The following is a 66,590-nucleotide window of genomic DNA, read 5'->3' on the forward strand; positions in this document are numbered from 1 at the left end:
AATCCTTGTTTCTATTCTGTATTTCTTTCCTTGATTCTAGGTATATGGGTCCTGAGATTCCTAGTTTTGGTGGCTATTTTGTAAGCTAGATAGGTCTGAAGTCATTGAGAGGCCTAGGTGTTAGATGCCCAATATTACTCCCTATTCCCCTTCTCAGAGGAGATAACTATTATAGAAGGTAACAGTTTTGCAGATCAGATTGGTCAAAAAATAGAAATCTTGAGTTGTGGCTTGGACTGTGCAGAAGTGAAAAAAAAGTAGAGTCTCATAGGAATCTATACATTCACAAAAGAGAATAATAGAAATCAATAGAAAAGTCTGCCTGCATTTTAATGGTTTCTATGTTTGTTCATGTATCAATTTGTATGTGTTCACGTATCACTTTATGGACTTGAGTCCTTTGTTACTGTTTCATGTCCAGCAAGTATTTGTCAATGTATGCTTATGTTGTCTGCATTTTAGCTGTCACTTCATGGTAGAGGAAATGAATGAATGTTCTAGATCTGATATCTACTACTTTAAAAAAATTATTCTGTTAAACACTTTTAGGGGACATCCTAGACATGGGTCAAACCTAAGAGATTTTCCAGATGCTTCAGGAGATTGATACAAAAAGCCTGATGTTTCTCTGGAGTCAGGTTCCCCCAACACTAAATTTAATGGGAAGGGCCAAAATGAGAAAGGCCGACAGCCCAACACTCCTCTTTTATATGTAAAATTTCCAAGAATTCCCTTTTTAAAAAAAATTCTCTTCATACATTTATGTGTGTATATCATTTTTTTTAACTGTCCAAAGCCTGCAGGGATGCTGGTTTGTTTGTCCTTAGTGCTATTCACTGATCTTGGTGATCCCAGTCATCCCCACCCCAACTTTATGCTTTTGAATGAGCTGTTCACTACATCTGGAATGCACTTGTTCCTCACCTCTGCTCCCCAATATTTCAGGCTTCTTTTAAGATAAGCCCCTTCTTAATGGAACTCTTTTTGATGGCCCAGTCATTTGTCTTTCCGGGCTCAAATAATCGTATATATAAAATTGTTTATATGCTATCTCTCTTCACATAGTCGGTGCTTATTTGAAGTATGATTGGTTGATAAGCTCTCTCCCTTCTCTTCCCTCCCTCCCTTCCCCTCCCCCCCCCGAAAATTCCAAACTCTTTGGAGGCAGTTTTTGTTTTTGCATCCTCAGCTTCTAATACACTCTCTTCTCCGAGTAATTATTTAGAATAGGTTTGGATATAATAATGTGTAAATTATATACAAGTCATTAAGCCGGAAACAGGGTCTCCTGCTATGGTTGTTATTAGTCTTTGTATTGCATACCGAGGGAAGCCGCTAATTTTTGTTACCTAGATCTAGATTATAACTTCACAGAAGAAAGCTTTGGTTAAAGAATTAGACCCAAAACACTACAAAGTAGCACAGAAGTGGGGATTGAAGATCCACCCACTTACCACGTGGGAATACTTCACCACGAGGAGGGGCCAGATTGTGTGAAATGGTATGATCCAAAGGAGGGTAGAGTTCTGATCTAATGCCTGAAACAAATGAAAAATAAATGTATTTTAATTTACATAGATAATCTATAATTTTACAGATAATTTGAGTTGAAAATGATGGCTCCGTATCTATAATAATAGCCTTTTTTGGAGGGAAAATAAGATAGTAATTTATTTTATACCCCTGAATTACATATTAAAATGGTTTGATCCAGTCATAATTTCCGGAATTGAGGAAATTGTCAGTTTAGGACCTTTTTGCTGATTTAGATTGGCAATCAAGGTTAGGGGACGGAATGATTGCGCATGTGTGGTCCGCCTTTTCCTCGTCCCTAGAGTGACGTCAGGTGGGCTTCTGGACTTCATCTGAGCATTTAAAGGGTGAGAGAGCTAGGGTTTCGAGCTTATGCCCTGGAGGGAGCTGGGAGGGATGGGAGAAGGGGAAAGGAAGTCGGGGGCAAAGATGCTTTCTGAGTGCAGGCCAGTTTCCTGAGAGGGACCGTGGTTTAGAGGAAAGTAGCCGCAGATGCTGAATCCCATCCGGGTCCAGAGGTTCCATTGGTCCCTACCTGATATGTTTACAAGGATAAAGTGTGAAGGAGGGTATTGGGATCAGTCCTTCCCACTCTCCCCGGCCCCTCCTCATGCTCATTCCCAGCACAGTTACTCCGCCCCAGCGGCCCCCCACCCTCCCAACGCTGGCGTCCCGGTTTGTTGAAAAGAGCCCGTCATCTGGAAATTCAGCCTGCCTTCTGGTCCTTCCTGGGAGTAGCGGATGGCCTCGGGCGAGCCCCTTTCCCCACCTGTGTATGGGGATAACTGTTCCTTGCGCCCACCAGATTGTTAACTAGGAAGTGTTACGGAACGTATCCATGACGGGAATTGTTACTTTATTCCTTTCTCTTCTCTCTCCCACCTCACCTTTGTGTTCTTCGAAATGTCATCTTACAGACCTTTTCCTTCAACCCGTATTATTAGTCTCCCAGTTCCTTCGAGACTTCTTGACCTACTGCCAACTTAAAAACACACACACACACACACACACACGCACACCCCTCTCTGCCTCCCTCCGTCCCTCATCTCCCTTTCTCCTCTTTTCCTCTTCTCTCTCTCTCCCCCTCCCTCTCCCTCCCTTCTTTCTTCCCTCTCTCCTTCCTTCCTTCCCTCCCTTCTTCTCTCTCTTCCCCCTTTCTCCCCCTCCCCTTTCTCCTCACTCCCTCCCTCCCTTTGTCTCTTTCTCCCTCCCTTCTTTCTTCCCTCTCTCCTTCGTTCCTTCCCTCCCTCTTTCCCTCCCTCTCTCTCCATTCCCTCCCTCCTTCCTTCCCTCCCTTCTTCTCTCTCTTCCCCCTTTCTCCCCCTCTCCTTTCTCCTCACTCCCTCCCTCCATTTGTCTCTTTCTCCCTCCCTTCTTTCTTCCCTCCCTCCTTCCCTTCCTCTTTCTCCCTCCCCCCTCTCTCTCCCCACTTCTTCCCTCTCTTTTCTGTCTCTTCTTTTTCTTTCTTCTCTCTGCCCTCCCTCCATCCCCCTTTCCTTTCGCTGTGGGAGCAGGAATTATTTATTGATAGGGGTAGAACAAGCATTGGTAATTCCCTGATTCTAATGTGAATGATCTTTTCTCTAGCAAAATTGGTTTTCCTATCTATTAGTTTTGGGAGAAAGATATTGATATATTTTGCTTTACCATGTAGCCTCCTCTGAATCTCTGACCAGCTGTTTCCTGTTTTTTAAATTCAGGTGTCCCCTTCTAAGGGCTTGTTTTTGCTGATCCCCTTCCTCTTCTGTCCCCACCCTATTATGATTATTCTGTCCCTCTTCAAATTAACTTGTACTTACTTATCTAAGAAAATGTTTGTACTATGACCTCTAAACATAGTGTAAGATTGAAGGGAGAGTTGTTTCCAGCTATAGTAAATGCTTTGCAGATAACAGATATATAACACACACTTGTTTAATTGAATTTTTCTTCCACTGACAGGTTCTCAGCAGAGAGTGAGGACTAGTGCTCCCCTCACCTCCCTATGGGCAGCTGGCAAGCAGGAGAGAACCTGCAGCTCTGCCTGGCACATCGCCCACCTTTGGTTTGTGCTGCACTTGCATTGTTACTACTTGGGGCTTCAGGTCTAGGCCTTGGTGGTTTTATCCTTAATCATGGTGATGGGCTTCGAAATCCTGATATCCCTCAGGTAAGATTACTCCCTCTCATTATTTCTGCAGATCTGTTTTAACTGTCACTTTCATCTTACAATCCTTTACCACCTTTTTGCACATAGGACTGGGTCTCCTTCATGAGATCTCTGGGTCAGCTGACTCTGTGCCCTTGGAATAGGACAGCTGCAGGGAAATCACCGGGACCTGAGTCTCATACTGTGAAACTGCTGACTAGTTTAAACTTAGGAGATGATATCAAGAAGAACCGGACTCAACAACTACGGGCCACTGTCCATGGTCACCAAATGGGACTAAGTGGTGAGGGAAGAAAATGATAAGAGGGGTTAGGCATGACCTGAAAGTCTTCCTTTCTGATGGTTTCTTAGAAACATTTTCCTGCCTCTCCCAAGAATGTGAAATAACAATCCCTTACATTTGAATATAGCTTTCAGGGTATCTATATACATTATCTTGCCTGTCATTTGGAATCTGTGAAGGAAGCCTCAAGGCAAACAAATGATATTTATAGATGAGGAAATAGAGAAACCTCCTCTTCCCAGTAACACTGTGCGCCTTTCCTTTTCTTTATATAATCATAGAATGCTAGAGCTCACAAGGTCCTTAGTTACCTTATGTAATCCAACTGCTCATTTTTTCCCATTATACCTCACTGACCATGGTGTTGGTTGAGAAACTAGATACTTTGGTGGATATAAAAATATTTTCCCAAGTTATATTTTGATGGAATTTTGTTAATAAAGTTGTAAGAGAAAACTTGTTGGGTAGGAATCATCCCAGCTCTTCCACTAGACCACTGTGATATTGAGTCAATCACAACCTCTCCGAGCCTTATTTCTTCAAGTCTAAAATCTTCATTTCTCTGTGCCTCAATTTCCACTAATGTAAATGAGAGAGTTAGATAATGTGTAAGGTTTTTTCGAATTCTGACATTCTATGATTATGATTCCAAGAAGAAAAGAAAAGGAACAGTGTTAATGGGGATTGAGTTATATGGTCTTCCAGGTTCCTTCCAGTTTTAAATAAGTATTGTGTTTTTAAATTAAATTGGATGTATTTAGGTGAATATGAATGATGTAGAATATCTGCATTGGCATGTGTAGAGAATAATACTCTACCAACTCCCTAAAATGTTCCCATTTTCTCCTCTCTCTTCCTTTCCCAGGCTCTTCTGCGGAGGAGCTAATATTGATCACAACCCTGGTGCCAGTAGAGAAAACTTCTGGGACTTGCCTGGTTTTCAGTGCAGCTCCCAGAGTCCTGCCCTCCAGCCAACCACCCACATCCTGCTTGGAAGAAGGGGAGGGAGATATTGTGAATCCATATGTTGTTGAAAGTTCTAAGCCAGAAGATTGTTATGAGGTCTGGAGCCATGAGGGCCTTATTCTCACCCAGCTACTTACTATGGTAAGAGCCCCAGATTATGAGGCTTTTTTTGTTCTCTTTATCGTTTTCCTACCTCTATCATATGTGAATCTTCCTTGTTTGTGTTCCCTGAATGATTTCTTCTTAGTCTGTTCCTGAGATTTAGGACCTACTTCCCTTGTCCCAACTACCCTACCCTCCTCCTTAACACTCCCATTCTCTTCTCCCCCCTCCCCCCCATTGTTAACCTTCTGATTCATGACTGTCTAGGAGAACTTTTGGCAAGAGAAATAACCTGGTCTTTTTTCCTCTGCTCTACCGATCCTCAGGAGGAACGTGTTTTGTGTGGTTCCAGGCTTCTCTACTTCAGCTGCTTTCTTCTCTTCTTCTGTGGCTTTCTATGCTGCTTCGCAGCAGTCTGCACCCATCCTCGCTGGGATACATCTTGGCAGAGGGCCCATATCTAAACTCAATAGCTTCGGACTGTACTTTGTTTATAGGTAAGAGCCTCTACCCCCTTTTCTGTAGACCCTTCATATTGTTCAACTCAGCAGGGAAAGAAGGAGGATTAGGGTGCCTGAAATTCTACTACTAGAGATTAATCATTCAGCAAACATTTACTGAGTGCTTTCTGTGTATGCCATTGCAGATGGTAAGCACAAAGATAGAGTAGAAGAGACCCAGGAATCCTAAGACAAATTAACTCCATGATTTGGATTTGTCTGTTTCAGTTCCTGAATGAAAACAGGAACTGTTAAATGTTTGAATGTGTCTAGATATGTGGTCCTGAATTATTAAGGAAAACAGCAGCAGATCCCTAGTGACTGGTACTGTTCTGAGTGCAGAATGCACTTGATATAACATTACCACCTCACCTTTTTCCAGCCCTTCTTGACTCTGGACCTGTGCTCTATCTACCTAGCTGCCCCTTTCCAGCCCCCCCCCCTTTTAAAATTTAATTATTTTTTTTTTCCCTGAGGCTGGGGTTAGGTGACTTGCCCAGGGTCACACAGCTAGGAAGTATTAAGTGTCTGAGACTAGATTTGAACTGGGGTCCTCCTGACTTCAGGGCTGGTGCTCTATCCACTGCGCCACCTAGCTGCCCCTTTCCAGTCCTCCTTTAATGATCATATGCCTTATGTATTTGTTTCCCCAAATTCCCCTCCCAGTGTTGTTTTTTTCCCCATGAGGTAGGTGCCCAGGATATTAAAGCAAAACAGAACACAGTTCTTGCCTTTAAGCAGGTTACAATCTGATCTTTTCTTTTTTCTAGGTCTGTGATTCACATTCTGTAGGCGTATCTCCACCTCCTGAGTTGGATCAGATGGGAGGGGAGGGGGAGACTGAGGATCATTAAAAATATTTCTCTTCTGTGAGTTGGAAATGCTTTTCTGAGTATAGTAGGTGTGGTGCTAGTCTGGAAAGTGCAGACACGCGTTTCTCCACCTGGGGAAGTTGGGCTACTCCCGGAACTTTTGGGCCGGATACAGTACTACCAACAAGCTTGTTCATAGACAGCATTCATAGTATGCTTGGAGGGTCACAAAATGCTTTCCCTGGGGTTGGGGAGAGAACTGAAAATTTAGTCCAAGCACTCCCACTAGCTCTGGTTTCTTGATATGCAACATAAGAAGAAAGAGTCGAATTAGACCAGCTTTCGAATTTTTGGTTCTTTGCACTTTTTTGGCGTTCTTTCCTTGCCCAGAAGCTCTACAAATTTCAGAGTCGTCCACTTTCCCGCCTTTTCTTCCTCCGGCACACCAGTTCTTTTGACCACGCCCAATGTCTCCCGCGCAGGCGTAAATCTCAGTCTCTCGGTTCTATTTAGGCCATCCCTCTCAAAGCTTCCCCTAGCAACAGGCTGGGACCGGAGGCGGGCTGAGCGCATGCGACCTATCTCTTGCCATCTTCTCTTCACTTTCCTACTGGAGGTTCGGGGAGAGGAGGGGGAGGGGGTTGGCACTCTGGGCTCCGCCCCCTTCCAACCTCCTCCCAGCCGGAGTCCGCGTGGCGGAAGCGCGCGCGCGCACTCTAGGAGCCCTCAAGCTTGTGGGGTGGCGAGAGCCCTGCTGTAGCGGCGAGGCCGACGGGCGCGGGAGGGAGGTTTCCTTTGGAGCTCCTCCCTCCAGGACCCGCCTTCTTTGGCCCGGTATCCCCCTACCGCGCCTGCGCGCTCCCGCCCGGCCACCATCTTGGAACTGGGGGGAAGCGAGAGAGGGTGAGGGACTGGGAGAGAGATAGACGGAGAGGACTAATAGAGGATCAGTCGCGGGGGGGCAGACGGGCCGGCGAGCTCAGGGAAGGGAAAGGAACGGAAGAAGGCTGTGAGGAGCCTAGCGGGCCGGGGGAAGCAGCCGCAGCAGCAGCAGGAGGGAGCCGGTGAGGGAAGGAGGGAGGGAGGGGCGGGCAGGCAGGGTCAATTCCAGCCTTTCCCGCCTCCCCCTGCTGGAGAGAGGGGGAAGGAGGAAGCCGGAGCGGGGGTGGGGGTCGCGGGGCTGTCACCCGCCCCTCGCCCCAGCCGCCGCCGCCGCCCCACGGGGCGCCCGGGGAGGTCGGCCGGGAGGCACTTGCCGGCCTGTCATTCGCCTCGGAACATCCCCAAGAGGACGTCGGGGGTGGGGGGGAGTGTCAGGCGCTCCCCCCCTGTCACCCGAGGAAGTGGGGGGTGGGGAGGGGGCTCGTTCGCTCTCCTCCCGCCCCCGCTCCAGCCTGGGATTGGGGCAAAGCCGGGGAAGAGGCAGCGAGGGGGTGGGGAGTCTCCTTCCCCCTCTCCCAGCGATCCCGGAGCCACTGGAGGACTCCTGGAGGAGGCGACGGCGGAGACGCTGGGGCACCGTAGCGACCCCCTCCAGGTAAGACCCCCCTCCCCGTTTGAGGGGCAGTGCTGCCCTTGTAGAGGGCCTGGGCTGAGCCCCTGGTGCAGCTTCACTACTGTATGTGATTGTGGGGAGGTTGCGCGTTCTCTGAGGCCTCGTTTTCCGTTTCTGTAAACTGTGCTAGCCCCCCGTGTTTTGAAGAAAGCGCATTGTGTACTTTGCAAACCTTAAATCGAAGCGTAAGAGTTGTCAGAGAGGGGCGCCCTCCTGCGGGGAGGCAGGCTGGCCCCTCTCCTGGTCACAGCCTCGGGCTTGGGGCTGGCTGCAGGGGGCTGGTAGCCGGGCTGCGGGGACCTCCTCAGGGGGCTCAGGTGACAGCGTTCTGAGGGCGTAAGGGAAGGGGCATCTTCCCGGGGAAGAAGCTTTTCATGTTATTCCTTTGTCCTATGACCAAACAAACCCCTTCTTGAGGGAAGAGACAGCCTTCTGATTTGTTGGGTGGACGTTTGGTGACCACGGGGGTCGCCTGCATCCACGCTGGCCTGTAAGCAAGAAGAATTTTCAGGGTTTGTCTCTTTACATTAAAAAGAGGGGGTATGTGTGGAGGAAGAGCCCTTTCCATTCATACTGTTCCAGGGCTTGACTCCTTGGCTCTCCTTTTGCTTGACCTCACACGGTTTAGAATGGGGAAGTAAGAGGCCAGAGGTACATTCAGAATGAGGTGGAAATTTCGGCTCTGGTATTTTCCCTTCCATCCTCCTTCCCTCAGTGGATAGAGAGGTTACCAATACCTTGATGGGCAATTTGGAGGCCCCAGCTGCCTTGTACTTTTTTTTCTCCTACATTTGGCCTCCACATTTACAGGGCCTTAACTTGGATAATTGAACATCCCAATCCAACTTATTAGGGTTCTGCCAATTATGTGCCAGGCACTCTATGGATAGAAAACCAAAATAATTCTTGCCTTCAAGGGCCAATCAGTAAGTATTTATATGTGCCAGACACTCTACTAGGAACTGACTCTGAGATACCTGGGAGGAATCTAATTTTCACTTGGCTAATTGCCAGGCCTAGTCTTGTTGGAGTCCTCAGGCTGTGGGCCACTGTGTTCAGGGTAATTTGGGAGTTTGGGGTGGGGAGAAATTTAATTTTCATTTCTAATGGCCCATATAGTTTTGGTGACATCCCTTTGAGTCTAGGGGAGAGAAGCTTGGAGGGACAAGGAGAAGGTCTTTTTTCTCTAGGTTTTTGTTCCATAACTCTAAGTCCTGAAAAAACCTCAAACTCAGTATTGCAAGTTGAACTTCTCTACTGGTGGGACAATAGGTGGACGATGTCCTTAGTGTGAACGCCAATAGAGATGGACAGGCTAAAATGTATACTACCTATAGATGAGATGGATCAGGCAGAAAGTCTTTGAACAAAACCTGTATTTTCAGTGAAGATAGGATAGCTTCATGCCCAGGAGTTTACAATCTGCTTGTGGGAAGTAGGGAAATGACATGAAACAAGAGAGAACAATAGGAGAATATAATTAAGTTCCAGATTATGTGATATAGATTATAAATGTTCCAAGACCTTAAAGAAGATAGGTGATTGATGGTTAGGGGTGGCCAGGAAAAGCCTTTATTAAGGAGGTGGAACTGGAGCTGGGCCCAGAGTGGGGACAGTGAAGAAACTGGCTTGACTGGAGTGGAAAGTGCTTGTTGAGAAATAGTGGGAGATAAAGATGCACTGGGTAAGAGATGCAGGCTCAGATTATGGAGAACCTTGAAAGCCAGACAAGACAGGGGTATATATTTCTGTGATTTTACCATTACATGCTTGTTTCTAGAACCCTTTCTCTTCTCTCCCACTCCTAATCCCCAGTGAATATGGGTTTGACAATGGCCGGATTTCCACAGTGTCCGGCCTGGCCACTTCCTGTTCTCCTTCAGGGTTGGGGGGTGGAGGGAGTGGTACAGAGAGTAGAAGCAGTAGGATAGCTGGGCAGCTTTTGGGAAAGAAGGGAAGAGCCCAAAATTGGAGGGAAAAGGAGACTTAGAATTTGAGACTGAGGATTGGAAAATAGAATTTCTAGATCTTTAGAGGGTCAAGAAATCTTAGGAAGTCAGGGTGCAAAGAGGTGGGTTGGAGTGGTGATTTTTAAGACTCTAGGATTTTAGAAACATTCCCAGCAGTTTTATGAACTCTAGGACCATCTTTCCTCACCCCCTTCTTCTGTTGCCATGACAACTTCTTTTTTGGTGTTTAAATGTAGTTTCCACTCTGCCCCTGCTGGTCCTCAGCTGTGCCTTGCCCTCAACAAAGGAATGGGGGAGGAGATGGAAACCTGGGGTCTTGTACCAGTTCTAAGGATTTCCCCACCCACCCTCTCCACCCAGCTTCTTACCCCCATCCTACATATCCCCTTAGCAATAGAAATACCTATTTCCAAGACTATTTCTAAACCCTAGGCTGGGCCCCAATCCCCGTCCCCCACGGGGCCGACATGCCGGCTGGGGGCCGGGCTGGGAGCCTGAAGGATCCAGATGTGGCTGAACTCTTCTTCAAGGATGACCCTGAAAAACTGTTTTCTGATCTCCGGGAGATTGGCCATGGCAGTTTTGGAGCTGTCTACTTTGTGAGTGGGCTTTTCCCAACCCACCTTGTCATCTTGTGCTATGCTGTTCCCTCTTTTCCCTTCCCAATTCCTTAGGCTCCTGATCTCTCTCAGGCTTATTGCTGAAATTCTTTCCCAGGATGTCATCCTGCTGCCCCTCAGCTAATTTAGCCCATCCTCCCACTGTTTCGCCTCCTTCCTAGTTTTCTTCTGGGGTCCTGGCCCTATTGCAGAACCCTCCCCTTACAACCCTACGGCCCTCTAGGCTCGTGATGTCCGGAGCAGTGAGGTTGTTGCCATCAAGAAGATGTCCTATAGTGGGAAGCAGTCTAATGAGGTATGTAGAGTCGGGGGGGGGGGTATAGACTGGGGGGTAGGGTTAAGGATAGAAACAGCAACCAGGGCTCTGGGGTCATATGCCTATAGATAACCCCATTTGCTTGCCCAAGTTTATCCTCTATCTTGATTATTCTTCTAGAAATGGCAAGATATCATCAAGGAGGTGCGATTTCTGCAGAAGCTTCGGCATCCAAATACTATCCAATACCGAGGCTGTTACCTGAGGGAACATACTGCTTGGGTAAATAGGCACTCTAACTCACTCTCCCCTCCCCCCTTAACACGAGACTTGACCCAGTCCCATTTTTACCAAATTAAATTTATGAACATCTGGCTTAGGGATAGGGAGTAGAATATAGTAATGACAACAAAGAAAGAAAATATTCATGGTTTCTAGTCCTAAGGAATTCAGAGACTAACTAGTTGGGGAGACAAAACGAAAAACTTAGAATGGAGTATTAAGTATCAAGGTGAATGACAAAGCCTTAGAATGTAATAGATCAGGAAGAGAATGAGAACAGACAGGTAAAACTTTTTATGGAGGAAGAGACTTGCTGGTCCTCAGAAGAATTAGCATTTAAAGAGGGGGTGCTAGTGAGCTAATGCTTTCCTTTGGAACTGCTGGGCTATAGTTAAGAGTTGAGTCAGAGAGACTAGTGGACTTGCTTACCTCTAACTATTGGCTTTTTCCTTAGCTGGTGATGGAGTATTGCCTAGGTTCTGCCTCTGACCTGCTAGAGGGTGAGTGACACCCCAGCCCACCCCCACCCAGGTTAATGAGGGAACTCTGAGAAAAGACCGGAAGGCTAACAAAAAGGAAAGGAAATTGGAATGGTGGTAATGTCCAGAGATGCAAGGGGGACCCCTTCTTTCCAAGCTCTTTGTAAATCTTAAAATACTACATAATGTGAGTTGTTTTATCATTAACATTAGTGCACAAGAAGCCCCTTCAGGAGGTAGAGATTGCAGCTGTAACCCATGGTGCACTACAGGGCCTGGCCTATTTACACTCTCACAACATGATCCATAGGTAGGTACCGTTCCTGATCCCATTCATGAAATCTTTTTTATCATCCCCTCCCAGCCCAGATATCCCATTAATCCAGATTGATATTCTTTACCCCTGTCAGGGATGTGAAGGCGGGGAACATCCTATTGTCAGAACCAGGCTTGGTCAAGCTAGGGGACTTTGGCTCAGCTTCCATCATGGCACCTGCCAACTCCTTTGTGGGCACTCCGTACTGGTGAGAGGCAGTAAAGGTTGGGGTATGGAGACAGGTAGGGGAGGATTTAAAGTAAGAGGAGTGGGAGAGGGGTTAGAAAGGAAGGTTTCAGGATTATGCAGAAAAGACTTGGTGCAATTCAGCTCCTTTTCTTGCTCACCCTTTTTTTTTTTCAGGATGGCTCCTGAGGTGATCTTGGCCATGGATGAAGGGCAATATGATGGCAAGGTAGACGTGTGGTCTTTGGGAATCACTTGCATCGAATTAGGTAATGGGACCTCAGCTCCCTCCCCTTCTCTTCCCATCTTTCTGCCCCTTTGTCTGCCTACAGACTTGTCTCCTATCTTTTCTGCTTTGTCCTGGTCTCTGTATCCCTTTTCCTTCCTCTCCCCAGCGGAACGGAAGCCACCACTGTTTAACATGAATGCGATGAGTGCCTTATACCACATTGCACAGAATGAGTCCCCTGTGCTGCAGTCTGGACATTGGTGAGAAAATGGGCTCTTCACAAGATGGTGCAGGTTTGGGAGACACCATGTCAAAGCAGGTGTTTCCATTGCTTTGCTGGTTCTTTCTTCCAGGTCTGAGTACTTCCGAAATTTTGTTGACTCTTGTCTCCAAAAAATTCCTCAAGACAGACCAACTTCAGACGTGCTGCTCAAGGTGAAGGGGAGGGAAAGGGGAGGGGAATTTTCATTATGAAATAAGAGAGCTGGAGGCTAGAGGCTAGAAAGCCTGAATAACCTTAGGGAGGATAACATGGGAAGGTAGCCTAAGTTAGGCTGTGTCCTGTCAAAGGGAAGTGCTAGACTTTCATTGATAGGGAAGGGAGTTCAGATCTGATCTTTAGAATACCCACATTCCACAAAGGGAAAGGACAGGAGGGGCAGGCCTAATATCCAGGTGTCCTTTCTTCCTTAGCACCGCTTTGTGCTCCGGGAACGACCCCCCACAGTGATTATGGATTTGATTCAGAGGACCAAGGATGCAGTTCGGGAGCTAGATAACCTACAGTATCGAAAAATGAAGAAAATCTTATTCCAGGAGGCACAGAATGGCCCCAGCGCTGAAGTTCCCGAGGAGGAGGAGGTGAGCAATTCTTTTCCTAGCCAAGTTTCACATTTATTCACTCATCCATTCACTCACTGAATATTTGTTGCCACTAGTATGTACAGTAATAACCACTCACATTTTTAAGGTGCTTCATCAAAGTTTACACATTGCTTTCTTCACAATAATCGAGGTAGACAGTGCAAGTAGTAGTATTCCCATTTTGGAAATGAGGAAATTGAAGCTCAGAAAGTGATCTGCCCATGGCTTTACAGCTAGTAAGTGACTAAACTAGAACTTGAACCCTGTGCATATTGTACTTTGGTTGGTGCTGTGGGGAATACAAAGACGACTGAGACACAGTCCCTGCCCTTGTGGAACTTGTACTGTGATAGGGGAGATAAGAGGTAAGATATATGTACAAATAACTATAGTACAGGGAAGATTGTGAAAGGTGTCATGTAAGACATATATCTATAAGTTCATACAGAAGACTATGGAGGTTCAGGAGAGAGTTTATATATATATATATTAGGGGAATAGGGAAGACTATGGAAAGGATGACATTTGAGCAGCACCTTAAAAGTGTAGGAGGATGTCAAGAGTCAGAACTTGGGTTTGTAGGGTGGGAAGGGGGAGGGAGGACATTTTAGGCAGAATGGATAGAAAAGAATAAGTAAAAATGCGGAGGAAGGAAATGACAAGGTATATTTGGGGAATAGCAATTTATCTAGTTTGGTTGGATTATAGGATGTATGTCAGATAGCAGAGTAATGGAAGCTAAGTCTGGAGAGGTATGCTGGGGCCAGGTTTTGGAGGGCTGTGAATACAAGGATAAAGTCTAGCCTTTATTCTAGGCATTGGGGAGCCTTTGAGGTATTTGAGTAGGTGTTATGATTAGAACTATGTAACTCCAACAATGCTTTTTGTCCCAGCATTAGTTATGGTTCTGCTGTTCCCTTTCCCAGCCCTCCAGCTTCACCTCCATAATTTTTTTTTTTTTTTTTAAAGTTTTTATTTACCAGATATATGCATGGGTAATTTTACAACATTGACAATTGCCAAACTTTTTGTTCTAATTTTCCCCCCCACCCCTTGCCCCCACAGATGGCAGGTTGACCAATACATGTTAAATATGTTAAAGTATAAATTAAATACAATATATGTATACATGTCCAAACAATTGTTTTGCTGTACAAAAAGAACCGGATTTTGAAATAATGTACAATTAGCCTGTGAAGGAAATCCAAAATGCAGGAGGACAAAATTAGAGGGATTGGGAATTCTATGTAGTGGTTCATAGTCATCTCCCAGAGTTCTTTCACTGAGTGTACCTGGTTCAGTTCATTACTGCTCTATTGGAACTGATTTGGTTCATCTCATTGTTGAAAATGGCCACATCCATCAGAATTGATCATCATATAGTATTGTTGTTGAAGTATACAACAATCTTCTGGTCCTGCTCATTTCACTCAGCATCAGTTCATGTAAGTCTCTCCAGGCCTTTCTGAAATCATCCTGTTGGTCATTTCTTACAGAACCATAATATTCCATAACATTCATATACCACAATTTATTCACCCAATTCTAATTGATGGGCATCCACTCAGTTTCCAGTTTCTGGCCACTACAAAGATTCACCTCCATAATTTCTACCCAAGCAGTCCTCAGCTCATTTTGTATCCTCACCCCCCTCCTCTTAATCCTGAGGCCTTCCTGGCACATACTGGCTCTTATTCCAATCTCTTCCATGACTGTCCTTAAATACACATTCTGTGTTCCCAGGAGACTGAGCCCTACCTGCACCGGGCAGGGACACTAACTAGCCTGGAGAGCAGTCACTCAGTGCCCAGTATGTCTATCAGCGCCTCCAGTCAGAGCAGTTCTGTTAATAGCCTAGCAGATGCATCTGACAACGAAGATGAAGAAGAAGAGGAGGAGGAGGAGGAAGAAGGCCCAGAGACTGGAGAGATGGCCATGATGCAGGAAGGTGAACATACAGTCACCTCTCACAGCTCTATCATCCACCGACTCCCTGTAAGCAGTGTCTTCTTAGCATGTCTGCTTTGGGGAACAGATCAGGCGGTGGGGACTAAGTTAGGGGAACCTGATGCAAGCTTAGCAATTGACAAATCCTGGAAAGTCAGTCTGAGTCAGTTGAGAGATGTCTTAGTGCTACTCTTTCTTGGCAGTCTGGCTTAGAAGGGTCTTTATTTAAAAACTCAGGAATCTGGACCTATAAAGTATGCCTTTTTCTAGCGTCTATTTGTCTTTTTACCTCCATTGCTTAGGTTCTTGGTCCCAAGGACTCAGGGCCATGAAAACATCTGTGCCTCATTCTCCTTCCTTTCTCTAGGGCCCTGAAAACCTATATGATGACCCCTATCAACCAGAGGTACCCCCAGGCCCCTTACAGGCCCCTCAGCCTCCAGCTTCTTCATCTTCTGCCCGTCGACGAGCCTATTGTCGAAACCGGGATCACTTTGCCACCATCCGAACAGCCTCTCTGGTGAGTTAGGACCAAGAGCCAGAGACCAGCAACCTAAGTTCTGGTATTCTCTGACTGAGTTCTTTCTTGTGTTCTCTGAACCTAGGTGAGTCGTCAGATCCAGGAGCACGAGCAGGACTCGGCCCTACGGGAGCAGTTGAGTGGCTATAAGCGAATGCGGCGACAGCACCAGAAGCAATTGCTGGCCCTGGAATCAAGGCTTCGGGGTGAGCGGGAAGAGCATGGTGTCCGGCTGCAGCGGGAGCTGGAGGCCCAGCGTGCCGGCTTTGGGGCTGAGGCAGAAAAACTGGCCCGGCGCCACCAAGCCATTGGGGAAAAGGAGGCCCGTGCCGCCCAGGCAGAAGAGCGCAAATTTCAACAGCACATTTTAGGCCAGCAGAAGAAGGAGCTGGCCGCTCTTTTGGAAGCGCAGAAACGTACTTACAAGCTGAGGAAGGAACAACTTAAGGAGGTGAGGAGGATGGAGAAAGGCAAGGGAAAGATGGAAAATGGGAGCAGGAAAGAAAGGAAACTTCTGGACATTTCCCCTTCTTCCTTTCCTGGCCCTTTTCCTTCCATCTCCCTCTTTCCTTACCCTCATCCTCTTCCTTCCCTGATGTCCTCCCACTACTTTACCCCTTCTTTACATGTGGGAGAAGAGATTGGGAAAGAGACAAGAGTGTAAATGATGGAAGCAGGACAAGGGAGGAGAAATGGAATTGGTGGGATGGATGACAGAACATCCAGAGGAGGTCTGATGGAGCTGGCCCTGAGGGACCTCCAGTGGGCCTTTCCATGCCCTGCTTAGGAGCTTCAAGAAAATCCAAGCACCCCCAAAAGGGAGAAAGCCGAGTGGCTGCTGCGCCAGAAGGAACAGCTGCAGCAGTGCCAAGCAGAGGAGGAGGCTGGGCTGCTGCGGCGCCAGCGCCAGTACTTTGAGCTGCAGTGCCGCCAGTACAAGCGTAAAATGCTCCTAGCCCGCCACAGCCTGGATCAGGACCTGCTGCGGGAGGTAGGCCTGGACCTGGCACTGCATTCTCATCTCTTCCACTCCTTTTCCTGTCCCTTTTGATTGCTTCTTCTTCCACCCCTTCTACTTTTCTCTATTTCCTATTCCTTACAGCTCCCTTCTTCCCTCTTCTCTGCCTTTCTCCTTCCTGCTTCTCTTGTACCTCTTTACTTCCCTTCTCCAATCAGTTTCCTGTCTTCTTCCTTCCCTGAATTCTCAGCTCTTCCTACTCATTACCTGCTTTCTTCTTCTGAGCTTGCTCATTCTTCTGTTTCTATTTTTCCTCAACAATATCTACTTGTAGGCTTTCTTCTTTAAGACTCCTCTACCTTTTATTCTTCACTCTCCATTTCCTGCCCATTCAACTCTCTCTTTTCATCCCCTCCTTGTTCTTCCCACTAGCAGCTTCCCATCAGGAGCTCTTCTTCCACTCCTTATAGATCCATTGCTGCTGGGTGTTTTCCCATTCCCCCCCCCCCCCCCCGAGAAGCCCTTGGTAATTTGTGGCTCCCTTTTGAGATGTCACCTTCCTCCATCCCTATCCTTTCTTTAAGGCCTTTCCCCAACCATCCCCCAACCCTGATCCCACTGCTGTGCCCTTCCACCCTTTCCCTACCCCCCCAGGACCTGAACAAGAAGCAGACTCAGAAGGACCTCGAGTGTGCACTGCTGCTGAGGCAGCATGAGTCGACTCGGGAACTGGAGGTGAGGCAGCTCCAAGCTGTGCAGCGGACCCGAGCTGAGCTTACCCGTCTGCAGCACCAGACGGAGCTGGGAAACCAGCTGGAGTACAACAAGCGGCGTGAGCAGGAGCTGCGCCAGAAGCACGCTGCCCAAGTCCGCCAGCAGCCCAAGAGCCTCAAAGTACGTCCTGATGAACGCCCCCCAACCCCCCAATCCCTTACCCCTCAGGCCCTGGACCCGAGCTCTGGATCCCTGGGACAACAGCAGACTTGGGAGCTGCCCAGTAGCAGCCCCAGATTGGAGGAGCGGAGCCTGCTAGGAGAGGAGGCAGCCCAGGAACACAGGACACTGGGAGAGAAGGAAACAGCTGTCCAAGAGCGGAGGATTTTGGGAGAGGAAGGCGATAGGGCCTCTCTAGGGCCAGAGGAACGGAGCATTGTGGGGGAGGAGGCCAAAGAGGTAGTGGCCCTGTCTCCCAGCTCTGGGGAGCGGAAGATTCTGGGAGACCAGACATGGAGGCTGCCCCATGGGGAGGAAACTGAGGATCCCAGAACCCTGTCTCCCAGCTCCAGAGAGCGAAGGATTGTTGGCCAGGAAGAGGCTGAGGAGTGGAGGTTTTGGGGAAAGGAAGAGTGGGGTATAATGGGGGAGGAGTTAGAGCTAGGATGGGACCAGGGGCCAGTCTTGCCCCCAGTCCTGGAGGAGGATGAGGATGAAGAAGCCCCCATTGGGACTCCCAGGGATCCTGGGGATGGTTGTTCTTCCCCCGAGATTCCTCCTGAGCCCCCACCTGGTCTCTTAAGACTGAGCCTCTCTAGTCAGCTCCTAGGACTTTTGTGCCATGGCCTTCTAGCTGGGCTTTCCTTTGCTGTGGGCTCCTCCCCAGGCCTCTTGCCATTACTGCTATTACTACTGCTCCCACTCTTGGCAGCCCAGGGTGGAGGTGGCCTGCAGGCTGCCCTGTTGGCTTTGGAAGTGGGATTAGTGGGACTAGGGGCCTCATACTTATTGCTCTGCACAGCCTTGCACATGTCCCCGAGCTTTTTCCTGCTCTTGGCCCAAGGGGTGGCCCTGGGAGCAGTGCTAGGGCTAAGTTGGTTAAGGGGCCTTGCTGGGGTGCCCCTCGGCCTTGGGGCTGCTTGGCTCTTAGCTTGGCCAGGCTTAGCCCTGCCCTTAGCAGCTGTAGCAGTTGGAGGTAGCTGGTTAAGACAACAGGGCCCAAGGCTTCGGCTGGAACTGTCCAGGATCTGGCTGCGGATCCTACTACGCCTATCCCCATCAGCCTTCCGGACCTTACAGGGCTGTGGGGCTGTAGGCGACCGGGGCCTCTTTGCCCTCTACCCTAAGACGAACAAAGATGGCTTCCGAAGTCGGCTGCCAGTTCCAGGACCCCGCCGTGGGCGTCCACACCGGCCCCGAAATCCCTTGGCTTTACTGGCCCAGGCTTGGGCCCTGTACAAAGGGTGGAACTGGCAACTGGCTAGGGCTGGGAGGGGATTAGCTGCTCACCTGTCTCCTGGGGCTGCCCAGGCATTGGCCAGATGGGGGTTGCTTCGGGGAGAACGTCCAAGTAGGATTCCTCGGTTGCTGAGGCACGGTCAGCGCTGCCCAAGGCCCCCAGCTCCTCCTCGAGTTCCTCCTGGGGCTACCTCCAGCCATCGTCTCCGAAACAGGCAGCCTCGAGCCTTGCCACCTTGGAGATGATTGCTTCCCCCTATTCACCCCAGCAGAGAGCACGTGCACTTTATCTCCCACCCCACTGGCATGGGGAGGATCTTCCCCAGCCCTTATTCCTTCCCTTCCTTTGTGTGTTCTGTCCTTTTGTCCACCAAAGCCCTTTCAATAGAAGGGGTTCCCATAGACAGTTTGCCCTTCCTATCCACTAAATTGGGAAGTGACACTTATTTATGTTCCCTCCCCAGCACCCCTAAATTATTGGTGTCTTCCCATTGTGTGTGTCCTCATCCTCACCCTCATTACTTCTCCAGGGCCTGGGCGGTGTCCCCTCTGCTTTGGGACAGGGCTAGCTGGGAGGGGTAGTCACTTTTTCATATGATTTTGATTTGTTTTTTCTGTTTCTTACCTCCATCCCCAACCCTGCTCCTTAATGGCCCCCATCCCCCAAGAAAGATAAACATAAATAAAAGATTCGAGCGGAACCATACCCTTGGCTCAGGCCGCCGCCTCCGTCTGCTTTGTCCTGCCGCCCCTCAGCCTTCCCTGTAAGCCCCCAGAGCCCAACTCGAGTCCACTTCATCCCTCTCCTGTCCCACTCCATGACTGTCTGTCCTCACTCCCATCTCCATTGTGTCCCTCTCCCTGGATCCTTGTCCTTTTTGCTTTGCTCTTCTGGCAGTGTTCCTTGCCCTGCCTGGTTTTGCATTGGGTTCTAGGGACCAGAATGTGGGAGGTACTGGCTCCCTTGTCCCCAGGCCATGGATTCCCTTGAGGTTTGGGATTCTTCCCATCATCCCACCTGGACCTATTCATCCCATGCCTTTGTCATCCTATCTTGTGCCTTTGTGTATTCTGCCTTGCCCCTTCAATGCACATTCTCCACTCTACCCACAGTCTTGTCCAATCTGCCCACTTTCCCTTTCCCTTACTCTGGCATGGCCCTTGAGGGCTAGGGCAAAGGGGAGGGTAGCCAGCCCCCCATAGGGGGCCATCAAAGTAAAAGGTAAAGCATGGATCTGCTGGGACAGGCTGGGGTTAGGGGACTGAAAAAGAGATGGGTGTGGTGATGAAAAAATGAAATGCATCAAAGGGAGTGACAGGGCCAAGAAAAGGAAAACCAAAGTATTGTCAGAGCAATAGTTGCACAATCAATCCCTGTGGTCCTTGCACCCTTGGGGCCCAAGGCTCTTTCTATTTCCTACTGCAATCTCTTGTCCCATTCCCTTTTAAGTCAAGTCCCCATGTGAGAGCACATTCCCTTCTCTCCTAATTCCCATTTGGTGGCTTACTTTTCCTTCCCCAAAGCACCATTTGTAAGATTCTCTCATAGTGCTCTGGTCCTTATGTGTTCTGTCTAAGCTTTATCTTTTTCACTGATTCTACATCTATCATGGTCATGTGTTCTGTGGTTCTGTTACTTGTGCATGTTCTCTTTGTCTTATGCACATACTACTATGATCATATGCTTTCCCATTTATCTCTACCTCCATGCATATGCTTTCTGATACCATTTGGAGTATTTTCTCTGCTCTGTTCTATGTTCAGTGTAATTCATATTCTTCTCTTTGTGTTTAGCTTCCCCTCTCTCTGTCTAACATGTTTTCTGTTTCTCTCCCCTCTGTCTGCTTTGGTCTCTTCCTCTCCCTCCTTGTCTTCCCTACCCCCCTTCCTTTGCCCCGTCCCATCATCTCTCCACTCAACCCATCCACTCCATAGTCGAAGGAGTTGCAGATCAAGAAGCAGTTCCAGGAGACATGTAAGATCCAGACTCGGCAATACAAGGCCCTTCGGGGCCACCTGCTGGAGGGAACCCCCAAGGCCCAACACAAGAGCCTCCTTAAGCGGCTTAAAGAGGAACAGACCCGAAAGCTGGCTATCCTAGCAGAACAATATGACCAGTCCATCTCTGAGATGCTCAGCTCCCAGGCAGTAAGGTTCAGCAACAACACGGAGCTGGGGGGAGGGGGAGAGATAACAATTCGACTAATTTTAGAGGCAGAATGCCTCGGTAATCATGGAGAGAAGGTGGGGAGAAACTCAGGGCAGGGAAAAGGTTCTGAGCACAGGGTGGGGGGTCAGGTGTTTCCTTGCCATCTGACCCCAGCTCCTACCCTCTCCTAGCTTCGCCTGGATGAGACCCAGGAGTCAGAGTTTCAGGCACTGCGACAGCAGTTGCAACAGGAGCTGGAACTGCTTAATGCCTATCAGAGCAAGATCAAGATACGGACAGAGAGTCAGCATGAGCGTGAAGCACGGGAGCTGGAGCAGAGAGTGGCACTGAGGCGGGCTCTTTTGGAGCAGCGGGTACGGGTAGGGGCCCCAGAGTGTTGTGGGTAGTGGGGGGATACCGACGCCTGTATCTCCCCGAGCAAACTAACTTGAAAGTTCCTCAGCCCTAGCCCTGAGCACATGTTGTATGTCGTAGGTGGAGGAAGAGCTGCTTGCCCTGCAGACAGGTCGATCAGAGCGCATCCGGGCACTGCTAGAACGGCAGGCTCGGGAGATTGAAGCTTTCGACGCAGAAAGCATGAGGCTGGGTTTCTCCAGCATGGCCCTGGGAGGCATCCCAGCTGAGGCTGCTGCCCAGGGATATCCTGCCCCACCCCCAGCCCCTGCCTGGCCCTCCCGTCCCGTACCTCGATCAGGGGCCCATTGGAGCCATGGTCCCCCTCCGTCTGGCATGCCCCCCCCAGCTTGGCGCCAGCCTTCTCTTCTGGCACCACCAGGTCCCCCAACCTGGCTGGGGCCCCCGCCCCAGACAGGGCCTCCCCGAGGTGGGGCCCTACTGCTGCTAAGGAATAGCCCACAGCCCCTGCGCAGGGCAGCCTCAGGGGGTGGGGGGAGTGAAGGAGTGGGACCTGGATCAGTAGCAGGACCTGGGGCTCTGAGCCGAAGTACTAGTGTTGCTTCTCACATTCTTAACGGTTCTTCCCATTTTTATTCCTGAACTGTGGCAGAGATAGCTGATGTCCCTTGCTTGGGTTCCCTCCACCTAGGCTGAAAGCAGATAGAGGTGGGGGAAGAGAGCTGAAGCCTGGGTTTCCCTTGGGCTGGAAAGGACCTCCCTCAGCCACTGGAACCTGGAAGACTGAGGACCTAAGCTCTGGGGGCTTTTGAGAGCCTGAGCCAGCGCTTAGAAGGGGAGGTTAACAGGACATTTGCTGCTCCTGCTTCCCTGGTCCCTTCTTGTGAGCTTCCCTTGGGGTGAATTCAGGTCCTTGGCTCTGGGTTTGGGAGTATATAACCTGGGCTCCAGTACAGACCCAGGAGTTCCTGACTTTCCCATCATGGTGCCAGTATCTTCCTCCATCATGGACTAGGGAAGGGGGAGATTGTGTGTGCGTGTGCCTGCGCGTGTGTGTATGTGTGTGTGTGCGCGCGCACGTGTGTATGTGTGAGAGAGAGAAATACCCACCTAGGGTGCCTTGGGAACCTGTATAGAGTCCCTGGGCAGTGGGGGGGAGGGGCGGGTAGGGTGTAGATACATAGATATATTCAGAGAAATATAATAATCCCTCCAGGTGCCCTCATCATATTGTTGCCAAGGGAACTCTTGGCCCAGGGGGGCATGAGAGAATGGGTCCTGGGAGAGCAGGGTCTGGGGGTATGAAAGGCCCCTGGGTGGCAGGGAGAAGGGGAGGATACTTGGGTGGAAAGCTCAGGATCCCTCTTCTGAACCCTCCTTCCCCCATTGCTGTCTGATGTCCTGTGCCCGTCTTGTCAATTTTTTTTTTTTTTTTAAGTCAGAGTTGGGGCTGGGGAGGGGGGGAAGTGAGGAATAAACCTGAGAAAAGGCAGCTCCCCAGGGGTGTCAAATCAGAGGAGACCCTCACAGCCCCCTTTATATTCCTGCTGTTTAGAGGCAGAATGGGGGCAGTCAGGGCCAAGGCTCCTGGAACTTAGGGGCCATCATGGAACCCTGGGGCCAGGGGAGCTTTTAATAAACTGTTGGATATTCTAACCAGCTCCTTGACTCAGGCTTTTTCTCTAAGATGGGCAACATTAGACTGCCTCTCATTTTTCCAGGTGGGACAGCACAATGGGAATTGAGGAGCTTGCCGGCCAGGCCCTTGCCTTAGCAGAGGTCAGGTTGATCCAGTCTTTTGGATTCCCACTCATTTCTAACCCTTAGGCCCTATCAATACCCAGCTACACACCCCTTTAAGATATAAAAATCCATTATAACCTAAAAAAGTTAAGCAAAACTATCATAACAGTATAATCAACATTCTATTCAATAGTCTCCCAATACTCTGAAGGCAAGTACTTTGTCATTTGTTCTCTAAGACTGGATCAACTGTTCAGTTATTCAGTGGGCTTATCTTTTAGCACCGTATCTTTTGGAATAGGCAGTTTTTTTTTTTTTGTTTTTTTTTCCCCTGAGGCTGGGGTTAAGTGACTTGCCCAGGGTCACACAGCTAGGAAGTGTTAAGTGTCTCCAGACCAAATTTGAACTTGGGTCCTCCTGAATTCAGGGCTGGTGCTCTATCCACTGCGCCACCTAGCTGCCCCATGGAATAGGCAGTCTTGAAGCCTAACTTACCTGCTTTAACATTCCTGTTAGGAGAGCAGAGCTTCTATTTAACTGTCCTTAGTGGAGGAATGGACCAGACACAATCCTGTGCCTGTATAATTTAAGGTCTGAACTATGGAGACTAATAAGCTATATAATTGTTCCCACTCCTTGGGCTATGAGAAAAAATTACTATTTTAGAATCCAAATATAGTTGAAAGGAACCCTTGAGAATATTTAGTGTGACCCCTTTGCCTTATGATGCAATAGACCTAAGAGGCAAACTAACAAGTCTAAAATGACATGGCTAGTTAGGACTCCTGGAGGAGTTTTAAGGGTTCATTCCTCAGCTCTTTGTGAGAAAGGAAGTTGCAATGAGCTAAAACTATTGGTTTATATGTCCCAGTGATAAAACTGAGAGGGAGATGCAGCATAGGCTGTGCTGGAGTAAAATTGGTTGGTTATTGGGTCCGAGTCCTGAGAGCAGCAATGATCTGAGTTGGGCCAGCTTTCCCGAATTGACCCAACACAGAAAAAGAGGCCCTGGCTTGGCTTCCACCTTGGGCCAGAAACATGAAACAATAGGTAACAAATACTCATTTATTGAGACTTTTAAAGCCCACATAAATACCAATATTTCAGTCAAAAACATGAGAATATGAACCTAAGAGCCCAGACTCAAGCAACTTCATCCTTGTGGATATGAAAGTCACTGCTTCTGTAGCATTCATCCTTTCAGATAAGGAAAAAAAAAAAAAAAAGTCACCACAGACAGACAAAACTGGAAACGGGAAAATACATATATAAATACTTAGACCCAATGAAGGGTAATCTATACACTTTGTACAAGGGCAGGACCATATTCCTATGTTCAGAGGCACTGTGGCTTCTAGAAGCTATGGGGTGTCTTAGTCACTCTCCCCATCACTGCTGATAATGCCCCGAAGGTTTGACCAATCAGTAGGTGGTGGGTGGGCCCTTGGTTCATCCCCATCTGAATCCAGGGCTCTCCGGTGGTACAGCTCTTCCTGGGATAGCCCAACTTCCCCACGCGGGTTCCAAGCATTGCGTCTCCGAGATCGCCCTGAGAATTATAAAATTTATAACTAGAGTGTATCTTAGTGATTCTTTTAAGCTATTTTGTGGAGAAGAAAATGGACCCAGAGAGATTACAGCATCCAAGGTCACAAAGATAGTAAGACAGCAGGATTTGAACTAGCTTCCAAAAAAGTGCTTCAGCATCTTCCTTCACAAGAGCAAGGGATCAGAGTAGAACTGATCTGAAAGCCTTTTTCCCTTTCTTCTTCTTACTACTTTATACCCCCTATACAAAATAATATCAAGACAGTAGTTTAAGGAATCTCATTTGATAACCTTATAGTTAGATGCTATTATTAACCTCACTTTTGAGATGAAGAACTGGAGAATGACACAAGTTAAGAGCCTTGCTCAGTCATACAGTTAATGTTTTAAGATTTGAATTCAAGTCCTTCTGACTCTAATGCTTTATTTTTCACTCAGTTATCTCTCTACATATCTGCATTCCCCTTCCTCACTATGCGTACCTGAACTACTGATGATGTTACTGACATCCAAAGAGGCCATCTCTGCTGCCTCTTCCCTTCGCTCCTTCACTGCTCGGCACTTTTCCAGGGAAGGGTTACCTGAGAGAAAAGGAATTTTTTTTTTTTTTTTTTTTTTTTTTAAAGTTTAGCCTTGACATCTTTTCTCCTAGGACCAGAAGAGTGGGCTCCAAGAAGATAGAAACAGGTGGGGCCTAGACTCTCTTATTCATTGTTTCTTGAATCTATCTTTTGACTTGGCTTCTCCACTAACTCTTCAGTCACTTTTTAAGTAGGACTTTCCTTGATCCCCTCTGGAATTTTTGGTCCCTTCTTTCTAGGTCTCCTTAACCTCCCACTGCCAATAAGATTACCCAAGATGTCAATAAACTGGTAGTTTTCCCAGAAGCCTGTACTTCCTACCAGCTTCCCCCTCCTTGTTTCCTTTCCCAGTTGTTTTCACCTCACCCTCTAAGCCTAAATCTTGCAGTTCTGCTTTAAGGACTCTGAGTCGTTCCTGATGAGAGCGGCAGGAACCCAACAGCCTCTTGTAATTTCTATGGGCACCACAGGCTCGGATGTAGCGTTTTAGCCGAACTACTGCAGGATGGTCCTCTCCTCTTCGAGAGCGCTGAAATAAGGAGGTTGAAGGTGAGAAAGAGGTCACCAAGAATGACAGCCAGGATGGGAGCAGGATAGAGAAAAACAAACTAACTTCATCCTTGACTTATGATTATGACTTCTACATTTGCACTTTCTTCTTTATAAACTTACTTTTCCATACAAAAGATATTCCAAATCACCAATGAGAAATCTGATTCAAAAAATATGGGAGTAACCAGTTTTGAAGGAGTGATGAAAAGAGACATTGTTGCTGGAGCTGGGAATTGGTCTAACCATTCTGAAACTCAATTCTGAATTGTACTAAGAAAATGATTAAAATATCCATATCCAAAAATTCCACTGTTGAGCATACATTTTAAGGTGGCCAAAAAACAACACACAAAAGATCTCAACATATACTAAAATATTTAGCAGAACATTTTTTAATAGCGAAAAGTTGGAAACAGGTGCCCAAACGGAAAAAAAGAGGCATAAAAATACAATAGAATGACACTGTGCCATAAAAAAGCCACAAACATGAATAGAAAAGTACACATGAATTGATATAAAGTGGAATAACCAATACCAGGAAAATAACAAATACGATCGACAACAACATAGGAAAGAATAACAAAAAAATTAAATTGAAGGCTATGTAATTATGAACGAGTTTGTCCCAGAAGAAAAGAGAAAACATCCCTCCTTTTTTTGCAGTGATGGGTGACTGGATGTGAAACATTGCATATACCATCAGACCACCGATTTGTTAGTTTTGTTTTACAGCCTTTTCCCTATCCCTTCCCCTTTTCTATTCTTTGTAAAATACCTAAGAGTAGAAAGGAATGGGATACACATGGAACAGAAGCAGACATAAAAACAAAAGACATCAATATAAGTAATTTTTGAACTAAATCAATCTTATTTTCTCAACCCTGCCCCCGGCATTCCCACATTCCATATCTCACCTTCCCTGATTTGGCTTCTGGGCTACTGTCCTGAGAGGAAGTGGAAGAAGGGGGTGCACGGCCCTTTTTGGCCTCCTTCTTCTTGGTCCTTCCTGTCCTTTCTTCCTCATCCTCGCTTGTTTCAGACTGGTCCTGAACATTTGGGGCTCCCTTCTTCCTCGATCCACTTTGGCTGCTGTCATCAGTTCTGCTCTCCTCCTCACTGTCCTCTCGGGGAGCTTTGCTCCCTCCCTCCTCGGCCTCAATGCTCTCCTCACTCTCTTCCTCCATGGCCTTTCTCTCTCCCCTCTTCCCAGAATTCCCCTTCCCCTTACTGTCTTCTCCCTCACTGCTCTCACTCTGTTTAGCTACCTTCTTACCTCCCCTTGGGGTCACCCTGTCTCTCTTTTTTGGTCTCCCTCCTGACTTTCTGCCCCTTGTTTTCTGCTCCCTTTCCTCTTCCTCCTCATCACTCGTCTCACTACTGTCTCTAGCCAGTTTTCTCACCCCCTTCTTTGCAGGGCCCCCTCTAAATCTGGCATTCTCTTCAGTAGTCTGCTTTGGTTGCCGTTTCCTAGCCAGGCCTTTTTTCTCATTTTCTTCTTCAGAGCTACTTTCCTCTTTCACGGACTTCCCCAAAGCCCTCCTCCTGGCAGAGCACTCTTTGGTTTCCTCTGGGGCTCTGGACCCCTTCTTTTGAGGTGCAACTCCATCCCCCTCCTCCTCGCTGCCGGTCTGATCACTCTCAGAGGCTTGGGCTACTTTCCTCCCTCCCTTCACTTTTGGACTGACTTTCTGCTCCTCCTTCCCAGGCTTGGATGCCCCCTTCTTCCCAACCCGGCCCTTCTGTTTGAGACAGGCTTCCTCCTCGCTCCTGCTTTCACTCTCTTCTTCTGACACTTCCTTTACTCCCCTCTTTCTTACAAAGACCCTGAACTCCTCTTCTTCTTCACTTTCCCCCTCAGGGTCTTCCCCCTTGGCTGTCATCTTCTCGGATGGTGTCAAAATCTCCTCAGGCTCCTTCACCTCCCTAATCCCACTACCTGACAGGGACCTCGGGGAGCTAGAGGGGCTCTCAGGCTGGGGATCGAGACCTGAGTCCTCGGAACTGTGTTCTGCAACGTATAAGGAAACCAAATTCAACAGACGAGACCTTTCTTCCACGGTGGCTCCCGCTCTCTCCCCCTACCCCCCAATCTCCTCAGACATATGGAATTGGATCTTCTCCTGGAAGAGGATGGAGACAGAGAACGAGGGGGGGACCCCCGGGGCCCACCTGCTACTTGCCAGAGACTAACCTGTCTCGGAGTTGATACACGGCTTCCTCCTCTTCTTCACTTGAGACGCTCTAGAGGTGCTACTTGGGCTAAGGGATCGCTTCACCCGCTCTTGCTCCCCAGTTAGCAGCTCTTCTTCCTGTTCCTCCTCCTCTTCTTCCTCTCCCTGGCAGGATGCAGGGGAGCGTCAGCGGGGAGGGGGTGAGCCGGCCAGAGGATCTCGAGGCTTCCCCTCCCCCCTGACCCCGGGCCGCCTCCAACTGCATCTTCGGCCGTTCCTCCTCCTCCTCCCCCAGACAGGGGATGGAGGAGCATCAGTGGGGGGTACTGGTCGGCCAGAGGATCCCGGGACCTCCCGAGCCGCCTCTCCCCTCCCCCTGCCTCCACGGGGGGGTCGGGCCCACCTCCACCTGCATCTTCAGCAGCTCTTCCTCTACCAGCCGCTTCAACTTCCTCTTGTCCTCGGGTTCCAGGTGGTCCAGGCCCACGTGGGCCAGGTACTTCTGCCGCACGATGGAGTGGGTCAGCACGCTGGGGGGCGGGACGCGGAGTCAAGGGGAGGGCGCGGGGGCGGGCTTGGGCGCCCCTCCCCATCGGGCTCCCCGGGCGGGGCGCGGCAGGGCGCGGCCCACTCTTGGTTTCTCCCACGGTTCAGAGCCCAGGAACCCTGAACCTTCTCTCGTCTCCCTTCCTCTCCCCCTGTCTTTTTTCCCCTCTCACCTCAGGTCGGGGCGACCCCGGAAGAGGCTCCGGATGAAGTCCTGCATCTCGCGTTCCCGCGCCATCTTGCCCCGCCCCCTGTCCTGCTCCCACAACTCCCGCCTTTTCCCCACCTTCGCCGATGCCTCTTTCTCACACCGGCTCGTCCCCTTCCAAGCCACCGTAGTTTTGGCTCAATCGGGGCGGAGCTTCACGTTGTATGGAGTAAGTTGCGCAGGCGGCCTACTAGCCGGGGGGCGGGAAGCAGCCTCTCAGTGGAACTGTGAATTTGATGGTTTTTCCCTTTTTCGAAAAGTGTTCAGCCTTGCTTGGGTAAATCGCAGGCGCTTCCGCCGCGTTCGGCTGTGACGTATGCATTTCGCGAAGTCTGAGCGTGGTCCTAATTCTTCCAACGCAACATCCTGAGTTTAAAAACTCGGAGAAGGCCGTGATCTGCTTTAAAAGCAGTACGTCGCGGTAATAGTCCTCCGAACTTTTAACTTCTCTAGCGGAGTTATGGGACGACAAACGTCTCGGCTCATCTTTCGTGATGTCATCACGTCCCTACGCGCCCGTTGGTCAATTCCTCCGCTGAGCCCGAGATTACTTCCTCTCCCGTTGCTGGTTTCATTGCGCACGCGCGTTTCCCTGACACTCTTGGGTAATCCTTTTTCGTGCCCCACTCTTCGTCGAAATCCCTGCGCGGGTGCTTCTGGGAACTGTAGTCTCAAGCGGGAGTGAGTAGGCGGATTCCGGAAGTTGTGCAGCGGAGAGCGCCTGTAGTGGAGTGGGGAGTAGGTAACGGTTCTCCCCGAGCCTTGGCGGGGGGGGGGCCTCCCCCGCAAGGCCTGTAGCCCGAGCTTGAGTAGGATCGGGCATCCGACGCCCAGAGTGAGTGTGATTTCCCGGCCAGCCATGAATGGGCAAGCGGACGTCGAGGTGGACTACAAGAAGAAATACCGGAACCTGAAACGGAAACTCAAATTCCTAATCTACGTAAGTGTGTCCGCAGACCGACCCGGGCCTGGCCCCTCCTGGCCCAGGGTCTCTAGACCTAACCTCCGGGTCCCCGGAGAATCTCCTCGCGCCCCCTCCCCGCCCCCCGACGAGGAGACCTTCAGGCTCCCAAACCCTCCGGGAGTCAGCTCCTGCCCTGCCCCCCAAACTTATGACCTTGGGCTAGCCCCTTCCCCCTTCTCTCACCTGTGGAAAAAGGGCCTGGCCCAGAGCATGTCCGAGGGTCCTTCCAGCTCCGGTGCTCTCTTATCCAGGAGCACGAGTGCTTTCAGGAGGAGCTGAGGAAGGCGCAGAGAAAGCTGCTGAAGGTGTCCCGGGACAAGAGGTGAGTTGCCCCAGCTGGGAGCGGGAGGAGGGCGTTCTGGGGGCAAGGAGCCCGAGCGCCGCCTCTCAGCCCGCTTCCCCTCCCTTTCTTTAGTTTCCTTCTGGATCGTCTCCTGCAGTACGAAAATGTGGACGAAGATTCTTCTGGTGAGTAAAACACTAGAGCAGAGCAGCTGGCCCCCGTGGAACAGGGAGTCCGCTCCCCCTCTCCCCAGGGCCCGGCTCACAGTGAGCTGCTTACCCATGCGGACCTTAGAGATCGGCCGCCCCAGGCTGCTGCAGCACCGAACTCGCTCCTTCAGAGCCAGGAACCAGAGGAACTGAGAGCAGGTTACACTTCAGGCCTTAGTCTTCTGATCTATAGAGTGAACATGAGGAAATCATAAGGAGAACTGAGGTTCACGTAGCACAAGTGGATTTTCAGATACTTTTCTTACGTTGTCACATTTGAAATAACAGTTCCGAAAGTAGACGTTCCATATGAGAACATTGAGTCTTCATTGGTGACCCGACTACTGATTTCCTGAGGTGGGATCGTAAATATTCCCGACTCAGAATCCCACCCTTGGCTGCAAATGAGAGAAACTAACATTCGCGCTCCCTTTGTAAGTGTTCCTGATTGCCTGCTGCTTCCAGCATAGCATTCTGGGTCTTGGAGCTCCAAGGGAGTCCCTGCTTGCTCCACAAGAGCGGATGGTCTAGGTGGGGGGAAAGGCCATGTGCACATAAAGGTACTTTATAGGAAAAGTAGGATATGCCCATCTAGTTCAAAGTGCAAGTATGATTAGAGTTCAGAGGAAGAAAAAAATCACTGATTGGGATGATTATGGAAGGGAGAGTAATAGGGCCTGGAAGGAAGATGATGACTTAGAGGATCGGAAAAGATGGAAGAGGACATTCCAAATAAGAGCAAGGAACGTGTACGGTGTGTTTCATCAATGTTGCACCCATCAGCATGAAGGGGCACTAAGGGAATAGAGAAAATAGCCCCAAATTTCCCTTTTCCCTTCTAGACTCAGATGCCACAGCATCCTCAGAGAACAGTGAGACAGAGGGAACACCCAAACTCACTGAGACACCAGCCCCCAAGAGGTGAGAACATATCCTCTATCCTCATCTTAAAAGACAAATTCTTTCTGTCCTTTCTTTTTTCCCCTTTGCGCTTAATTTTTTTGTTATTCTGTACTTGACAAACATCATCAAACATGAGCATTTTCATATACACAGAAGAATAGAAAAAGAGAATTGTAGGAGAAGCCAGGAATCTCTATTATATACAGCTTACCTTTCTTCAAATAATATAATAAATTTACCATGTTAGTGTCAAAGCTGTCCTGCTTGCCTGTGTCTCCTGAGTCTCCTTTTGTTCTCTTCTGTATATTTTCAGTGCTACAAATGACCCTCTTTTCTTTATTGGTGGGAGAGGGGTATCCTTGTCAGTAGGGCCACTCCTTTCTTTGTAGAAGAGAAAAGAAAACTAAAATCCTTGTAACAAATAAGAAATAGTCAAGGAAAAAAAATCCTTACGTTTTCCATCTTAGAAAATAATATCTTAATCTGCCTTTTTGGTCCTTCATTTCTTTGTTAGGTAGTGAGTGGGTAATATGTTTCATTAGTTGATCCTTTGGAATAGCAATAATATATTGCATTGTTCAGAGTTCTTAACTCTTTAAAAGTTGATTAGGTTTATTGTTTTGTTTTGTTTTTTTACAATGTTGTAGTTATTGTATAAATTGTGTTTCTGGTTCTGCTCACTTCACTCTGTCAGTTTATCTGAGCCTTGGGTTCCTTCAATTTAAATATTTCATTATTGGTTATGGAGTATTAATAGTCAATTACATTCACGTGTCGTGATTTATTCAGCCATTCCCCAACTTCTAGGCACTCCCTTAATTCCCGTTTCTTTGCCACAATGAAAAGCGTTGCTACAAATATTTTTGTATGTTTAGGTCCTCGCTTCTCTGTCTTTGATCTCTTTGGAATATCTGCCTAGTTGTGATATTAGTTCCCTGTCCTTTCCAGAGGGGGTGGCACAAGTAGAATTTGGCTAGAGTCAAGAGTTGGAGTTTGCTATTTGGGGTCTGATCTTCTCTGTTGTCCCCTTTCTAGGAAAAGAAGTCCCCCTCTGGGGGGTGCCCCATCCCCCTCTGGCCTTTCACTACCCCCATCCTCAGGGTTTCCCCTGCAAGCCTCCGGGGGCCCCTCTCCGTACCTGACCTCGGTGAGTAGAAGTTTCAGTGGTCATGATTTGGCCAAGGTTTCAATGTGACAGCTTTAGTTTCTGTATCAGGAAAGTAAGGCCAGCTGTCTTGCTTGAAGTGGGTTTCACAGATTGGCTGAGACATCATGTGGTGAGCTTGCTTCAGGAACTGGCAGTGCCATTGTTACTGATGGGTTATGACTTTGTCCACCCAGTGTTCATAGGGGCTGGTGCATGGGATGTGTCTACCCTTTTGGCTATGAGTTGTGTCTGTAGTTTTGCCCAGTTTATAGTAAAATTAACTTTGTGCAGGATATAGACAGCCTTTTTGGAAAGAGCAGCCAGGCTGATGTTGGTGATGCACAAGGAGAATCCCTTAGCTTCTCATGATGCTAAAATGCCAAGCTGAGGGCAGGCAGCAGCTTCTTCTGAATCAGGAAGCAACTTGGTATAACTGACTGGAAATGAGCTGCTTTTGTAGTCTGTGAGTCTTGACCAGTTCCCTTCACTGAATTAAGTGAATCTGGTCCATCACTAAGAAGGGTCAGTGCTTACTTGACAAAGTCCTATCTCTTACTGTTGTATATGATATTTACCCCTTTCCCCAAGTTCATTTTTATGCAGACTCAGAATCTTTTTGAGTGCAGGGCAGAGGTAAGGCAAGTGGAGGGAAGTCCTCCAAGAAGATGATACCTTTATGAGGTGAGCGACCAGTTAGTTGGCAGTGCTGGGAGGGAGGCAAGCAGGTTTGGAAATCAGAGGATAGCCAGCTGGCCCCCACCATGCTCATCACCATTTTTGTTTGTTTGTTTGTTTGTTTTTCCATTTTTTTCTTGTTTGGGTTTCTCTTTTTCCTTCCCTTCCCTCAACTTCTTCTCCCTCTCCCAACTTCCATCCTTTTCCCATCTTCATTCTCCCCTTTTTCCCCTCCCCTGCAGCTGGCCTCTCCCCCATATTCCCCCTTCCCCTCCGACTACCTGGCCCTGCAGCTGCCTGAGCCCAGCCCCCTGAGACCCAAGCGGGAGAAACGGCCCCGCCTACCCCGGAAGCTCAAGGTACCTGAATTTTGGGGAAGTTGGGACTCTTGGAGGGGGGTATAGTGTGGGTTTGGGATTGTCAAAATGATAGGAGAGAAGGAGCTTGAATCTAGGGGGAATTTTTGGATGGCAGATAGAAATTTAAGGATCTTTTGCTAAGTATTGAGAGCCTGTTGTATACCCAATGTACTGTGTTTGGTGCTGTTGGCACTTACAGAAGTAAAAGATGTGATTCCAGCTCTTAGACTATGGTCTGGTTTAGTAGACAAAGAATAACCTTGAAAATAATTTAAGACATCATGCAGTTTTAAATTCCAAACTGTGAAACAGAGAGGTAAAAGATGAATAAGGAGAAGTAAAGTCTCTAGGGAAAACTTCAGGGAGAAGTTGTGTCTTAGCCTGAACCTTGAAGGTTAACTACATTCTGAATAGGTAGAAGAAAGCAAGAAAAATGGTCCACTTGAGATTTGTATTATGGGCAGAGGTAAGTATGAGGTTGTATATTTCTGATTAGACTAGAGAATATACAGAGACCACTGGCAGTTAAATTGAGTCCAGATAGTTGAGGATCTCTAAGCCCAGCAGGGGAGTTCAGATGCAGTGCACTGTTCTTTAGCAGAAGGATGACTTGAAAATATTGTTTGATTAAATATTGACAGGCCAGAAAGGTAGACCTGTCCCTCTTATCCTCCTCATTTTCCTTTATTCTTTCCAAGAAAAACTCGAGACCTACACAGCATCCTTTGACTATAGATCAGATGTCAGTCAGTAAACATGAATTGAACCCTTGTTCTGTGCCAATTACTATGCTAAGCTCTAGCAATACAAAGAAGCCAAAACTGTTTGGAGACCACATGGATCCAAATATATACAAATAAGGTGTATGTGGGGATCAACTGAGGGTAGACTTAGAAGGAAGGCCCTAAGAATGAGGAAGGCAAAGTCTCTTGTAGAAAGATAGAACTTTAGCTGAGACTTAAGGGAAACCAAGAGGCATAAGTGAAGAGGGAGTAGATTCCAGGCCTGGGGCTAGAAACTGTCTAGAATCAGGAAATGTTCACAACTTGTTCAGGGAAGGTGGTATTATGGGATCAAAGAATCCAGGAAAGGGGATTACAGTGTAAGAAGACTGGAAAGGTAGGAAGGCCCAGGTTATAAAGAGTTTTAAAAGCCAAACAGAGGGTTTTAGGTTTGATCCTGTAGATGATAAGGAAGCCGTTGAAGATTATTGAGTAAATAACTGATGTGGTCAGAACTGTGCTTTAGGAGGGTCACATTGGCAGTTAAGTGGAGGATAGACTAGAGTAGGCAGGACAACTAGAAGTTTCTATAGTGCAGGCCTGAGGTGATGTTGTGCTGCCAGTGTAGCAACAGTATTAGAAGAGAAAAGAGAAGGTAATTAGAGATAAACAGAAATAAGAGATGGCAACAGATTTCATATAGAGGTTGTAAGGGTGACTGAAGAATATGACTAGATTTCCAGCCTAAGTGACTGGGAATGTGATGGTGCCTAAAAGGTGATAGGACAAGGAAGGCAAAGCAAAGATGTTGGTGTAACAGGAAGAAGTATAAGTAGCACTTCTCATCTTCCTCCCTTCATGCCCCCCAAAAACCAACCAAATCCCCCAAACAAAAATATGAGTAACCAAAATATCCAGGAAATGAACTAGACTGAATCCTGATCAAGAAATCCCATTAAAAAAAGGTCACAGTAAGTCACTTTTCCAGCCTAGAGTATAAGGAGGCAGATAAATGTGTGGATAGTGGGAATAGGGTCTGGCCAGGATCATACCAAGAAGAGCATTCCAATACCCAACAACTGAGAAAGGACTCATCAGGGCACCAGATGCCCCTGAAAACTTTTTTGTTCACAATCCAGTTCCAGGTCACAGATCAGGGTGTACTGAGGAGAGGCTTTTGATTCAGGGTTAGCCTTTGGGATAAGAAGTAATTACAGGTGCTAGCTATGCATTGGGTGAGGAACAAGTTCAGAAGCAAATGGTGGCTGTGTAGCTCTTACTCAGGAGTGGAGTAGAGTCTTGGTTTCATCTTGTACTCCAATCTGAAGCCTGCAAAGGAATTACCAAGACAGGAATCCCAGACCAAAGAAAAATCTGCAATTCTGTCACTAAACTAGCAAAGCTTTCCATTTGCCTGATAGTGACTGAGTCCAGTATAAGTCTACTGAACCTCAAAAGGCAAGCCCATAGGCCTGTTGCTCAGATCCAAACTCAGGTCAGGAACTTGAAGAGTTCAGACCAGGGGACAGCAATCAAATTTGTCCAGGATTAGACCATCTTGGGAGCTTTGAAAGCTTACCAATCCTCAGCCTGAGTGGGCTTTGAAATACTGGAATAACCAGTACTCAGTACTTTAAGAGAATAGCATCAGGATCAGCCCAGATGTTCCCTTCAGATGTACACAGGGCCTGATCCTAAAGTTAGGAAATAGGCTAGAAGGATGAACAAATAATAAAAGAATCCCACCATTAAAAGCTATTATAGTGACAGGGACTTTCAAGGCAGAAAGCCAGGAGAAGAAGAAGCTACCAAAACATCTACAAGCAAAGCCTCAAAGAAAACCAGTTTGGGGACAAGTTCAACAAGAATTCCTGGAAGAGATGAAGTGAGTTAAAACAAGTTTAAAAATGTTTTTTTAAAATGAAATGAGAATACTAAAGGAAAAAAAAATTAGGAATAAGAGCTATAGAAGAAAGAATTAGATGGGGGATTAAAAGTTTAACACAATAGATACAGAAACTTAACCAAAGATCAAACTCCCTAAAAATGAGAAATGGACAAAGCTAATGACTTCACAAGACAATGATAAAACAGTCAAGAAAATGGAAATAGAACTTTTAAGGTATTTCATGGCAGACACGATAAATAGGGAAATTTGGAAGATGGAGTAGTTTAGGTAGAGAGTTCGATTTTGGACATGCTGAGTTTAAGGTATCTACAGAACATCCAGTTGGAGATATCCCATAGTTAGAAATTTGAGATTGGAGGTCAGGAGAGAGGTTAGGGCTTGATAAATTATCTGAGAATCATTGCATATGAATAATTATTGAATTTATGGTAGCTGATAAGATCACCAAATGAAATAGTGAAGAGGGAAATTATGACAGAGACTTATCAGGGAATACTAATGGTTAGTAAGATGAAGATTTAGTAAAGAGCTTAAAAAGTAGGCAGATAAGAAGAAAATCCAGAAAGGGTGATATTAAAAGAAAGTTTTAAGAGAAAAGAGCACTCAACAGTGACTGAGGTTGCAGAGCTCAAGAAAGTCAGTAGAAGTAGCAATTGTGGACAACTTTCTCAAGGAGTTTAGCCATTAAAGGGAGGAGAAATGGAGGAGAGTAGCTTTAGGGGATGGGGTAAGGGTGGAGTAAGGATTTTTTTTTAAAGCTGGGGAATGATATATGGCTTAAAATACATAGTTTTTGCCTACAGCCTCACCTACTTCATTTCCAAGAGAAAGGTTGGGCTGAAGACCATCTAGTCCCTAGGATACGGGATAGCGTTAATAAAGATGATAGCTAATTTTTATCTGCAGACAAAAATTATATTACTATGTATCCATATCACTAATGAAATTTCTTCAAGAAGATTTCAAAGTCTTCAAAGAATATGGCATAAGCTCACAGAGGAATTTTAAGAAAAAGTTACAAATCATAAAACTGTAAGGTGACCTTTGAATAATAACTGGCATTGATATAGCACTTTAAGGGTTACAAAATATTTTCCTCACAATAACCCTGCAATACCACCATTTTTCAGATGTGAAACGGAGGCCCTGAGAGATTGGGTGCGAAGCAGTATTCAAATCCAAGTTTCCTGACTTCAAATCCTGTACTTATCCAGTGTATCACACTGCCTCTCCCTTAAAGAGAGAGAGCTTCAGAAAGGCATTTGTTGACAGATCAAAAATCTTTAAAGGGAGCAGGCTCAGGAAGAGAATCATTCCTGAAGCTATAGAGTTAGATTGTTATTGACCTGCCTGGCCAACAATTTTTTATTCCCCACCTAGGATTTTGCTGGCATGTATTTGAAATCTGAGGGAAGAGGAGAAGTTCGGGAAAATTTTAGAGCACAGATGCTCCATACCGCACCCCTCAGCCAACAAAACATTTTCTGAGCACCAGTTAAGTGCAGGGCTCTCACAGAATTTACAGTATACCTAGCACTGTACCAGACACTTGATGAGAAATGTCGACCAAGTGGCATCTACCTTCTCTCCTCCTCCCCCAGCACCAAATACCAAATTGAAATCATAGCTAGACTTGGCCATTGGGTTTGTCCCTTTTACTTGGCTAATGTCTCCACTAAATACTACTAGACTCTGGTGTCAAAACATATTGCTGCTTAGGAACTCATCAGAAACTAAAGTGTGAGTCCTGGCTGAACAGGACTTAGGACTTTAAGACGATGATTGTAACAGACAACCTGAGAAAAAAATTCTGCAAAGCTGTCGGAGACTGGAGTTTTTAAAACGAAGCAGTCATAGGGTTACCTGGTCCTCTGGTGCTTTTCAGTGTGCATCAAAAGCTAACCCACTGAGGGGGTTATCTGACCAAATATAAAACCATTAGTGATGGGTGGGGAGACCAGGTAACCTTGCCCAACTGTGTAGACTAATTATGGAAGGGAGAGGTCCAATGAATTTTCAGAAAAGTTCATTCCAAGGATAGGGAGGGAAATTTTCCTTATTATCTTTTTTTTTCCCCTGTATCTTTCTCCTCCCTTGCCTTCCCTACAGATGGCAGTGGGGCCATCTGAGTGTCCAGTGGGGGGTTCACTGACCTTCCCAGGCCGGGGAGCTGGTAGTGCTGGGGTAGGGGCAACCCTGGCCCCACTGGGGCCTCCTAAGCTGCCCCCACATACCATCCTGAGCACCGTCCCTCGCCAGATGTTCAGTGATGCCGGGAGTGGAGACGATGCCCTGGACGGCGATGATGACCTCGTGATCGACATCCCTGAATGACCTCCTATCCGAGCCCCTTTCCTCCCTCCACTTGCCAGGTGGCAGCGGCAACAGAAGCAGCAAAGACAAAGAGCGTCGTGTTTTTGGAGACATTTATTGATGCCCGGTCTTATTGGTCCGGCCATTGACAATCAGAAGAGGCGTAAACATGCAGCACGGCGCCCCCAGAGAAGAGGTGGGGAGGCAGCTCCCGGCCCTGAAAGTGGGCCCACGCTGTGTTTGGATTTGCAGCCAGCGGTGCGCAGGGAAGGCAGACAGACTCAAGAGGTCAGCCCAGGGCCCCCTTACCCCTGCTGCTGGATGCAGCCGCAGGGGGCCTCTGCCTCCCCTTCCTGAAGGCAAAACCCCCCCACATCAGCTACCGCTATAAGGGGGCAGCAAGATAGGGCTAGTTTGTTTTGTTTTGTTTTTTTACTTCAGACTTATTAAAGGGGTATGTGGTGGTTTTATTTTTTTTCTGAATTGTCCTCCCTCCTTAACCCCCTCCTAATCCGGGTTACTCCCACTGTGGGGAGTTTTGCCGGGGCAGCTTGGAGAGGTGGATGAGAGGAGAAATGACCTGGTTGGGGGGAGGGAGTGGGGCAATAAATTCTCTCCCTCCCCTTGCACATGCGAGTGGTATGATTCATTTGCATATAATATCCCATCAGGCAGTAGGAAATTTGCATATATAGCCCCACCCATCCCTCACAAAAAGACATCCCCACAGTAACAAAGTGAATCTCACAAAATAAGACAAGAAGTGTTGAGGGGAGAGGGGGAAGCTTCTCCCACCCCCATGTAAACGTGCAACACACTCGTGCGAAATTGAGTAACAATCACATGGCCCTGTAGTTTCCCCCTCCCCCCAAGAAGGGGCTGTTCCTTGCCCCCTCTTTCCTCCCCATTCTTGCTAAGGTTCTCAAGGGCCTCTTTCTCAAAAGGCTTGAACAGAGTTTTCTGCTCTTTCCTGAGCCCAGGGAAATAATAGAGCTTAGTTTCCTTCTTTCTACCCCTTCTAGCTCTTGACTTTCCAAGAGTGAAGGGAAACCACCCAGCTGAACCCCCTGGTTTCCCACGTTCTCTTGATTTCTGTTAGGAACTAGCTTGTGTCCATGGGGCTGGTTGGCTGGGATCTTTGTGAGTTTTAGGTAGAAAAGGAGGCAGCAGCGGGGGGTAGTTCACTGGTCAGGGTATGCCAGCGTTCCAGGGTCACGTCAGATTGTCGAAGGCAGTCCCCCCAGTGCTTCAGGGCCTCTCCCCGTGAATTGGGGCCCAAGGACACTCCACCTAGGAGAGGGGAAAAAGGAACAGTGCCGAAATGAAGGGCCTCTGCCCCAAATACTGTAGGTTTCCATAGGTAAATCTGATCCCCATGCTGGCCATCAGAGTCAAACCCACAGGAGCCAGTCCTCTCACCAATGAAGTCATTAGATTTGCCAATGTCATAGTCCCAGACTGTAACCTCTAAGGTCTTCGTGGCCAGAGCCGGGAGCTCCATCTCATAGAAGAATTCCTGAGAAAGTAGGGAATAGGAAGGCTACTTTTCCCTACCTTCATCTTTGGGGTTGCCCAAAATTATTTCCCTGACTTGACCTTCTGTTCAACTGAAGAAAAGGGATGATGTGAGCACCAGGAAATCTTGTCTGCTACAGCAGTCATTGTCTGTCTAAAGACACTATAAATGCTTAATTAAGAACTTTGAGGAAGATGGAATTAAGAGGATTTCTTAACTAGAGGTGTAGGAGTCCAGGGATCTATATAGGTCCTGTTTCAGTGGGGTCTCCATTAGCAGAAAGGGATCTCAAAATAGAAAACACCTTCCATATCTCCCAGAATAATGGGATCCTAATAGTTAGGATGGAAATAAGTGTGACTTCACCTCCAAAATCAAACCACCTACTTACTGTGTCTACCACATTTTTCCCTACCCCTCAGTCACCTCATTAAACTCAGGATTCAGAGTTTTCTTCTTCACAGATGTTTTGTGCTTTGATTTCTTCTCTATATCTGGCCTCAGGTACCTGCAGAGACCACAGTGGGTCAGAATGCCTAGGTTCTGGGAGTGGGAAAGGGTGGGAGAGGAACTGGGGATAGGGAGCAGCTGCCTGGGGCTGAGGGCAGGGGGCAGGGGACTAGAGTTCAGTGGGTCTGATGAGAAAAGCATTCACTGGGCATACAAGATAACCTGGTTTCCCACCAACTCATAAGTCACTCCCCATTGAAATTTGAAATTTTGATTCTAAGGTTCTAGGAACACTACAGGGTCAGTGAGAACCAGAGGAGGTTGCATGTGAAAGAGGTCCAGGTGCTGGGAGTCAGGACACCTGGGGCCTAGGAAGGAAGTGGGGCTAGGTCCTCACGTCTTGACGTAGGGGTCTGAGTAGCCGTTGACATCCATGGCTGCGAGATGGGCACATCGAACAATACCCACAAGCAGCCCCCGACGGTGAGAGCTGTAGGTGAGCCTAAGCAAGATGCGACCCCGTTCCTCCAGCAGCCCCTGGCCCTGCTCTGCTCTCTCCAGCTGAGGACAGGAGACAGAGCACCTCGGGAAACCGGACCCTCACGTCTCCAGCCATACCCAACCCACCCTCAATATAATGAAAGGATTCTTCCTCTCCCACCCCTTCCTCCACTCTTTCCCTCATCTCTAAGGAGTTGGAAAGGTGCTTCCTTTCACTTCTATTAGATATGGGTTTTTCCTCCCTGTAGAAACAGGTCCCTTCTTTCCCCTGGAGACTGCGGGAGGAGGCGAGAGGAGGAGCATGATTTCCTTACCTCTTTCAGATAACAGGAAATCCCTCTCAGGGCAGCTGTCATAGAAGAAGGGGATGCCAGCTAGAGGAAAGAGAAGAGTCTAAATGTCTGCCATTAAAGAGTTGGAAAATGACTAGAAGCCCGGCAGTTGGGGAATGGCTGAACAAGGCATGGTACACGAAGGTAATGGAATATTGTTCCACCAAAAATGATGAACAAGCTGATTATAGAAAGGCCTGGAAGATTTACATGAACTGATGCTGAGCGAAACAAGCAGAACCAAGAATACATTAGACACATAACAGCAAGAATGTGCAATGATCAACCATGAAAGACTCGCTGCTTCTCAGTGGTTCAGTGATTCAAAGCCATCCCAATAGACTTTGGACAGAAGATGCCATCTGCATCTAGAAAGAACTGTGGAGACTGAATGTAAACCAACACATGCTATGTTCACTTTTTTATTGTTTTTTTTTAATTTCTCCCATGATTTTTCCCTTTTGCTCTGATTTTTCTCTTTCAACATGATTTATAAAGCAATGTGTATTAAACTTACTACGATAAATGCCAGCTATTCTATTCCATTAACCTCTTGGGTCCACAGACTCTCTTTTCCCAAGGTCCCTAGCCTCCCACCCTCCCCAAGGCTCCATTTCTCCACCCCCACCCCCCTTGGTCAATAAGCCTCAGCTCCAGATACTCAAAACTGACCGGGACCTGTCGCTCCAGACAGATATTAAAGTGCTTCTTCTGGGAAGGTTTCAGACGGCGAAGTGGTACCCGGGTCTCCCCAATAAACTCATTGTGGCTCAGCTTGTCCTCGTCACAGACAGAGATCCTAGAAGGACAGAGGCATCGGGGGCAGTGTCACAGAGAATCCTAGCTTCGGAGAGTCCCCTTCGCCAGGCCCTGAATGGGGCTGAGGACTTCATGGTGAAGGACACTGCAGAAAAGTTGCAGGGGATCTGGGGGATTTTCCCTCTTTGTGGGGCAGGAAGAGGCCCACCTTGCTACCTGGAGTTACAAGTAAGGATCTCAAGGGGAACAAAGCTGTTATATAAAAATTTGGGGGTCCTCACTACTAGGGACCCAAGGGAGTGAGAAAACTAAAAGCCCAGGTCCACCCAAATCACCTTCCTTTCAGTGATGTATCTTGTGGAAATGGCTTCCTTTCTCTCTTCCCTCCTCTCCTCACTTTGGACACCCAATCAGGAATTAAGGAAGGAATGCCAATTCCTGGGGGTTCTTGGAAAACCTAGAAGAGGTCCCCTCCCCGATATAAGAAAAATATTTTTTACTAGTGTGATCATATCCAAACATGGTCTACATGTCACCATGTCCCTAAGCCCCAACATCTCCAAGGACTCAGTCCACAGCCAGGCATGTTGCCAGACAAAGATAGGTTTTGGTCCAGGAAGGAGGGGCTCCCTATCATCCACATTCCCCATTTCCCTGGGGAAAGAGCTGGAATGGGAGCCAAGACAAGGAGAACTCTTCCTTTATTCTCACCCTCCTAAATTCTCTCAGTTCTAGAGATGGAGACTGACCTAGGGTGAGTGAGGTGAACTAAGATGAGATGAGTTTCCAACCTAAGGGGGCATCCACCCCCTTAGTCCTGTGTGTCTTAGAGTCACCACAACACACTGATTCTCTCTTTTCCAAATTTAACCCCACTTCCCCCATCTTTGATCCCATACCCTCTTGCTGCTTTTTGGATCTTATTTCATCAAGTATCCCTTGCCTTTTCTGTCTCCTGTATTTTCTGTTTCTCTCTGCTGCTTCTTTCCTCACCACCTACACAAATACATTCATATCTTCTCTTTCCTAACAAAACATTGGCTTGACCCTGCTGCCACCTCAAACTACCTTTCTATTTCTCTTCTTTCCTTTACTTCCAAACTCCTCATGTGGTTTATTCTACACTCACTGCCTCCACTAACTCACCACCCACTCATTCCTTAATCCTGCAGTCTGGCTTCTGTCTTCCTCACCTACTGAAACTGTTCTCTCCAAGGTCACCAGTGCCTTCTTCCCTGCTTAATCTAAGTGGTCTTTTCTCAGTCCTCCTCCTTTTTGCCCTCTCCTTATTTGTCACCATTCTCCATCTCTTGCTGGATATCCTTACCTTGGGCTTCTGTGACACTGCAATGTTCTAGCCCGCCTCCTAACTCTGACAACTCCTTCTCTGCCTCCTTTATTGGCTTCTCTTCCTCCTCCTGTTCTCTTACTGTGGGCATCCCTCAAGGCTTGATCCTCAGCCATCTTCTCCACATTCCCCTAAATACTTTTTCCCTTCGATGATCTCATCCACTCTCACAGCTTCAACTATTATTTCTATGCAGACGATTCCCAAATCTCTCTTTTCACTGAACTCCAGGCTCATCTCTCCAGCCATCTGTTGTGCAGTTCCACCTGGTTGTCTCATCAGCCCTACAAATGCAGCATATTCAGAACTAAACTCACTGTTGTCCTTCCCAAACCAGCTCTTTCTTGGGTCCTTATTTCTATTGATGGCACTCTCATTTCCCCAGTCACCCCACGATGTCACTGTCACACTCCACACCTTTCCTGTCAAAGAAATGGCAAGAATTGTCCACTAATTAAATGTGTGGGTCAGATTGCAGAGGGTCTTGAGTAATAGAAAGAATTAGACTTGATGGGGTAAGCTCACCAAACCTATTTTGATGGAGTAATGTCAAATGAGAAAACGTATGTTAAAGTTATATTGCCAATTATTTTGATAATTTATCTCAATCTTCTCATCTTTTTGATGAAGTTCAAATGGAAACAGTTCTTTTATATAATAATAGTAATAATAATTCTTTATGTTTAAAGTTCTCATGATGCTTTTGCGAGCTACTGCACGTGTTTGATCAGAGGATTGCTGGGCTGAGAGTCACATTTTAGGAAGATGAAGTTAATTCAGCCTGGTCCGTTAGAAAGGGAAGGGTTGGAACCTGTTCTACTGAGGGAAGAGAGGATTTTTTAAAAGGGTTTTTTGTTATGGAAATGTCAATAGGCAAGAGAACTTAGACTTAGACAAATCATTTCCCCTCTCTAGGCCTCAGTTTTTTCATCTGTAAAATTCAGGGGTTTTGACAAAATGATCTCTAATGTTTTTTGTAGCTCTAACCTATGATTCCAAGAGGTCCCTAGATGTGTCAACAAGATCACCCAGACCTTGAAGAAAGTGATTTCAGTAGAATATAGAATGAGAACAGAAGCCAAATTTCAGTGGTTGAGGAATGAATTGGGGGAGAAGAGATGCAGCAATGCACGCTGTTTTTCTATTGTTTACCCAGTAATTGTAACAGAGGTAGATTAATAAAAGGATCACTAGGGTAAATAAAAGATTTTTGTTTATTTTTAAGGTAGGAGTGACAGGAGCATGAATGAAAGCTGAAAGGTGGTGGAAAGTGAAGGTGGGGAGAATAAAACTCTTAGGGGGAGTGCGTGACTTAAAAATCAAAGCCCTGGGAAGAGATGGAAAGGATAAATTAGATCAAGAGCATTCTTGGGCCTTACCTGAGCACCTTTCGGGTAATGTCCTCATCAGTAATTCCCCGATACATTAAGTCTTCATTCCACACAGGGTTCAGTGTATTCCTCTGAGTCTTGGTCTTCAGCTTGTTGGCCTATTGGTCAGAAAAGGGGTAAGAAGTTCCCAAAGGGGTAGGGAGTACCCACAAAGGGAAGAGGAAAAAAAAACTTAAGATAGAAGGAGAGGAATCTATTCAAATATAAACTTCTTGAGGCCAGTCAATTATTTCTGTGTCTTTCAATGTCTAGCACAGTAGTAGTTTGAAAATAATAATGATTATAATGATAATAATAATACATTAAGTTGATTCAGGAATATTTTTGGTCTCTACAAAGAAGTTAGCAAAAAAGGGAAAGGCTCTCTCTTCTTAGAGGAGTAAGGGAATGGAGTTGGAAATAGGAAGAAGAGAGAGGAAGGGGAGAGTCAGGAGGAGGAAATACCTTGCAGGCCCCTGGCAGGAGATGTAGTTTGACGTAGGGATCAGCCAGGCCATTGAAGTCCATGGGCTTGAGGCCCTATCCATGGAGGAGTAGGAGACAGTAGAGATTCCTCTCAGTTCCTCCCTTCCCTGAGCCCAGGGAGATTCTTCAGGCCACCCCAGCCCCCCATCTTAAGTATCCATAACCAGGAAAAGGCTAGGGAGAGGAGGAGAGTGCATAGGAGAGCCAGGAAAATGAAGGAAGAGATTAAAACTGAAACCCAAATGAAAGCTAAAGATGATAGAGGTAGGAAGCTGGGGAGGGAATGTTCAATTTGGGAAGATGGATGGGAAAGAGAAAAGAAGGAATATTCCATCACTGCTCCTCACTAATAATAACTAGAGTCCAGGAAGAGGGAAATGGAGCTGTGGGGAAGAAAAGAAAGACTGAGCCTATAGAAATGTGTCTGGGACCCACCTTAGCCCTGAGGATGCTGCAATGGAGAGTACAGGTTGCCTGGTCATAGAGAAGGTCAAATTCCAGGGTGCCCAGAGCAGCTGTAGAGAGAGATCCATTCACATCTCAAATTTACTTATTTGAAACAGCACTCATTAACTCCCTCATCCACTCCCATTCCCCCCAAACACAAAACAATATCTCCCGATTTCACAATTTTTGTTAAGCGTACCACCAGTTTTTCACACTCAACAAAGGATAAAACCTAAGAATCATCCTCAAATATTCTCTTTTCTTTTCTCCCTGTAGACAATCAGTTGCCAAGTTTTGTCACTTTCACCTCTATATCTTTAACATCCATCCTCTTTTTCCTTTTTCATAGACACCAACTTTGTGTCAGATCCTCATTATCTATTTCATGAACTATTTTAATAATATTTTATTTTCCCCCCCAATTACATGTAAAAACAATTTTTAACATTTGGAGATTTTTTTTCCCAAATTTTGACTTCTAAATTCTGTGCTTCCTTCCTTCCTCCCTTTTCCCTTAGACATTAAATAAACTGAAATGTTATACATATGCAATCATGGAAAACATTTTCATATTAGTAATTTTGTGGAAGAAAACGTGAATAAAGAAAAAAGGAAGAGATGAAGGGAAAGAAAGAGAAAAGAAAGGAAAGGAGAGGAGAGAAGAAAAGAGGAAAGGAGAAGAAGAGGAGGAGGGAGGAAAGAAAGTGAAAAATAATATGTTTCACTCTATAGTCAGATGCTATCAGTTCTTTCTCTGGAGGTGGCTAGCATTTTTCATTATGAGTACTTTGGGATTACCTTGGATCATTGTATTTTGAGAATAGCTAAGTTATTTACAATTGTTCATCATAAATATTACTGTTACTATGCACAATATTCTCCTGGTTCTATTCCCTTCACTCAGCATCAGTGTAAGTCTCAGCATCAGTAAGTAAGGTTTTTCTGAAATCATCCCACTCATCATTTCTCATAGCACAGTAATATTCCATTGCAATCATATATTGAAACTTGTTCAGCCATTCCCCAAAAGATGGACATCTCCTCAATTTCCAATTTTAAACTACCATAAAAAGAGCTGCTATAAATGTTTTTTGTACAAATAAGTCTTTCCCTCTTAAAAAAAAAAAAAAAAAAAAACATCTTGGGAATACAGACCTAGTAGTGGTATTGCTGAAGTAAAGGGTATATAGCCCTGTGGGCATGGTTCCAAATTGCTCTTCAAAATGGTTTGATCAGGTCACAACTCCACCAACCGTTTTTTCTACATCTCCACATTTATCATTTTCCTTTTCTGTCTTACTAGTCAGTCTGATAGGTGAGAGAATATATCTCAGAGTTGCTCTAATCAATAGTGATTTAGAACATTTTTCATATAACTTTGATTTTTTTTTAATCTCAAAACTACCTGTTTATCAATTTTATCAACTGGGAAATAACCTGCATCTTTATAAACCTGTCTCAGTTTTCCACATTATTGAGAAATTAGGCCTTTATCAGAAATATTAACTGTAAAATTTTCGCCAGTTTTCTGCTTTCCTTTTAATTTTGGTTATATTTATTCTGGAGAGCAATTTGGAGCTCTGCCCAAAGGGCTATAAAACTGTGCATACCCTTTGACCCAGCAGTGCTACTCTTGGATCTGTATCCCAAGGAAATCATAAAGGAGGGAACAGGACCCACGCGTGCAAAAATGTTTATAGCAACCTTTTTTGTAGTGGCAAGGAATTGAAAACTGAGTAGATGCCCATTAGTTGGGGAATGGCTAAATAAGTTGTGGTACATGAAGATAATGGAATATTATTGTTCTGTAAGAAATGATGAACAAGAAATGCCTGGAAAGATTTATATGAACTGATGCTGAGTGAAACAAGCAGAACCAGGAATACATTGTGCACAATAACAGCAAGAATATGCGATGGTCACTATGAAAGGCTTGATTCTCAGTGGTTCAGTGATTCCAAGCAATCCCAAGAGACTTTGGACACAAAATGCCACCTGTACCCGGAAAAAAGAACTAAGAAGACTCAAGGTAAATCAACACATGCTATGTTCTCTATGTTTTTTTTTTTTTTTAATCTCTCTCATGATTTTTCCTTTTGCTCTGATTTTTCTTTCCCAATATGATTCATAAAGCAGTGTATATTAAAAATAAATAAACAAAATTTGATTATATTGGTTTTGTTTGTGCAAACTCTCTCCTGAGCTATTTCAACAGTCTCCTAAGTATGCTCTCCCTGATTCCCATGTATCTTCTCTTTAATTCATTCTCCACACCAATGCAGAGATTACAATTCTAAAGCCAAATCTGATTAAATTAATCTCCATTTTAAAACTCTTCAATGGCTACTTATAGCTTTTATAGCAGAAATAAAATTTTTCGATCTAGTATTTAAAGTCCTCCACAACCTTCCCGGATATTTACTCTTACTCCTCTTCATTTGTTCAACATTCTGGCCACGACCCACTAGCTGATTCCTGAACTCAATATTCTGACTCCGATCTTTGTGCTTTGGAAAAGACTCTCTCATGCCTGGAATTAACTCCCTCTCATCTGTGTCTCTTAGAATCCCTAAGTTCCTTTTAAGATTCAACTCAGGTGCAATCTTCTATGGGAAGCCTTCCTTGTTTGCCAAAATTGCTGGTGCTTAATTTTTCCTAAAATTATCTTTTATTATACTTAACTGTCTATGTACTATATTTTCATATGCTACTCTATCAGCCCCCTTTCATCCCAGAAAATGTAAGGTTTTTGAAGGCAAGGACTATTTCATTTTATCTTTATATCCTATCCATTTCTTGGAATAATGCCTGGTGCATTAAGTATTAAATAGATACTTAGTACTTAAAGATATTGGAGCACTTAATAAATGTTTGTCAAGGTGAAACTGAGAGATCTGAATTGTGTATGAATTTTTGTGATGGGATTGTGTGTGTGTGTGTGTGTGTGAGAGAGAGAGAGGGGGGGGAGAGAAGAGAGACAGAGAGAGAGACAGAGAAAGAGAAACAGAGAGACAGAGAGAGAGAGAGAGAGAGAGAGAGAGAGAGAGAGAGAGAGAGAGAGAGAGAGAGAGAGAGAGAGAGAGAGAGAGAGAGAGAGAAAGAGAAACAGAGAGACAGAGAGAGAGAGAGAGAGAGAGAGAGAGAGAGAGAGAGAGAGAAAGAGAAACAGAGAGACAGAGAGAGAGAGAGAGAGAGAGACAGACAGAGACAGAGACAGAGAGAAAGAGAGACAGAGAGAGAAACAGAGAGAAAGAGAGACAGAGAGAAAGAGAGAGAGAGAAACAGAGTGAGAAAGAAACAGAAAAAAGAGAGAGAGACAGAGACAGACAGGGAGAGAGAGAGAGAGAGACAGAGAGAGAGACAGAGAGAGACAGAGAGAGAGAGAGAGAGAGAGAGAGAGAGAGAGAGAGAGAGAGAGAGAGAGAGAGAGAGAGAGAGATAAAGACAGACAGGGAGACAGGGAGAGAGACACAGAGAGAGAGACAGGGAGAGAGTGAGAGAAAGAGAGAGACGAAAAGGAGGGAAGGAGAGAATGAAAAGTGTGTGTATGTCTATCTGTATGAGAGAGGGAGAAATGAGATCCTGTTTATATATGTGACTGTATAACTATAGACTTTCTCTATGTGTATGAACCTGAGTGCGTAGAAATGACTAAAAATACAGATGATTGTGGAAGACTGAAAATGTGTAAAAGAATTTCTATGTATGAGTGTACCTGTGTGAGGTCTGAGGAGCAGTGACATTCTCTGTGTGAGGAAAGATGGCTGTATGTGACTGTATAAATGACTGCGTGCATGTGTGTGTGTGTGTGTGTGTGTGTGCATGAAGAGACAGACAGAAAACAGAGACCCAGAGAAAGAGAAGACAGACACAGAAAGAGGCAGAGAAGGAGGGAGGGAGGGAAGGAGACACTCGATCTTGCTCCTGTGTTCTCAGCTGTGGCTAGGGCTTGAGCTCTGTGTAAGTGGGAGGGTGTCTCAACACAAATATTTAATATTGAAGCTGGCAGATGTAATGTCACTGTGATTACAGTAACAAGGCTGCAACATCAGGGCTTTTCTCTTCCCAAAAGACCCTGGTACTCCTGGTTTCCCCTTCTTTTTCTTTCTCCTGTCTCCCAAACCTCCCCTTCCAGAGCTCAAGGGGCCTCCCCATGATCAACTACCCTGAGACCCCAGCATCTTCCCCAGACTCACTGGTGTCATCTGAGTCATAGCTGTCCACTTCAGCCCCCTCCTCCGAGGCCCCAGCCCCTCGGATACCAGCCCCGGGAGACAGAGCCAGGGGCATTAGGCTGGGTGTAGCTGCAGCCCCAGACCCTGGGGAGAGCTGGGCTTGGGGGTCTGCTCCACTCCCGACACCCTCAGGCCCTAGTCGAGGAAAATAGTCAGAGATCTGCCGGATGGGCCGAATGGGGCCAGGACACACGTTGATGGCCATGTGCTCCTGGATGTTGATGGTCATCCGGTCACCCCTCCGGCCCCTCATTCACACGTCTCCCCTGAGAAAATGAGGGAAGGAAAAGTTAGCTGTGGAGCCTTCTCCTCTAAAAATCAAAATGACCTTTCCTCCGCACTTTGTCCTAAAGACTCCCCTCCGAGTTTTCTGGGCATCCTCCTCCTGGAAGATAGTCAGGGATCTGCCTCCAGAGAATGGGAAAAGAGAGAAGACCCCCCCCTCCCCAGAGGAGGCTTTGAATATTAGGACTCGTGAGTATGTGGGGGGAAGGTCATCCCTCTTGGGAGGTACCCGGGGCAAGAGAGCAGAACTTTGGGGGCTACAACGCTAGATCATCCTGATAAGGGATTATGCAAGGCCCCAAGTGGGATCTCTGGGAGGGTTTAGGTGGACTGGGACCTAAATCCTCATAAGCAGCCAATCCACAGAGCTTCTCCCTTGTGGAAGTGAGTTAATTGTCTGTGTCTGCTAGGCCTTCATTGACTTAAATTCTTGGGCCTGAAATGGAATAGTTATGGGGGACGACAGACAGCATATGGGCAAACAGGGAGGCTGGCTGGCTTGACCCTGTCCTCCACCCTCTGCTTCCTTCCTAACCAGAGCCATCTCTCTCAGCCCCTTATTTGGCCCTGAAGGGCCAGAGCCTGACTCCAACTATTCCCTTCCATCTCAGACTGTGTCCTATTCCCCCACCTCCAGGAAATTTCCCTGGATAGAGGTTCTGACTTTCTTGTCCTTGGTCACAACCCTCATCCTAAACTCCCTCTGCCCTTCCTATCTCTCAAGCTACCTAGATTCCTCCCCGGAGACTGTGTCTCCCCACCAAGCTCTATCTGAATTCCCCTCTCCCCCCTCCCCCCCTCCTGTCTGTCTCTTGGGCTATCTGTCCTCCCCAGGCTCCATTTATCCTCTGGACCGTCTGTCCTCCCGGACCTCTTGCCTTCCCGTTCTGTTTGTTCATTCCTCCTTCCCCCTCGCCCCTATTCCTCGGGGCCTGCTGGGGGAGCCCCTTGCTCTCTTTTCCTCACCTGGCACTGGGCTTCCCGACTGCCGACTGCCGAAAGATTGCAGTAAATGGGAGAGAGATAAACACAGATTTCCCCAGACACACAACCTCTTCCCCACCTCCTCCCCCCACATACACACCCAGCCCAGCCCAGCCCAGCCCCTTCCACCTGTCTCTGTGGTCCAACAGGTGCTTGAGAACCAGGGGGACAGCAGAAAGGAAGCCTCGGGAGCTGCAGGGAGAGGTAGCAGCAGGGAACGCAGAGATAGGAGGAGATTCCAGAGGTGGAAGGAGAGGAGTCCGGCTGTGCGTGCGTGTGTGTGTGTGTGTGTGTGTGTGTGTGTGTGTGTGAGAGAGAGAGAGAGAGAGAGAGAGAGAGAGAGAGAGAGAGAGAGAGAGAGAGAGAGAGAGAGAGAGAGAGAGAGAGAGAGAAGAAAGAGGGAGGGAGGAAGGCTGCCTGCTGGGGAGGAGGGGGTGAGGGAGGTGGAGGCGAGGATGAAGCAAGGGAGAGGGAGAGAGATGGATAAAAAAAGAGGGACAGAGGGACAGACAAAGAAGAACAGAAGCAGCCCGGAGGGACACTCTTAGACTTGTCACAGACCCCCCAGCACACACACACAGGCTCCCACAGATTCCTCTCACATATGCAATCTCCTTTCCATGCAGTCACAGACATGTTCACATTTACCACACCCACACACATCACACTGGTCACACACACGTTCCCGGACACGTTTGCACGCTCCCCACAGCCTCAAACATACGTCCTCCTGTCGGTCTCACACAGAGATAAACGACTGCCCACTGACACAGACACACTCCTTAATTCACATGTGATCATGAATGTTATCTGTCCTGATATCTCAAAACCCCCTCCTTTCTCTCCCTCTCCCCTCACACCTCTGTGCCCACAGACACACTTATGAGCATTCACACATTTGTACGAATTAATATGCATACACAAACACACGTTCATACACACACAGAATTCTGGGTTTCCAGGATTCCCAACACCAGGGACAGAGTGAGAAATGCCTGGTGTTTCCCAACTCCCTCCTCACAGGACCTGGGAGTCCCCTTTCTTCCCTTTCTTTCCCATAGATTTCCCTGCTTGTCCCAGTTCCTACTCCCCTTTTAAACACCCCCAGGGCCCTGGACCCCTACTGGGGACACTTCCCCCCCATCCTTAATCTGCTCAGTGCCTCCTTCTTGGGTCCCAGGTGACTGGGCCTGAGGTATGACTGGCTCTGCCAAATTCAGGGAAGCACTGGGTCCTGGTTGCCATGGCAATGCTTGCTCATCCTTTTCTCCACCCCAATCCTCCTTCAACCTTCCTGCTCCCAGACTCCCCCTCCTCACACTAAAGAATAGATTCTTGGCTCTGCGGAGGGGGAAGGGACTCGGTTCCAATAGTCCCTAGTTAGCCTTTCCCTCATTCCCTCCCTTGGTCCTTTCCTCGATCTCCCCTCTCTTCACTTTCCCCTTGGTCTCTACCTCATTTCCCCTCCCTTTTACTGCCCCCCCCGTCTCTCCCTCCCTCCCTCCTCTCCGACCACCCCTCACTCCCTCCGGAGATCTCTCCCTTTGCTTTTCAGTTTTGTCCCCTCTCTCTCCCCTTCATACACATTATAGCTCCTAATTTGTCCCCTCCTAAATCCGGCCCTCTGTGAAGGGCCTGCCTAGTTTGATTTTCCTTTCCCCATCACTACTGCCTCCCGTCGTAGGCTCAGGGGCTGTCTCCATCCTCCCCCCCATTTGCATCCGTTAGGTTTTCCTTAGCTCCCGGGCGGGCCAGTTCAGCATCAATTCATTGAGGGTTTCCACTTTCTCCACTAGCCTCAGGGAGGGGGAGGGGGACTGAAAGATCTCGGCTAATTATAGGCTAATGAGGCAGCTGGTATCTGGCAGCCTCTAGGGGCGGGGGCGGGGGCCAAACCATCCTAGCGAGGCTCTAGAGAGGGGGGAGCGCTCACTCTCGCTTCCTCCCTTCTGTCAGTTTATTGCTTGGAGCCCACCTTAACCCGGCCCAGACACTTTCCCCTCCTAATTGGACTGTCTGGCTCCAGCCGGCACTTGGTTCCGGTCTTTTAGAACTGGGAAAAGATCTTGATATTTGGGAAGGTGGGCCAGCATCAGGGAATTAGGGTCTGAATCTGTGGGAGAGGGGCTGTGGGAACGGGAGGGATGAAACAGGCGGGTAGGGTCTGGGAGATGAAAGCGTGGGAAGGGGATCGAAGGGAGATAGAGGATGAAGGAAGAGGGCACTTTCTGGGAGCAGGGCTGGCTGTGGATGATGGTGGCAGGAGGCTCTGTGGGGGAAGAGTAAGTTACATGGGAATCAAGGAAGAAGTAGGAAAATAGAACATTTGCAGACCTAGACTAGGGGTTGTATTTAATAGGAGAGGTCTCTAAGGAGGCAGTTGGGTGTCTCGCATGCTGGAAATTTGTCTTGTAAACCTTGTGTTGGATTTATACAAGGCATTAGACCCGACAGGTTCTGAGATTCTATGAAAATACTTTGATTCTATATTAAGGCCTGACTTATGCCTGGGGATGGGATGAAGAGAAGGAAGAAGGAAGAACTCTCCCAATTCTGCCGTCTGACTCAGCTTTTCCCTTCTTGTTTCTGGTCTGGGCAGATGACGGATGGTGATTCTTCCCATCCCTCAGCCTAGCCCGGCCAGAGCAGAGAGCCGTTCTATCGATCCATGAGTTTACAATCTATTTGCTCATTCCTCAGATTGCTTAGTGTTGTAGTTATTTCTTTAGTTTAAAGACGAGGATTGTATCCTGTTCATATTTTTGTTTTCTCTGTGCTTTAAACGGAGCAGGCACATCGTAAATACTGCGTAAATAGCTGTTGAATATGGATGAATGAACCCATTATCTCAGTAGTGGGAGCTTAGCTCCTTATTAGTCAAAAGAGGAAAGTGGAACCTAATCCCAGGTAATGAATCAGAAAATGCATTTCCAGCATTCAAATTCTGTCTTAAAACAGTAAAAAGCAGTCATGGGCAGCAGCTTGGTAGTACTTAGGGTAGATCTTTGTACTCGGAGTTGTGAAGAGTTCAAATCAAGCCTCAAGCACTTACTAGCAGTGTGACCCCAAGCAAACTGATTAATCTGTTACCCTCAGCTTGCCCATTTATAAAATGAAATAATAATACCCACTTGTTGTGAATATCAAGAGAAATATTTATAGTATTTTGCAAAGCTTAAAGCACTATGCAAACATTAGCTATTATCAGCAAAATTCTACATTAAGGCCTGATACTGATTCTATATTAAGGCCTCAATACTGGTTTAAAACAGAAAAATAGATCACTGAAACAAATTAGATAAGGAAGAAGCAGAAATAATCAAACTCAGCTCAGGGTCTGAAAAGCTTGAGAACTTAAAATAGTTGAGAAAAAACTCCCTATTCTATAAGAATTGGGAAAACTGGGAAGCTGTTTGGCAGAAATTAAATTTGTACTCCAATGATTTCAAGCATCTTACACTATAAATCACAATAAGTTCAAAATGAATATTGAAAGCCATGCCATAAAAACAAAGGAGAATGAGGTCAGGTACCTTTCATAGTTATGACTAGGGGGATAGTTTTTAACTAAAGAATAGAAGAGATCACAATAGATATAAATAGATCATTTGGGTTACATAAAATTGCATAAAGAAAATAATTTCAATATTTAATATTTTTATTTTCCCCAGTTACATGTAAAACTATCTTTACATTTGTTTTTAGAATTTTGAGTTCTAGATTCTCTCTCTTCCTCCCACCCCCACACTCCACTTCCCACATATGAAGTTATGCAAAACATTTTCATAAAAGTCATGTTGTGAAAGAAAACATAGATCTCCCCCCAAAAAAAAAATTTCTCTAGAAAAGAAAATCATTTCAATTAAGAAAGGAAATGGTGAAAAAAATTGTATATCTTTGATAACTATCTGATATATAACATATATAGATAACTAGCACAAATATATAAGACCATCATTCCTGCTGGATATATAAGTGGCGAAAAGATATAAACAAACATTTCTCAAACAAATTGAAAACTATTAACAATATGAAAGATTGCTCCAAACATGTCTGTGACAGACATGGCCTTTTGTCTATCAAAGGAGAGCTAGATGTTGCCACACAAGAGAGGAATCAAATATGAACCGTGGGTTTGGGGCTCCAGAAAAAGTGTTGGAGAAAGGTGAGTTGAGGGATTAGCATATCTGAGATCAGAATGGGGGAGATGGAAGTAGGAGATGAAGAAATGCTTTGTAGAAAGGGTTAGATCAGCAGGTGTTTTGATAAAGACCTTTTCCTCCACATTGTTTATGACCCCTGAAGCATAAAGAGCAATGGAATCTGAAGATCTGAGTGCTCAAAGACTCAACCTTTTTTTGTTGTTGTTTTGTTTTAATAGTATTTTATTTTTCCAGATATATGTAGATAATTTTAAATATTCATTTTTGTAATACTTTGTATTCTAAATTTTTCTCCCTTCCTCCATTGTCTTTCCCCCTCCCACAGACAAAAAGCAATCTGATGTAGGTAAATTTGTTCAATCCTTCTAAACATATTAAATCAGACCAAAAGTGAAAAAAAAAAAAAAAAAAAAAAAACAGGAAAAATTAAAAAAAAAAAAAAAAAAAAGATCACACAAACAAAAAAAGGTGAAAATACTATGTTTCCATCTTCATTCAGTCTCCATAGTTCTCTCTCTGTATTTGATTAGCATTTTCCATCCCAAGTCTGGAATTGTCTTAGATTACTGCACTGCTAAGAAGAGTTAAGTTTATCGTTGTTGATTATCACATAATCTTGCAGTTAACTGTGTGCAATGTTCTGATGCTGCTCACTTCACTTGGCATCAGTTCATGTAGGTCTTTCCAGGTTTTTCTAAAATCATCCTGCTTTTCATTTCTTATAGAACAATAATATTCCATAACAACCACATAACATAACTTATTCAGCCATTCCCCAACTGCTAGGCATCCACCTAATTTCTAGTTCTTTGTCACTACAAAAAGAGCTGCTGCAAATATTTTTGCATACATGGGTCTTTCTCCCTCTTTTATGATCTCTTTGGGCTAGAGATCCAATAGAGACACTGCTGGATCAAAGGGTTTACAGTCTGACAGCCTTTTGGGCATATTTTCTTTTTTTAAAAGTTTTTTTAAAAGTTTTATTAAAGCTTTTTATTTACAAAACATATGCATGGGTAATTTTTCAACACTGACTTTTGCAAAACCTTGTGTTCCAAATTTTCCCCTTCTTCCCCCCACCTCCCCTAGGTGGCAGTTACTCCAATACATGTTAAATATGTTAAAATACATGTTAGATCTAATATATGTATACATATTTATACAGTTATCCTGCTGCACAAGAAAAATCTGATCAAGAAGGAAAAAAAACCTAAGAAAGAAAACAAAATGCAAGCAAACAACAACAGAAAGAGTAAGAATACTATGTGTTGTGATCCACACTCAGTTCCCATAGTCCTCTCTCTGGGTGTAGATAACTCTCTTCATCACTGAACAAGTGGCACTGATTTGAATCATCTCATTGTTGAAGAGAGCCACGTCCATCAGAATTGATCGTTGTATAGCCTTATTGTTGCCATATATGATGATCTCTTGGTTCTGCTCACTTCACTCAGCATCAGTTCATGTCTCTCCAGGACTCTCTGAAATCATCCTGCTGGTCATTTCTTACACAACACAACATAACTTATTTAGCCATTCTCCAATTGATGGGCGTCCACTCAGTATCCAGTTTCTTGTTGGGCATATTTTCTAATTGTTCTCTAGAAACTGTAAGGGATCCGACCTTTTTGAGAGGGAAAAAGAGTTCCTGGGACATGCTCAGACTTTTGGAGAGAGAAGAGGAACCTGCACCCTAACCTTCTGTTAAGAGAAGAGGGATCTCCTGGGCAGTACCAGACTCTTGGGAAGGAGGGGACCAAATACACAGTCAAACAAATTTGAAGAAAAGTAAGGGATCATATCTCAAAATGGTGAAAGCAAAAAAACATGGACCTTACCCTCCTGCACCTATTGCCATGACTTCTTTCTTTCTTATTTAATTACCACTATTTCTTCAGATGGTGAGGTAAAATCTTACGTCATTTGCTTGTCTACTAACTACAAATGCTTTCCCCTTCCATCCTAAGCACTGATGTACTGGTAAATGGCTAACAACTTGAACTTTAAAAAAAAAAAAAAAAAAACACCATGATACACTTCTCTTTTTATATAATAACTTTTTTTATTTTTCCAAATACATGCAACGATAGTTTTCATCATTCATCTTTGCAAAACCTTGTGTTCCAAATTTTTCTCCCTCTCCCCTCCCCCCCCACAGCAAGTAATCCATTACATGTGCAATAACAACAAACATGTGCAATCATGATATGCTTCTAAGTTTAATTTGCATCGTTACCATTTTATCCATTATTTTCTTAAACCTAGACAATCCATAAAACAATAATTCAAGCTTGATTTGCAGCATTTGTCAGTTTCCAAGATATAATAAATGCTCACATTGAAAATGTAATAATCTTGTTCGAACTGATGACAGAAAATCCCTGCTTCCAGGAGAACATAAACCATCAGAATCTCTTCTGAGTAGCATATGACAGTGCCTGAATGAGTTTCTCCTGTGAAAATGGAACTCACGGGAATTGACCCTCTAATAACTCCATATTTGTTTCTCTCTTCCTAAGGGAATTCAAACCACAAGATGGCACTATGAGTCTGAGAGGCAGGGGCCCTGGGATGCAGCGAGATTAACTGGAATGAGGAGTTATTGTAATTGTTCATAGGTTCACGTGAATCCTTGGGGTGATATATTCAAAAGGGGTGATATAAAAAGCTCTCTTGTATCCTATGGGTATTTCAACTTTAGCATGTTATAGAAGCTGGGAACCCTATGGGTAAAACACTAAAATTATATTCCAGATAAATTCGGACATTTCCCAGAAACTTGTGTAGGAAAAAGAAAAACAGTTAAAGAATGATGGGATTTTAGGGAAGGAGACTTCCCCAAGATAAAACTTGCTTTCTCTCTATGATTTGTATGCTTAAAACAAAGCAAAAGATGCTGCACTGAGAACCATGTTACATATACAGATAGTCCTCACTTTACATGGAGCCAGACATGAACACAGAGAGGAGAGCATGGGCAACATGCAGGGTGGGAGACAGACACACAGTACCCCAGATGGAGGAAGACGGACCCAAGGGTCAGTGGATGGAGCAGGGCAATCTCCTTTCTTGCTACTTCGTGTCAATTCTCTCTGTAGATCTGTTCTACTTTCATTTGGAGGGTATCTTTTTTTCTTAAAGTTTTAAATTTTAGTTTTTGCTTTTTGGTAAAGGACCAAAGAACACAGAGTGGAGGGGCAAAAATAGAGAGAGCACAGTACTGTTAGATTAACATAGACTGGTGGAGGTTTTTTGGGAGGGGAGAGGATTTTTTCAGAATTTTTTATATAAAGTCAAATTTTCATAATGCAAACTTATATGAAGCAAGACCTTTCTGTAATTTCATTAGGGATGCATTCCTCTTCTAGGACTATTCCCTCAGTGTGCACTTGTACTATGAGATCCCCAGAGTTTTAGTTAATATTTTCTCAGGGTCTTTGTAGGTAACCCTCAGAAAATATACTCCTAACACCATTGCTCTTGAGCCCCCAGGCAGTGTGCTTCTCACTAACAATAAAACTTAATTAGTTGTTGTTAGCTGGCTTCAGTCCCCTCTCATCCTCATTTCTCCATCCAGGGTTTTGGGGTTTTTGTTTTTTGGGGTTTTTTTAGCAGAGATAATGAAGTGGTTTGCCATTTTCTTCTCCAGCTTATTTTACAGATAGGGAAACTGAGGGAAACAGCTTAAGTGACTTTCTCACGGCCACACAGCCAGTAAGTATCTGAGGCCAGATTTAAATTCAGGTCTTCTGCTCTTGGGTCTGGTGCTCTATCCACTGTGCCACTTACCTGCCCAATTAATTTTTAAACTAGGATATTTACTAAAATGGTATAGCAAAAATGCTAAAAAGTTACAAAAACATTCCTCTCAAAAGTCTGGAGCACATCCTCCCAACAAATAGGGATGAGATCCCTGGGGAGAGTGAGCACAACCTCAAAGGACAAAAGGAATGGGGCACACAAGTAGAGAGCATGTGTCAAAGAGTAGATCATAACTTCTCATTCCCCGAATCTTCTCTCTTCATAGAATTCTCATGGAGTTCCTTTTAGGTGTAGCTCTCGGCTAAGTTCTCAGGGTCAGTGACTTTGAAGAGTCCATATATGGTATTTTTTCCACTGTAATAGTTTACATTGTCTCACAAGACATAGTAAGTAAGGGAGGGGGTGAGAGAAAAATTCTATCTTTCCCTCCCCAAAGCTAAATTCCTTTAAGGAACTTGGTCCCAACTCTCAAATAGGAATCCTAACTAGAGATCTAGCCTGGGCTGATTGATTTGACTGGCTTATTGTTAAAGTGACTGCCATTTTTATACTACACATATACACATACATGCATACACACATTTTATATAGATCCAGAGATATGACTTGATCTACTTAATCTACCATAAGATTTTTCCTCCATCTGTGGTCTTCTGTCTCTTCAATTGGTCAAAATCTTCTCAAATTGTTTAAGGACATATTCAATTCATTGATTTTATTGAGGTAGTTGATTCTTCTGAGATTATATTAATTGATTAGGAATGGAACCTCACCTATATAAGGGAATAAGACAGACTCCAAAATGGAGTTCAAAGAAGTACTCCTGATTTCCCCCTTCCAGCTTCCCCCCCCCAAGATACAATTCTAGACATATCTTCTGCTTCTATCTTTTTTCCTGCTCTCCTTAATTATTGATAGCTTTTACATACACAACAGAGGTTTGCTTGTATCTTTTTGTATATACTTGTACAGTATATGCATTTTTATCTCTCCTGTTAGAATATAAGCTCCTTGAGGGTAGGAATTGTTTCCTTTTTAGTTTTGTATTCTCAGCCTCCAGCACAACACCTGGCATATAGTAGGTGCTTCATTTATTAAGGAATTATGCTTGTTCTATTTGACTTCAGAGAGTGGAAATGAGGACCATTTGTTGAACATCCAAGGGAAGCAGATTTCTTACGTCCTCCCACAAACTTCCCAAGGCCCCATTTAAGTACTGGGCAACCAAAAGGTGTCCATCGTGGCTCTTTCCAACAATGAGATGATTCAGATCAGTTCCAATAACCTTGTGATGAAGAGAGCCATCTCCACCCAGAGAGAGGCCTGTGGGAACTGAGTGTGGATCACAACATAGCATTCTCACTCTTTCTGTTCTTTACTTGCATTTCTTTCTCAGTATTTTTTCCTTCTTGATGCGATTTTTCTTGTGCATACATATATTGGATTTAACATATATTTTAACATATTTAATATGTATTGGATTGATTACCTGCCATCTAGTGAAGAGACTGGGGGGAACAGGGGGAAGAAGGGGAAAATTTGGAACAAACGATTTTGCAAGAGTCAATGTTTTAAAATTATTCATGCATATGTTTTGTAAATAAAAAGCTTTAATTTAAAGAGAAAGAGAGAGAGAGAAAATAAAAAGTGTCCATGTCCCTTATAGGGCATATTTTACATGTAGCAGGTCATGTGACTTGGGAAAATCACAATATTCTATGATAGTTGCAGGAAAACTCAGAGGTCACCTATTTTACCTTTCAGTAAAGGTAGCACTAAGATAGATAAATTATCTCAATAATATCTCTGACAAGTGACAATTCATTTACCTCTGCTTTCACACTTCCAGGCATTAGGGACCTTATTACCTATTATCTATTGTTGGATAGCTATAATTGTTAAAATGTTCTTCAATATTTCAAAAGAAATCTGCTTCCCTTTGATGTTCAACAAATGGTCCTCATTTCCACTCTGAAGTCAAATAGAACAAGCATAATTCCTTAATAAATGAAGCACCTACTATATGCCAGGTGTTGTGCTGGGGGCTGAGAATACAAAAATGAAAAGGAAAAAAGTCCTATCCTCAAGGAGCTTATATTCTAACAGGAGAGATAAAAATGCATATACTGTACAAGTATATACAAAAAGATACAAGCAAACCTCTATTGTGTATGTAAAAGCTACCAATAATTAAGGAGAGCAGGAAAAAAAGATGCAGAAGATATGTCTAGAATTGTATCTTGGGAGAAAAAAAAACAAAACAAGGATATCAAGTGTCAGAGGTGAAAGGGTATGGAGATCAACCAGCCAGACAGGAAAAAAAACACAAATATTTATTAAATGCATATTATATGCCAAGCACTATGTTAAGTGCTTTATAAATGTTATGTCATTTGGTCCTCACAATCCAGAAAGATAGTTGCTCTTGTTAATCCCTATTTTACAGCTAAGGAAATGGAGGCACTCACTTGCCCCAGTTATATATTCAGGTCTTTCTTGATCTAGGCTCAGCACTCTATACACTGTGAAACTTAGCTGCTCTAGATTAAGAGTATCCTGATAAGGAAGAAAAAAAAAATTTGATTGAATTTCAAGAGTGGTGGAGAAAATTAATGTGTAGTAAGCCTGGAAAGGTAAGATGGAACCAGGTTGTGAAAAGCTTTAAATGAGCTTTCTATTTGTAGTATCAGTACTTAGCACAGAGTTTGCTTAATAAAAACTTCACTCATTCACAACAAACACAGAGGTTTGTATTTGATCCAAGAGGACAGGGAGCCATACTGAAGAGCAAGATCTATGCTTTGGGAAAATCACTTTGGTTGGTGTGTGTAGGATGGACTGGAGAAGAAAGAGGCAGGGACCAATGAAAAGCCTTTTGAAATAGTCTAGGTGTGAGATGTTGAGCCTTTGACTAAACTAAAGGCCCTGTGAGTGGAGAAAAGATAACAACAAGGGATGTTGTAGAGTAGAATGACAAGATTCTCCAACTGATTAGACTTGGGGCAAAAGCTGAGTCTGATACCAAGCTTCTCGACAGAGGTGACAGAGAACGCTGCTGCCGTTGACAGATATAGGGAATGAGAGTTCTTTGGCAACACTTCTAATAAAGGAAGGAGAAAAGATTGATTGGGGGACTCGGTGTAGATGATCAAAGTGTAGAAAACATCAGTGTGGATGTCATACAGTGGGAAAAGTCAGTGCTAGATATCAGGTGAGGATTCAAAGTTTGAGTTCACTGTGGGGAAGTGAATATTGGAGTTACATGATAGGTATGTGTTGGGGGTTAGTATTGAAGATTTATTGGAGAGCAATTTGGAATTATGCCCAAAAAGTTGTCAAACTGTGCATACCCTTTGACCCAGCATTGCTGCCATTGGGCTTATATCCCAAAGAAATACTAAAGAGGGGAAAGAGACATATATGTGCCAAAATGTTTGTGGCAGCTCTTTTTGTAGTGGTTAGAAACTGGAAGATGAATGGATGTCCATCAATTGGAGAATGATTGGGTAAGTTATGGCATATGAATGTTATGGAATACTATTGTTCTGTAAGAAATGACCAGCAGGAGAAATACAGAGAGGCCTGGAGAGACTTACACCAACTGATGCTGAGTGAAATGAATAGAACCAGAAGATCACTATACACTTCAACAACAATACTGTATGAGGATGTATTCTGATGGAAGTGGAAATCTTCAACATAAAGAAGATCCAGCTCACTTCCAGTTGATCAATGATGGACAGAAACAACTACACCCAGAGAAAGAATACTGGGAAATGAATGTAAATTGTTAGCACTACTGTCTATCTACCCAGGTTACTTATACCTTCAGAATCCAATTCTTAATGTGCAACAAGAAAATGGTATTTACACACATATATTGTATCTAGGTTATATTGTAACATATGTAAAATGTATGGGATTGCCTGTCATCAAGGGGAGGGAGTAGAGGAAGGGGGGGATAATTTGGAAAAATGAATACAAGGGATAATATTATTTTAAAAAATTACTCATGCATATATACTGTGAAAAAAATTATAAAAAAATAAAATAATAATAATAATAATAAAGAAAATCCTTCAAATATTGAGAATGTTTAGGCGACATTCCTAATCCAGATGGCTAACTACTTTTATTAAGGTTATATTTTAAAATTACAGATAAGCATTTCAGTTTTTCTTACGAAATAAAATATCAAATAAAGTTTGTTCAAAATTAAAAAAAAATAAGAAGAAGATTTATGGGAGTCAGCACAAGGGTCAGTGTCAATGCTGGAGGTTATTGCTTGGTGAGATAGCATAGGGTTTGGTGTTGGGGGTGGGTAGAGAAAAAAGTAGTCCATTGGATAGGGAATCAGAGTTTGGGTCAGGAATTAGTGGATGGATGAATAAATCAATGAATCAATGAAATGAATGAAAGAAAAAAATTTATTAAACACTGTATTAATATACAAAGCACTGTGTTAAGAGCTTTGCAGATAGGAATAGAAAAATAAAATAATCCCTAGTCTCAGGGACCAATGCTAACAGAGGATAAAGCACTTATAGATTTCACCTTTAAGTTATACAGAAAGCTCTAGAAAAGCAGAGTGCAATAAATATTTTAAAAATATTATCAGTTTATAGTGTTAAATAATTTGACAGTGCCAAGGACTTAAGTGTCAATATTTTTTTTTCTTCTGGATTTTCAGTAGCTGTGTTAGGAGTCAGAGCTTCAGCATGCACAGATTCAGTTGCCAGATTCAAACTTCTGCAGGGATTTCCCCCAGGATGATGGCTTCATGAGCTAGCATTGAGGGCTGGTAGTCTGAGGGGTGCTATCACTACTGGAGCAATTGAGCTTTCATGCCCATCAGAGACCGGTAGTCAACCACTGATGTGTCAAAGGTGGACTCTTCCTCCATAGTGATTATTTTCTTTACTAATTGCTGCAAGACCTTGGCTAGAAGCAGGGCTGATGGTCAGAACTATGGGTATCAGGGTCTTTAGCTATCTTCATCAAGCTTAAGAGGAGGGATGATTAGAATGGCACCATTTGTTTGACTTCCCTGCCTCTCACCTTTCCCTGAGGATGGTTTGCTGACTCAGCTGGGCCGGCCTGCCCAGTCTGTTGGTGGCAGGTGGTGACCAGCACTTAGTGGGATCCTTCCCCAAAGGAGTTGCTTCTCTGACTAATTACTGTTTGCCTGGAAGCAGGACTGGTGGTATGGGGGATGCTGATAATCCCAGGCTTTTGGAAATAGCTGTCAATGGCAGCTGGTCAACAAGTTGATCATGGTGAGAATAGTGGGCACCTTCTCCACATTAGTTATTCCCCTTAGTGCTTAGCACTAAGCTCTAGTGCTGGAAGGGTAGTCTAATTACCTCATTTTACAAATGAGGAAACTGAGACCCAGGGAGTCAAAGTATCTTCCCCAAACTCCCACAGTGAGTGACAGGACCTGGATTGTAACGCAAGCCTTTTGATTTCAAGTCCAGTGCATTTTTCACTGTCTTGCTGCCTCCTAGGAATACCTTTCAGCCTGGGTGAGACTAACAACTCCTTGTGGTATAGCAAGATAATGGAATATTATTGTTCTATAAAAATGATGAACAAACTGATTTTAGAAAGGCCTGAAAAGATTTACATGAACTGATGCAAAAAAGCAGAACCAGGAATACATTGTACACAATAACAGCAAAAATGATCAAACATGAAAGACTTGGTTCTTCTCAGTAGTTCAGTGATCCAAAGCAGTCCCAATGATCTTTGGGCAGAATATGCCATCTGCCTCTAGAAATAGAACTATGGAGGATGAATGTAAATCAATGCATGCTATGTTTACTTTTTTCTGTTGTTTTTTTTTAATCTCATAGTTTTTACCTTTTGCTCTGTTTTTCTCTCCCACCATGATTCATAAAGTAATGTGTGAAATAAATTTAAAAGAAAATAAAATAAGTTTTTGTTATTGAGTGAGAATAATTCTTGGTGTTGGAGAATGTCTATGATAGACAAGGTCATCTACTAATCAAAAGAGAACTAGATTTTCTAAGCCAAGAGAAGGGGCAAATGCAAGCCTTTATATTGGAGAGCCTGGGGAAGATCTGGGGGAGAGAAGTGCCAGTTTATCTGGATATTGGGCTGAGAAAAAAGTGAGGCTTGATTGGGCAATGATCCAATGGATGGCTAGATGGTGAAGTGGACAGAACAGAGGGCTTGGAGTCAGGAAAAGCTAAATTCAAATACTGCTTCAGACACTTCCTAGTTGTGTGACTTTGATAATCTCCTAACCTCTTTTTTCCTAGGTTTCCTCAATTATAAGATGGGGCTAAGAGTAGCATTTAATCCATAGAATTGTGAGGATCAAGTGAGATCATATTTGTAAAGCACTTATGACAGTTCCTGGCACATAACGGATGCTACAGAAATATTGCTATTATTATTGTTTCTGAAAGTTAATCATCAGATGTCCTGGAACTTTCCCCTCCTCACCAACATTTATTCAATGAAGCCTGTGAGAGAAGCAGGAAGGACAGGAAAGGTAAGGAAGAAAATAGGAGAGAGAGGAAGGTGAATAATTAGGGTAGGAACAAAGCTGAAGCTGAGTTTCTGCCTCTGTTGGGGCTGGGGAAGACTGGCCTAAGTGGATGAAAATACTGCATACTATAAAATTTCTAACCTGCTATGGGAGGAGGAATTGTCCTCAGGATTAGGCAAAGGCAACCGACCGTTGCTGCTGTTGCAGCTGCTGTGGGGCAGAACCTTTCCCCCACACACTCACACACATGGCCACATTTCCTACCTTGGAGCAAAATCCAGGTTGCAGCTTTGAGTGAAGGACCAGACAGACCTTGACCATGGAACCTCCTTGCTGCTTCTTCACCTGGACCCTTGAAGGGATCACTAAAGGTAGGGGGTGGAGCAACCACCTAATGAGGGAACACAAGCTTAACTGTGAAGTGTATGATCTCCTTGAATTGTGTATGCGGCCATCTCTCACCTTAATGAGCTATATTATTTTGAGCTAAGGGAGAATAGATTCACAATATAAAGCAGGAGGATGGGAGAGGGAAAGTCTATAGAGAGTATCTGGGGTAATACCTGATTTATTTTTATGAACAAACTGAGACTCACAGAAATTGCCTGGCTCCTGCATAAATTTGGTATCTAACAGTGATATACATATAAAAGTAACAATCATTGGGGTTTGAAGTACAGACCATAAGATTCCACCCATAAGGAAACAGGTTTAAGGTAGAGAAGGGATTTGACCAAAGTCACATAGGGGGAAGCTGGGATTAACATAATTCTTCTGACTCCAAGTTTTGTACTTGTGCCATCCCATCCCATGGAGTCTCATGACAGTGATGGTGGTGGAAGAGCTTGTTTCTCCAGTTTCTTCACTTTTTCACCCAATGCTGTCTTCACAGAATGCAGTAGCCTAATTTCTAATTCCATCTATTGTGAGAACAGTGACTAGGCATGGATGGTTTCAGTTAAAGGAACCTGTATTATCCAGTAGAAAAACATTTTTCTTGGCTTCTAAACAAGTAGAACTATCCCCTTTCTGTTAGTTTCTATGTCAAGAGCTGTTTGTTGGGGAGAATATTCTTGGTATCTGTCTGTCTCTGTCTCTGTTTCTGTCTCTGTCTCTCTGTCTCTGTCTCTGTCTCTCTCTCTCGTCTCTTACCAAGCTCAAATTAAAGTTTCAGTGGGTTTAGTAATAAAACCCATCCTGACTGAAGGGAGGGAAGGGAAGGGGGAAAAGAGAAAAATGGAACCTTCCCTGAGGGTGATTTATAACTGATCCACACACCTAGAATGAGTGCAATATTCTAGAATTATCTATGACCTCATGATATATCTCCTGAGATAATACTGAAGTGGGGAAAATGAAGTTGTGGCTGTGGCTTTGGC

At 45.4% G+C, this 66,590-nt stretch overlaps 6 protein-coding genes across 18 annotated transcripts in view; 4 read left to right on the forward strand and 2 right to left on the reverse strand.

Annotated features, from left to right (window-relative positions):
• The first annotated feature begins 1,733 nt into the window (after positions 1–1,733).
• Positions 1,734–6,406, forward strand: TMEM219 (transmembrane protein 219). 2 transcript variants are annotated; one of them, XM_074302470.1, is made up of 6 exons: positions 1,734–1,846; positions 3,475–3,682; positions 3,770–3,965; positions 4,831–5,072; positions 5,360–5,530; positions 6,304–6,406. In XM_074302470.1, the coding sequence occupies exons 2-5, from the start codon at positions 3,518–3,520 to the stop codon at positions 5,495–5,497; spliced, it is 741 nt and encodes a 246-aa protein (XP_074158571.1). In that variant the 5' UTR covers positions 1,734–1,846; positions 3,475–3,517; the 3' UTR covers positions 5,498–5,530; positions 6,304–6,406. The 2 variants fall into 2 exon arrangements, with proteins under 2 accessions (XP_074158571.1, XP_074158504.1); XM_074302403.1 differs by having other exon boundaries at positions 1,735–1,880.
• Positions 6,407–7,153: 747 nt separating this feature from the next.
• On the forward strand, positions 7,154–22,882 carry TAOK2 (TAO kinase 2). 2 transcript variants are annotated; one of them, XM_074301992.1, is made up of 19 exons: positions 7,173–7,882; positions 10,303–10,469; positions 10,714–10,785; positions 10,927–11,028; positions 11,483–11,528; positions 11,721–11,817; positions 11,918–12,031; positions 12,187–12,278; positions 12,405–12,498; positions 12,592–12,673; positions 12,932–13,099; positions 14,846–15,097; positions 15,417–15,569; positions 15,655–16,020; positions 16,357–16,560; positions 17,182–17,421; positions 20,635–20,847; positions 21,040–21,222; positions 21,344–22,882. In XM_074301992.1, exons 2-19 carry the CDS (start codon positions 10,338–10,340, stop codon positions 21,863–21,865), a joined length of 3,132 nt encoding a protein of 1,043 aa, XP_074158093.1. In that variant the 5' UTR covers positions 7,173–7,882; positions 10,303–10,337; the 3' UTR covers positions 21,866–22,882. The 2 variants fall into 2 exon arrangements, with proteins under 2 accessions (XP_074158067.1, XP_074158093.1); XM_074301966.1 differs by lacking the exons at positions 20,635–20,847; positions 21,040–21,222; positions 21,344–22,882 and having other exon boundaries at positions 7,154–7,882; positions 17,182–19,405.
• A 1,135-nt stretch (positions 22,883–24,017) lies between these two features.
• HIRIP3 (HIRA interacting protein 3) lies at positions 24,018–28,837 on the reverse strand. 2 transcript variants are annotated; one of them, XM_074302070.1, is made up of 7 exons: positions 28,538–28,837; positions 28,222–28,348; positions 27,839–27,983; positions 26,562–27,655; positions 25,462–25,624; positions 24,997–25,095; positions 24,018–24,515 (listed from the first exon to the last, which is right to left on the reverse strand). In XM_074302070.1, exons 1-7 carry the CDS (start codon positions 28,600–28,602, stop codon positions 24,340–24,342), a joined length of 1,869 nt encoding a protein of 622 aa, XP_074158171.1. In that variant the 5' UTR covers positions 28,603–28,837; the 3' UTR covers positions 24,018–24,339. The 2 variants fall into 2 exon arrangements, with proteins under 2 accessions (XP_074158171.1, XP_074158215.1); XM_074302114.1 differs by having other exon boundaries at positions 28,228–28,348; positions 28,538–28,663.
• INO80E (INO80 complex subunit E) lies at positions 28,713–38,685 on the forward strand. Of its 6 annotated transcripts, none has more exons than XM_074302557.1 (7): positions 28,713–29,512; positions 29,788–29,858; positions 29,952–30,004; positions 30,871–30,949; positions 31,967–32,078; positions 32,996–33,112; positions 37,853–38,685. In XM_074302557.1, exons 1-7 carry the CDS (start codon positions 29,432–29,434, stop codon positions 38,075–38,077), a joined length of 738 nt encoding a protein of 245 aa, XP_074158658.1. In that variant the 5' UTR covers positions 28,713–29,431; the 3' UTR covers positions 38,078–38,685. The 6 variants fall into 6 exon arrangements, with proteins under 6 accessions (XP_074158658.1, XP_074159018.1, XP_074158712.1 ...); XM_074302917.1 differs by having other exon boundaries at positions 29,255–29,512; positions 36,874–38,685; XM_074302611.1 differs by having other exon boundaries at positions 29,255–29,512; positions 37,124–38,685.
• A 93-nt stretch (positions 38,686–38,778) lies between these two features.
• Positions 38,779–52,167, reverse strand: DOC2A (double C2 domain alpha). 3 transcript variants are annotated; one of them, XM_074302288.1, is made up of 11 exons: positions 50,899–52,167; positions 49,462–49,766; positions 45,254–45,333; positions 44,798–44,872; positions 44,342–44,451; positions 41,528–41,654; positions 40,838–40,897; positions 40,420–40,583; positions 39,999–40,080; positions 39,476–39,572; positions 38,779–39,346 (listed from the first exon to the last, which is right to left on the reverse strand). In XM_074302288.1, the coding sequence occupies exons 2-11, from the start codon at positions 49,751–49,753 to the stop codon at positions 39,204–39,206; spliced, it is 1,230 nt and encodes a 409-aa protein (XP_074158389.1). In that variant the 5' UTR covers positions 49,754–49,766; positions 50,899–52,167; the 3' UTR covers positions 38,779–39,203. The 3 variants fall into 3 exon arrangements, with proteins under 3 accessions (XP_074158389.1, XP_074158293.1, XP_074158325.1); XM_074302192.1 differs by having other exon boundaries at positions 38,779–39,572; XM_074302224.1 differs by lacking the exon at positions 44,798–44,872 and having other exon boundaries at positions 38,779–39,572.
• Positions 52,168–66,533: 14,366 nt separating this feature from the next.
• The window catches only part of C1H16orf92 (chromosome 1 C16orf92 homolog), a 1,566-nt gene continuing 1,509 nt past the window's right edge, over positions 66,534–66,590 (forward strand). For 2 of the 3 annotated variants that reach the window (XM_074303605.1, XM_074303689.1), the window contains exon 1: positions 66,534–66,590. This exon is cut by the window's right edge and continues 27 nt beyond it. In XM_074303605.1, coding sequence (XP_074159706.1) covers positions 66,566–66,590 — 25 coding nt within the window. In that variant the 5' untranslated portion in view covers positions 66,534–66,565. The other variant, XM_074303773.1, reaches the window with a different exon arrangement.

This window comes from Sminthopsis crassicaudata, chromosome 1, assembly GCF_048593235.1.
Source record: "Sminthopsis crassicaudata isolate SCR6 chromosome 1, ASM4859323v1, whole genome shotgun sequence".
NCBI lineage: Eukaryota > Metazoa > Chordata > Mammalia > Dasyuromorphia > Dasyuridae > Sminthopsis > Sminthopsis crassicaudata.

What these genes read in the sequence shown, in the direction of transcription:
- INO80E (XM_074302557.1), top strand. Translation starts at nt 29,432, where the DNA reads ATGAATGGGCAAGCGGACGTCGAGGTGGACTACAAGAAGAAATACCGG. An exon ending in CCTCTCCGTACCTGACCTCG is followed by an intron (nt 32,079 to 32,995) that starts GTGAGTAGAAGT and finishes CCTCCCCTGCAG; the next exon opens with CTGGCCTCTCCCCCATATTC. An exon ending in GCCTACCCCGGAAGCTCAAG is followed by an intron (nt 33,113 to 37,852) that starts GTACCTGAATTT and finishes CCTTCCCTACAG; the next exon opens with ATGGCAGTGGGGCCATCTGA.
- HIRIP3 (XM_074302070.1), bottom strand. Translation starts at nt 28,602, where the DNA reads ATGGCGCGGGAACGCGAGATGCAGGACTTCATCCGGAGCCTCTTCCGG. An exon ending in TGCTGAAGATGCAGGTGGAG is followed by an intron (nt 27,984 to 28,221) that starts GTGGGCCCGACC and finishes GCATCCTGCCAG; the next exon opens with GGAGAGGAAGAAGAGGAGGA. An exon ending in CAGAAGCCAAATCAGGGAAG is followed by an intron (nt 25,625 to 26,561) that starts GTGAGATATGGA and finishes TCCTTATTTCAG; the next exon opens with CGCTCTCGAAGAGGAGAGGA.
- DOC2A (XM_074302192.1), bottom strand. Translation starts at nt 49,753, where the DNA reads ATGAGGGGCCGGAGGGGTGACCGGATGACCATCAACATCCAGGAGCAC. An exon ending in GCAGCATCCTCAGGGCTAAG is followed by an intron (nt 44,873 to 45,253) that starts GTGGGTCCCAGA and finishes CTCCATGGATAG; the next exon opens with GGCCTCAAGCCCATGGACTT. An exon ending in TTTCCTGTTATCTGAAAGAG is followed by an intron (nt 40,584 to 40,837) that starts GTAAGGAAATCA and finishes TCCTGTCCTCAG; the next exon opens with CTGGAGAGAGCAGAGCAGGG.
- TMEM219 (XM_074302470.1), top strand. Translation starts at nt 3,518, where the DNA reads ATGGGCAGCTGGCAAGCAGGAGAGAACCTGCAGCTCTGCCTGGCACAT. An exon ending in GAAATCCTGATATCCCTCAG is followed by an intron (nt 3,683 to 3,769) that starts GTAAGATTACTC and finishes TTTTGCACATAG; the next exon opens with GACTGGGTCTCCTTCATGAG. An exon ending in TCACCAAATGGGACTAAGTG is followed by an intron (nt 3,966 to 4,830) that starts GTGAGGGAAGAA and finishes TTCCTTTCCCAG; the next exon opens with GCTCTTCTGCGGAGGAGCTA.
- TAOK2 (XM_074301966.1), top strand. Translation starts at nt 10,338, where the DNA reads ATGCCGGCTGGGGGCCGGGCTGGGAGCCTGAAGGATCCAGATGTGGCT. An exon ending in TGAGGGAACATACTGCTTGG is followed by an intron (nt 11,029 to 11,482) that starts GTAAATAGGCAC and finishes CTTTTTCCTTAG; the next exon opens with CTGGTGATGGAGTATTGCCT. An exon ending in CTTCAGACGTGCTGCTCAAG is followed by an intron (nt 12,674 to 12,931) that starts GTGAAGGGGAGG and finishes TTTCTTCCTTAG; the next exon opens with CACCGCTTTGTGCTCCGGGA.